Source organism: Electrona antarctica (genome assembly GCF_951216825.1).
Source record: "Electrona antarctica genome assembly, contig: scaffold_25, whole genome shotgun sequence".
Lineage (NCBI taxonomy): Eukaryota > Metazoa > Chordata > Actinopteri > Myctophiformes > Myctophidae > Electrona > Electrona antarctica.
In genome coordinates this window covers 7,382,311-7,454,399 of record NW_027637034.1, presented here as the reverse complement: position 1 = coordinate 7,454,399, position 72,089 = coordinate 7,382,311, and the positions used below count along the sequence as shown (strand labels likewise).

Genomic DNA, 72,089 nt, shown 5'->3' with positions numbered 1-72,089 from the left:
TTGTGCTGTCGAGAGCGTACTGACTTACTGTGTGTCTGTGTGGTTCTCCAGCTGCACAAAGGCAGAGCAGGAGGCCCTACAGAGGGTGGTGAAGGCGGCAGGTAGGATCATTGGGTCCCCTCTACCATCTATCACCTCCGTCTTCACCTCCCGCTGCCTCGGCCTCTCCCACCGTATCATCAGAGACCAGTCACACCCAGCATGTTATCTCTTTCACCTCCTTCCCTCAGGGAGGAGATACCAGTCCATCAGTGCTAGTAGCTCAAGACTGACAAACATCTTTTTCCCCTACGCAGTCAGGCTGCTAAACGAACGACATGAGCATTGACTGTCCCCTCATATGCATCATGACTCTAATTGGACTGTGATAATTTATTGGTTCCCTTTTCATCCATCATGCACTTTAAAATATCACCATGCACTTTACTTTGTGTTGTATGTTATGTGTTATGTTGTGTTTATGTACTACGGTTATGTGGGAGCTCCCTTGAAATGTCGTTGTATGCTCAGTGTATGCTTGGTGTGCAATGACAAATATTCTATTCTATTCTATTCTATTCTAAGGTACTACTATTACAGAATAATCCTTTCTTTAGGCAGTGTCTGTATTTGTAGCCCAACTCAAGTGGCTCACCATTAGTTTAACTTCTTCCTCATGAGAAATTAGACTTGTAGTTGATGTGTACTCATTGTTATACACTGTGTATAACACAGGGCCTGCAGTCAGTTGTGCAACTGCAGGCCCTCATTTTGCATGGATTTGCTGCTGCACAGCACACTATCTTGTTCACAATCCCTCAGTCACAACCCCTCAGTCAACCAACAGCAATAGAAGTTATAATATCCATGCATTGGAATATAATGTTATCTAAATAGGGCCTCCTCCTCCTTCATATAACATTTGACTGTATCATGTTCCTTTAAATATGTGTTAGGGCTTAACTGGGACAAGTGAGATTCCATACACAGAAGAAGGAAGGCAGTCCACACACTGATCAAACAGGTGTCACCTGACGAAGACGCACATGGTTCAAACATTCTAACCTCTGCAAGTGCTTCTGGGAGCTACAGATCAGTGTGCAAACTGCCTTCCTCAGTGTACTTTTTGTTCAGCACATGTCGATTTTTTTAGATGTGCGTGCTTCTCGTTTGGACTAATGTATTACCAGTAAGACACCCTTAGGGCGACAAGCGGCCTCGTCCTAAAGGGCAAGGTCGCCTGGGTGACGACAGACTGCTGGGCAAGCGCTGGCACTTTGGCATGGGGGGTCAGCACAACATATGGAATTCATTATGTTCTGGCCATATATGGAGTGTGTCTTGAGTGTACAGGGTTTGATGAGGTCAGTCAGATCAACATATGCAATGTCAGAACAGGTCAGCTCCATATGGAGATCTAAGGGTTTGAGGTCAGATATAGAGTTGCTGGTCGGCTCCATATATGCAGATCTAGGTGATGATCCAGTCTTCTCCATGTATGGCTATCCAGGGTTTGATGAGGTCAGTGTTGTGATCTTCATATATGGAGACAGCCATATATGGAGATTGCCATATATGGAGTCACGAGGCGTGATGGACTGACACCCATATATGGAGGCATGACGAACAGATCGACGGACAGACAGACTGACTGACTGACCTGGTTTTGCAGGTTTTCATAGTAATCTGCGACTGTAAATTAAAATGTATAATAATAATATGAATACAATAAATACCGGTAGGTCAGTGAGTACCTGATTTCTGGGTCCAAGACATTTGCAGTATAGGCCTAGTCTATTTAGTAGGCTAATAGAGATTGGCCAATCCTAACAGCTCATCAGCAGGTGGTTTCATGAATGTGACAATAATTATTTTGAGTAATAGCAATAATAGTAGGCTACAACTGGAAAATAAATGAAGAAATTGGTGTGGTCTGTCAACAAGATCTAATCTAATCTGTTATATCTATCATAAAACATCTATTATAAAACATCTGGGAACTTTGAGGACAACTAGCAGTGCCCTTAAAATGATTGTACGGGTAGGGTACACCTATAACTGGTACATTATACAGTATTTACATAACGGCACACATGCTTGCGGTATGCGTCATCGTACAACAGTGATGCGCAGCTAATATAGCCGATCTACAAACCCACAACAAGGTAGACTTGTACATCGACCTGCCTGCCCCGGAAGCTATTATGTCCGGAATTTAGGAGCACAGTGGTTAGCGGTATGTTTTGATTACGCAGGTAGATCATAGAGGTAGACATGTCTTTGCATGAATATAAGGATTTTATTACAGAAAAAAGAATAAACGGAGAGTCTTGTGGTGATATCGCCGCTGCTTTATGTACACATTTTGGAACAACACAGGGGTTTTCCGACAGGAATGTGCGGAGGTGGTGTGCTGAGCAGGGGCTTGTAAGAGAGTTCTGTCCGGATAGCCAACTTGAAGTTGCAGTTGCTGAAGGTATCAATGAGGTAGGATTATTAATTATTATTATCCACTGTACATGATTTACTCCTTTTTTAAAAACCTGTAGTGGATATAGAGCTACCCTTTCACGTTTTTAATTATACTGGTTACGAATCGATTCTAATTGTTTTACTGTATGTATGTATGTATGTATCTCACACTCGACATATTCTCCCTAGACTGGGACGTCTTTTGGACGAAAAATGATGACTGGATATTTATCGTCAAAGGGTATTAAAGCTTCTGAAGGCAGAGTGGGCAACGTGTTGAGAAGTATTCATCAACCCTACAATATTGCAAGACAACAGGTACTGCCAAATGTCTTTTCAATATAAATAAGTGTTCAGAATTCATTTAATAGTAGATTATCAAGTTTGTATAATAATGCTATTCTTACATTTTAGGGTGCCCGAAATCTAAACCCTATACCATATTATGCAGAATATATGGGTCACAAGCTGCATATCGATCAAAATGAGAAGCTCGTTATGTTTGGAGTGACCCATGTAATGGCTATCGATGGTTTCAGCAAGGTTGTCGGTCACTCCACTATGCCAATAAAGAACAACATCATCATCTATGAGGAAGTGTACAGGTAAAATGATGTATTAGGCCTTGATAATACCGTAGTAATAAAGTATATGATCTATGATTTCAACTACTGCTGTATGTTTAAAAAGTTGTACTGTATGTTGCCATGTTCATGATCATCCTCAGGCCTGCTGTGCTTTCTGAAGGACTTTGGGACCAGGTCAGTTGACTGCGGAAAATAATTTTATCTGATATTCATCCAGGAAAAGCTGTCAGAACACAGACACAATTGTCAGAGGCAGCCCTACCTTCAGACATCCTCTACAAGGGTAAATTAGCTGTAAATATATATATACACACACACACACACACACACACACACACACACACACACACACACACACACACACACACACACACACACACACACACACACACACACACACACAATCAATAACTAACCATTTGTTAAAAAGAATGTGCACTTCTAATGAAGGCAGACTGACTGACACTATTCTTAAAACCTGCACAGAACCATGTGATAGAGAGAATGTGGTCTGAGGTGAATGCCAGAGTCAACTACCCATTAAAGACAGCTTTGGTACAGCTGCAGAACCAGGAAGAGGTGGATATGGAGGACAACACATAAAAGTACTGTGTGTCAAACCTCACATGCCAAATGGCCAGGATTGGCATCACAAATGTCATCGCGGCATGGAACGCACACAGGATCCCAGGTTTGATTCATTGGCAGTATTGGTTAATAGCAGGATGTTTCAAGTTTAACCCATTCAGACTGGGATAACCTGTTAGATCTTTCAATCTGGCCTGGGAAATGTCTACATATGCCATTTATTCTTCACTATTGACAAAGTAGCAGATCAGCGTGTTGGAGAAACGCTGTGAGCTTGTATATCTGCTATTTTCCAGCATAGAACATGCCACATTGTGAAGTATAAAACAAGGCGTTTTTAGAATAATCCTCAGGTCTGAATGGGTTCATGTAAATGGCCGAAAATGTTTGCCTAAACTGTAACCCCTTAAATCTCACTACATTTTCTGTTAAGGAAGGGGAGTACCAAACGTACTGGCTCGAGGCGGGTGTCAGGCAAACATTCCAGGAGACCTTCTGCCTGTTGGTTCCGTTGCAGCCGACATGTATCAGCAGGAAGTGGGGTCAGCCTTGAAGAGAGAATCAATTTTTGGACGTGATCCATTCCCCTCTGAAGAAACCCAACAATGGACTGAGAGAGAGTTTGGTTCTCAGTTTGACTTGTTACCCCTATACCAAAATGTGGTTCATCATAACTATGACCCTTTTAAAGATGCAGTTAGGTCCCTTATTGATATCACCAGAAGATCTGTTACATAGTGACCTGTGATTATCCATGAAGATGCAGTATACTTAACATAATGAAACTGTAAAACCTATTAACTGTTTGCAAGAACACAATCTTTAATAAACAGGGAAAAAAAACATCTTTCAATATTTTCATGAGCAAAGTGACCAGCAACTCCAGTTTGCTACCTTAACAGCAGGGGGAGGGGGGGGGGATGATATAGAAGTTAAAGTCACTAGTTACTCAGTTTCCATGGCCCTGAGAGAAGACAAGACATCATTGAGACCTTCAACTTTGTGTAGATTGGAGTGTTGGAGAAGTTCTTCTGCTCTGCATTTCAGACACCGATCTGAAGTTAACTGCCACTGTCGCACACATGCTTGGCATCCAAGCAGAGAATAGCAGCATGTAGAATACATGGGCACTTCCATTGTATCTGCAAGGATTAAAATACATGGTTTCAGAAAAACAATAATCACAACTTAAAAAATAAAGAAAACTTAAATCCGTTTTGTCACATAGTGTATACCGTTACATACCTTTACAAATGAGACAGGCAAAGGCTTCCTGCATAGGGTCCTGCAGACTGGCTGCTGTGCTTTTGATGTTCGCAAGATCAGACAGCTGGTTTAATGTTGAGGTGATTTCTTGGAGTCCCTCCGCTGCTTGTTTCAGTTGGCCAATTTCACCAATGATGCTTGGACGGTTGCACTGTCTTAAGACATGAGGGGAAAAGATTAAGAAAGGATTCAAGATTTTTCAAATTAGTGCACCTGAACAACTTTGTTTAGAATCAGTTTTTTTTCTCTGCATAATTATGCTGAGAAAACCAAATCAGAACAAAAAGTTAATTTACACAAATTAAACTCAATTTTTTAAACTAAACATGTATTCATATGTTTTTGCCTTAACATCAAATGGATTACCTTTTAGGATTAGCTCTTCTGCCATTCTGGAACTCTACAAAGTCCTCATCAGGCATGGCATAGATTACGCCTTTTGATTCCCACCAATCCAGCCCTTTGGGGGTCAAGAAAGTAATTATTGACCTCGATTTAAAAAAAAAAACAGCATTAATTTTAATTTGAAACCACAAATTATAAGCAAGTGTCTGATCATACAACTTGCCTCTTGAGTACTCAGAGTCCAGGATTTTATTTCCTTTGCACTCAGTAAGTGGCGCATTGCTGCCTAACGCAGCCATCGCCTTTGCCGTCATTCCTTTGACATTTGCATCAGCCTCCACAAAGGTAATGTTCCGTGACCTTGAACCTTGAACCTTGACCTCGGTCACAGTGATTGACCTGGACATCAAATCATGAATTTAGAATTACAGTTACACATAAAGCTTATATGAATGAGAGATACGATTTTACAGCATAAAAAAAAACTAACCTATGGGAGGATTTCACTGGGAACTTGGCCCTGGCTCGTGGAGTTCCAACCGAAGAGTTTGGTGTGGGTGTGACTCTGCTTGCAGGGAGCGGACTCTGATCTGGATCGCCATGGACCTCGTAGTGACCACGATTTGCAAGATGGATGGTGGCAAAATATCCTGATGACACTGGAAATATTGCAGCTCTCGAACGTGCTGTCTTTCTCTCGAACGTGCTGTCTTTAAACAACTGTCCTCCTATCTCCACCAGAACAACCTCCTGGACTCCAACCAGTCTGGGTTCAAAGTGGGTCACTCGACAGAGACTGCCCTGCTGGCAGTGACGGAGTCGCTCCATGCCGCTAGAGCGAACTCTCTCTCCTCCGTCCTGATACTCCTGGACCTGTCTGCAGCGTTCGACACGGTGAACCATCAGATCCTCCTCTCCAGCCTCGAGGGGATGGGTGTCTCAGGCTCTGCACTCTCCCTGTTTGCATCCTACCTGACGGGTCGCTCCTACCAGGTGATGCTGAGAGGGTCTGTGTCAAAACCACACAGGCTCACAACTGGGGTTCCCCAAGGCTCGGTTCTGGGTCCTCTTCTTTTCTCTCTCTACACTACATCTCTGGGTGCTGTCATCCACTCCCATGGCTTTTCCTACCACTGCTATGCCGATGACACCCAGCTGATCCTCTCATGGATGTCGACAAACCACCTGAAGCTCAACCTGGACAAGACCGAGCTGATGTTCCTCCCGGGGAAGGGCTGTCCGCACCGAGACATGGCCATCACCATTGATAATGCTGTGGTGACCTCAACTCGGACTGCGAAGAATCTGGGTGTGACCCTGGACGATCAACTGACGTTCTCGGCAAACATCGCATCAGTGACAAGGTCCTGCAGATTCCTCCTCTACAACATCAGGAGGATTCGCCCCTTCCTCACGGAGAAGGCAGCCCAGGTGCTCATCCAGGCTCTCGTCATCTCCCGCCTGGACTACTGCAACTCCCTCCTTGCTGGTGCTCCGGCATCTGCCATCAGACCTCTGGAGCTTGTTCAGAAAGCTGCGGCTCGTCTGGTGTTCAAGTTCTCCCACACAACCATCCTTCTCCGTTCTCTACACTGGCTCCCCGTAGCGGCTCGCATCCAGTTCAAAACCCTGGTGTTAGCCTATAGGGCAGTGAAAGGAACAGCTCCTTCCTACCTCCGGGCTATGGTCGATGCCTACACCCCTGCCCGACCACTTCGGTCTGCCACCTCGGGGCGACTGATTGCCTCGTCACTCAAGGGTCCTTCTGGCCGATCCACACGGTCACGACTCTTTTCTGTTCTGGCCCCACAGTGGTGGAATGAACTTCCCACTGATGTTAGGACAGCAGAGTCACTGCCCATATTTCGCCGCAGGTTGAAAACCCACCTCTTCAGGAAACACTACCCTTCCTCTCTGCCTGACCTACTTGTTGTTAACTAGTTGTACGAACGCTTGTTTTCTATTGTTGTATTGTTTATTGGATCTTGTTTAGTCGATACACTTAATTGTTTTAGCTCATGCTCATTTGATTTAGCTATTTTGTCTCATCTGTTTAAGGAAATAGGTAGCTGATATATTGCACTTTTACCTTAGCGCTAGGTATACTCTTGGTTGCTTGTTTTTTGCAGAAAATGCACTAAAGACTTCTGGTGATTAGTAGTTTTTGTTCCCTACCTATGTTGAATACACTTATTGTAAGTCGCTTTGGATAAAAGCGTCTGCTAAATGACTGTAATGTAATGTAATGTACAGCGTCTGCCTCATCTGTAATGTACAGATTCCTGGAGCTGACCTGTTTAAGTGGACAGAATGAAAAATACCATAAGTGTTTAAAGAATCTCTAAAGATGCAATAACATGCACGTTTTCATCAATACAATTAGTGGAAAAAATATATTCATTGTTGACAAATTCCTCCATGTATTAGCTTAAAACTCATGTCCAATTTGTCTGCTCATTTCTTTGTCATCGCTTCCAATATCACTTGTGTATCCTGCATGAGTTCTGTCTTCTGATAAAGCCAATCTACGACCTCACAACGCAAAGCATCGTTGTAAATATGATGTAATCACTTGCTACCATGGGGACCGGGGACCCCCAGGGGTACCTGAGGGAGTTCCAGGGGGTCCCCAGCTAAATGACCATTAGGAACCAAATGGACCCTTGTGGGTCTGTAACTCAGCAGACCGGGTCCATTTGTACACTCAGAGTTAAATTAACATTGATTTTACAATATAAATTGGGGGTCCCTGAGATATAAATGGCATTAAATGGGGGTCCGTACTAGACTAATATGCATGTCAAACTGGGGGTCCTTGAAATTAAACAGGTTGAGAATCTCTGCTATAGAGCCGTAGAAATCTTCTTATGGGGGTCCCTGGCATATGTTTTTAAATGGGGGTCCGCGGGCTGTTAAGTGTCATTTTGGGGGTCCTTGACATGAAATAGTTTGGGAACCACTGACCTAGTACCTATCTAGCTACATGCTACACAGGTAAACAGTACGCTCAAACGTATTAATTAAACATTACAGTACCTTGAAGATCATGCCTATATTCTCCACGCACATGTCCATGTCCATTACTGTACGCCTGATGTCCCCCCTGAAAAGGACGTAGCTTAAACCACCGTTACCGTAATACTCTTCCATTCTAACTGCTGCCGCTAACTGCTGTGCTTCTGACTCAGTGACGAAAGAAAGATGGCGCCGCCCAGGGCAGTGCACCCGCTCTGTTTTTATCGGGGAGGAGGGCGGGACTTCCGGGTTACAGAGCAATAAATGAATCACAGTATTCCGTACAGCATCCCGGTGCGTCTTGTTCTGAATTCTTAATTCTGTTTCGAACGACACCAACGAAAATCTAGAATCGGGTTATCGCAGTGCACATATCGAGTGAACCGGAAGAGAATTTCCCATTAATTTCCCCATAGACGTTTCAAAAAGTATATATTTGAAGCTTTTAAGCCTTGGAGAAAGCCAATTCGGATGGTGACAAATAATGACAATAAAAAAAATTGGGCAGAACAAATTAGAAGGAAAAAAAAGGCATTTTTTTTTTTTTTTTTTTTAATTATTTGTCCGGCCCAACATTTGTTGTTCATTGTCATGATTTGTCACCATCCGAGTTGGCTTTTTCCAAGGCTTAAAAGGTCTTTAAATAAATACTTTATGAAATGTCTATGGGGAAATTAATGGGAAATTCTCTTCTGGTGCCCTCTTCGTTCTGAAAGGGGCGGGGCTGTGACGCTGTATTGTCAGATTATGTGATTCCACTGCTTTAGTATCTATCTGTCATTGTCATCCTGGAATAGAATGAATGATCATTCAATTGTCTGTCAACTCAAATGGGTTCATGGGGAAAATGTGCATTTATTACTATTACAACTAACCACTTCTTCCCTGTATGATTCCTCCTCATTATCCTCAGATGTGCATTTTGACCCAAGAATTGGCCACTAACTGCAACTAAAGGGTTGTATGAGTCCTCATGTGTGTTTTTAGAGTAAAACTCTGAGCAAAGCCTTTACCACACACGTTACATGTAAAGGGCTTTTCCCCTGTATGAGTCCTCATGTGTTTTTTTAGATTACTACTCTGTGTACAGCCTTTACCACAGACGTTACAAGTAAAGGTATTTTCCCCTGTATGAGTCCTCATGTGTGATTTTAGATTACAACTCTGAGCAAAGCCTTTACCACAGACGTTACAAGTAAAGGGCTTTTCCCCTGTATGAGTCATCATGTGTGTTTTTAGATGACTGATGTTACAACAGCCTTTACCACACACGTTACAAGTAAAGGGCTTTTCCCCTGTATGAGTCATCATGTGTGTTTTTAGATGACCACTCATAGCAAAGCCTTTGCCACACACTTTACAAGTAAATGGTTTTTCCCCTGTATGAGTCCTCATGTGTGTTTTTAGATTAACACCCAGAGCAAAGGCTTTACCACACACGTTACAAGTACAGGGCTTTTCCCCTGTATGAGTCCTCATGTGTGTTTTTAGATCACCACCCTGAGCAAAGCCTTTACCACACACGTTACAAGTAAAGGGCTTTTCCCCTGTATGAGTCCTCATGTGTAATTTTAGATTACCGATGTGAAGACAGCCTTTACCACACACGTTACAAGTAAAGGGCTTTTCCCCTGTATGAGTCATCATGTGTGTTTTTAGATGACCACTCATAGCAAAGCCTTTGCCACACACTTTACAAGTAAATGGTTTTTCCCCTGTATGAGTCCTCATGTGTGTTTTTAGATTAACACCCAGAGCAAAGCCTTTACCACACACGTTACAAGTGAAGGGCTTTTCCCCTGTATGAATCCTTGAGTGCCTCGTCAGATTGTCCTTACGATTAAAACATTTGCCACAGTCTGTACAACTAAAGCGTTTCTTCCCTGTGTGGCTCCTCATGGAGTGAGTTTGTTTTGATGATTTCAAGTCCTTGGACAGCTTGCTGCTCAAATACAATCTTTGTCCTTCCACATGTTGTGTCTTGTGTGATTTCAGTGTGTTTAAAGTTGACTGACCTTCACTGGGCTCCTGCCACTCATCACAGTCTTCAGTGTCAGATTCAGAAACGTGTGACGAGAGGAGCTGGTCATCACCAGTTGGTTGTGATGTTCCACAGTCCTCTACATCAGCTTGTGTTTTCATGTGCTGAGTTGACGTGCCGGCTACAGGCTCTGTCTCTCTGTTTTCATCATCATGATCATCTTCACTTTTCACTGCTAGTAATGTCAACGTTGACCCATCAGCCTCCTCTTTGAAGTAGCTCCTCTTGTTCCTCTTTAATCTGTGGTGGTTGTGGTTCCTCCTGTACCAGACTGGAGCTCCTCTCCGGTTGTTCAGTGAAAACCTCTTTACACACAGGGAGGTGCGGGACGACTAGAAAAAAGACACAAAGAGAGAAAAACCTTTAATGTTTGAACTTTGCATTTTTGGAGGAACATCATCTTCTCCATTTCTAATCAAAGACAGTTTTCAGGGCTTGACATTACATTTTGAGCCACTTGTCATTTGGACAAGAACATTTACTTACTTGTCCAAGTATAGATTTTAGAATATTGTGTTTGTATTGATTATAATGTTGCATTTGAAGTTACAAATAAGTAATACGTGTTCAACAGAAGGTTATGACAAAATTACACTACAAGAAAAAAATAAAATAAAACTGAAAACAATTGACACAAACTCAAACTGGTTGTTGGAAGTTTTAACACACATGTTCCAATAATACAATGATATTTCAGTGTGTCATACATAGTGTGTAGTGGTGACTCCAGGTCTTAATCTTTAGTTGATGCATGATTTGTATAATAATAATAATAATAATAATAATAATATTAATAATTAGGCATGTCCCGATACCGATACTTGTATCGGAATGCCCTCCGATATGCTCTTATTTGGTCATATCGGAATCGGCAAGTACGCCCCGCACCAATCCGATACCAAATTTTATTTAATCACGTGATGCGCGCAGCACGGTGAGACGGGGCCGCCGGTATTGAAAACGCGCATCTCCAGCCCAGAGCCTTAGAAATGCTCCAGCCGTAGGTGTGAACGGCTTTGCCGACGTGCGAATGGGGGACAATTTAAAACAAAGGCGCCTTGCTGTAGTTTGCGACTAACAGAAATGTGCATGCACAACTTCACAAGGGCTGCCAAGTAGGCTATATTGTTATTTTTCTTTCTCCCCCTCTCTTCGAAGTTAGACTGGACAAATAAGCTCTAAACTGACTGACTGGGACACGGTGGACTGACGCTCATATAGTAACTTGCTCCGTGGGTGGAACGGGTGGAAAAGTTTGGTTTATTTTAAAAGACAAGAGGGGAGCTAAATGCAATAATTAGCCTAGCATGTCATAATAACCTAGCTCCTTCTAAAGCTATATGGACCAGATCAATAATCATAACCATTATAAAGACCAAAGGAACTGTGGTTGTAACTTGTTGTGAACATTTAGGCTTGTATGAATTGAATGAATAACGTCCTCTCCTCCGTGCCTGTATAACTCCATTCCAAAGTAACGTAACATGCTAATGCTATGCTGCTCCGTAGAAAGGTCTTGCACAACGAAAATAGCAGATCTACAAGCTCACAAGGCGTCCATCAGTGAGGCAGTGTAGACTTGTAACTTTGACAACAGCTGTTGTGAATTTTGGCCAATCAGAACGGCAACAAAAAAATCACACCTGTGTGAAGTGAGGGGCGCTAATATATTAAAGTCTACTCATGTTGATTAGGTGATGTAATGGTGATTATGATGTAACATGTCTATTTGCTCAGACACTATGACATAAAATTGTCAATGAGAATTAAATCTTTTTGTAGGACGGAAATCTACACTAATAGCTGAATATAGGAGGGCATATATAGGGGTGCATTTCATTTTGAAAAAAATGCCTTATTGCGAGTGTGTGAGAAAGTGAGAGAGTTAAAGTTCCAGTTTTGCACAGCATGATGGTAGCATAATTGTAGCTCACATCTGTGGAAAAAATAAATCCTTATGAGGAATAAATTTGCCTCCTGTGTGATATAGCTGAATATTAACATTGTATTTTAACATTAATGCTGGACATGTTTTCTGAAGTGGTACTTGTTTAAAAAAGGTTGAGAACCACTGCTGCACAGCTGTTGTGCTGCCTACCTACTTGTTTGAAGTGAACTTAAGTTACAGACAGTACTTTACACTTTTTTTAAAAGCACTCTGGTATCGGTATCGGTATCGGCCAACAGAAATTGTTGGATCGGAATCGGATCGGAAACGAAAAAAGGGTATCGGGACATCACTATTAATAATATCAAACAACAAAGAATACCATTTATATTAGGACTCCCACCCGTGGGCCCTGGGACCCACTGCAGACCTAACAACATCACTGTGGTACATTCTGTTTCCTAGACGGGCTCTCTACCCATTCAGCTATAGCTGTCCCTCTCTAAGGAAGGACAATATCAGTCACTAGAACCAGGGATGGGTGTTTTCTGTGTATCTACGATGGTTAAAATGGAGTTTGAAGTTACAATGGGCTTGTCTGATAAAAATGAATATAAAATATCTAAATACTGAATTGAGCAAATTCAAAACTGTCCAAAGTGTTCACAAAAAGCCTGAGTAGACGATAACATTACCCACAATTATTTTGAAAGTGAAATATCCCTTTATGTAAGTAAGTAAACAAAACAGCACATACCTATACGGTACAACTTTACTACAGGTTGCATCTTCGCATCAAACAGTCCACGTCTCTGGTCCACCTCTGGCTGTTCCTCTGACAATGTTGAATGTCTTTTGGAGGCCATCTCTCTAGATACTGTAGACCTCTCCCTGTGGTGCTCTGTGGAAATCACCAGTAGAAACAACTTGTACTTATCATTCAAAAAGGGTTTACTGAACAACCAGGAATAATCTGGTGACCACCGGAGAGACGGGTGATAGCCGGAATGTGGACGGCACCCGGGAGCAGTATGGGTTGGCGCCCCTGCCTGCGTCTTCCGTGAGGAGGAAGCCCAACACACCCACGGTGAGGCCATTAGGAGGGCCATTCAAGCTGCAACAATTTGAGTGGTCCAGTGGTGCACGTACCATGTCTCGTGCTTGAAATGGTCTCACGCACACACAAGTTATTTCTTCTTTCTTTTTTCCTCACCATTTATGCCAAAAATCTTACATGATCTATACATGATTATGGGTTCAAACTTATAAGTATAAAACAACATGCTGTGTGTCTGTCTGTCTTTTGGGGGACCATGAGTTGGTCCCACCATGACTTGGTCCGACAGTGTCGGACCATTGTCCGAAATACCGTATTTTTACTCCAACGGTCCGACATGATATTACTCAGACAGAAGTTCCCGCAATAGTCCGAAAACCGTAGTTTAGACGAGGCAATGTTTAGACGAGGCAATAGTCCGACACGGGAAACGCAAGTGAGTGTGTGTGTGTGCGTGCGTGCGTGCGTGCGGAGGCAACGCAAGTGAGTGTGCGTGCATGCGTGGGCGCGGCGCACACACGCGCGTGTGTGTGTGAGAGAGAGGAGGGGAGGAAGAGAGAGGGGAGAGAGGGGGGGGGTAGAGTGAGGGGGGAGAGTGAGGGAGATGCGTGTGTGTGAGAGAGAGAGAGGGAGAGGAAGAGAGAGAGGGGGGAGGAAGAGAGAGAGAGGGGGGAGGAAGAGAGAGAGAGGGGGGGAGAGAGAGAGGGGGGAGTGAGGGAGATGCGTGTGTGTGTGTGTGTGTGTGTGTGTGTGTGTGTTTGTGTGTGTGTGGGGGGGGGGGTGAGTGAGTCCCCTCTCGCTGCATGTGGCAGAGAGAGAGGGGGGGGAGGAAGAGAGAGAGAGAGATAGGAAGAGAGAAGAATATAGGGATGTGAAGAAATGATAATCCAGCGTGATTCATAGCGACATAATACATACCATGTCAAGTCAATTAAAAGCACTATACAGACCACTGCCTGTCTCGTTATTTCCACCCCACTATCTCTGTGTGTGTGTGTGTGTGTGTGTGTGTGTGTGTGTGGGGGGGGGGGGGGGGGGTGCTCTAAGAAGTGTGCCTTGATGGCCCATTTCAACGTAGTAGGCCTATTCAACTTGTAGACTGATTAAATTAATTTTGTTTTACTATCGGGGATATTATATATATGAACACACCCACACACATAATGGAAAGATAATTGATACCCATTGAAGTAATTAACAAACTATTATAGGCATATTGTTGGGCATATACAATGGCTTAGTGAAAACATCTGCAGAAATCCTTCATGTTCCATGTTTATATACATCTGCTGGTGCAGGGGGTGCTCAACTGCTGATTCACATCCACAGAAAAGCGTCAATACTTTTTCTAGTGCTATGTTGATTGCCCATTTGTATACGATGACACATAATATAGGTGCGTATATATAATAGGTGCGTAACAAATGACTACATTAATCAACAATACTTTAAATCTTTGAATTGAAAATAGCTACAAGCTCACTATAGTTGTGATGGGATAAAGTAGACCTTTTAAGTAGTTACCATTACCCTAGCTGTGCATAAGCACTTCTATAGATGTCTGACAGACATGACAGCGCTGGCCTGCTTCAATGAGCGCCCCCGACCAATGAAATTAATCACATAGGCTACTTACAAATATTTATTTAAAAACCAAACAGGCCAACAACTTAAAGATTTAAAGAGACACTGATGTTGTAAATCTCTCTGGGTTAAGAGCTTCTCTTGCAACACAAAATGTAAAAGTACTTTCAAAATAACATAAAACAGTTAAGGCTATATTTACATTTACAAAACAAAATAAGGTGCACCAAACTTCAAAAAAAGAATAAAAGGGACATCTTGTGTCACAGAAAATACTGCAAACCTTCAAAATAAAAAGGGCAAAAGTAGTACAAAGTAAACAAGTTAAGGCTTAACATTTACAATAACAAATAAGGTGCAACAAAATTACAAAAAAATTAAAAAGACATATTGTGTCATAAAAGCCTGTAAACCTAAAAATAAAAAGGGCAAAAAAGTTGCAATTTGTGTAAGCAATGTACAAATTACTCCCCAAAAAGTTGCAACATTAAAACAACAGACACCTTGAGCCCTATTAAGCAAGACGAAAAACCCATGCGGTAATACAGATTTCGCCCTCGCTCTGCGCCTTTTCGTATTATGGAAGCCGTGGTGAGCGCTCACTCATATGGAATACCACGTTCCTGCATAATTTAGCATTGGGGGAGTGTCCATATGTTAATTATTTTCGCTTTGCGCTAATTTGCTATTAAGCCCCTTGACCTAAAAACACTCAGCGCATACCGATTCCGCCTGGGTCTGACCACGTCTTAAAAGCAAAAAGCACTGTTTCATTTTACACTTGAGCGGCTCTGGAGTGCTGCTGGAGTGTTGCCATGTCTGTTTATTATAAGCGGCTTCTTTTTCTGCAAAGATGCTTGTAAATATTGGTAGTTGTGGTTGCTTTTCTTGTTTCTAAAGTGCTTATTTGGGCTTTTCTCCTAATGTTGTTTAAACCAGTGATCCTCACACAGCGACATTCCCATGTCAAGGACCCCCAGATTAATGCATTTGCCCAACTAAGCCAGTGACCCCCATGACAGATTTGTGTTTTTAAATGTTTCAATAACATTTTTCAAAAATATTCCACAATTGTCACTTTTTTCAAAGATTACTTTTGAAAATAGCAGATCTACCAGCTCACAATGCATCACATTCATTCATTAAAACAATGAACTCTGACTGCAGGGGGATATATATTTATAATGATCATTCTAACAATGTGCAAGAAAATATGTAAAAAGAAGGAAGAACTTTATATTTGTGGACAATCAAAATATGCTGGAAATTTTAATGTGGTGTCATTAAAAGGAATCTTGATATGGCAGACTCACTATCTAGAAAATAAAAACATGGCACTTCATTTAAAATAGGTTGTAGACCCCTGTTATATGCGATTCTTTTGGGAGTATGTTTATAGACCTATTTACTTGTTTCTATGACACATGGCAACAGCGAGTTTTCTGGCTTTCTCGTTGAGATTATAAAGGGTCATATATCGCTCATTTCTCAACCTTTTTTAGAAATTAAAACATCTCCATACTCATTGGGAGGTTTGCTTTCATACGCTGTATCACACCCGACTCAATTCTTCTTCAATAATATGCTACGAGCGAAGACCATAACATTGGGGCCGCAGCAATACGCATGGCGCACGTATGGCATTTCAACTCATTCCTTCGTCGTGACTCGAATGAAATAAAATAAAAGTTATTTTACTGGTGTTTTTCAATAGAAACAAATAAAGAGCGTGTGTGCAACAGTCAGTGCATATACGTGCATGCACTATAGGCTATATTTCCTCCTTGTCGGGATGGTGAGCTGAGCTCTTCACAGCCCGTTTGTCTTTCATATTATTCTTATAATATTTGATATTATAAACACTCATGGTTCTCTCATTTCTCAACCGTTTTTTAAAATGTAAAAATCCCCATATTCCTTAGGAATCTTGCTTTCATTCGCTGTATGGTACATGGTTCTATTTTTATCGAATTAAACAATATCAAACGAACTTGTATGTTCGGGGGTTAGACGATTCTGGGAACATTACGCATGGATTGCCAATTTGCCAGCCAATGCTGCGTATCTACTCGCAGTTCCATTCCGATCTGAAAGGTATAGGTAGGTGCCATTTCAAAGTCTTAGTTATTCATTTATGAATCAAATGAACTAGAATAAAGATTTTTACAGCTGTTTTTCATGCTTAGAACAGAAACAAATTAAGTGACGATGTGCGTATATCTCCCTCCCTTAGCATATGGCTGCGCCGCTGTAATGACTTTCCAATGAAAACTGCAAGTTACTTAACAAAATAGAGACATAGGCCTACAAGCTATGCACATCATGGCTGTGACAGCTTGTGGATCTGTTCTTTGGAGGCATAAAGGTGACAGCATGCAGTGCAATATGAATAATTAACCCAAATGTGACAAAGTCATGTCATGTCTATGGTGCCAGTCTGCAGAAATGTAATACCACTTGCCGAAAAGGGCGCATCATCAGCTGGTGTCGTAAAGAGAATAGTACGGACATGTTCATTGGGTAAGCCTCAAAACTCCCTTAAACACTCCCATGACTAATTCAAGGCCGTTTTGCTCACACCACGGGGTGTCGAAAGCGCTTCTTACCTGGCCCATAATTGTAATATGACATTGCACCCGCCCCCACGTCTTAAAAACTGTAAAATTATATGTAATTAGATTCCACTTGCTTAATAGGGCCCCTTGTGTCATAAAAGGGACAACAACGTAAACACAATTAAGGATAGAAAGATAATAAGTGACCAAGGTTGTAAACAAAAATATCAAATTAAAAATAAGGTCACATACAAAAATAAAATGCAGGACGTTGTCTTCCTGGAGCAGCCTGAAGATCCCTGTGCACACGCTTCGAGCGTGGCGGCGGTGGCCGGGGGGGGATATTTCTGGGGGCGCAATGCACCCCCTCATTTTAATCTGCTGGAGCAGCTGCTCTGTTTGCTCAATGGCTCAGGCGCCACTGCCGGTAGATGCCCACCTCCTTGCTGGTCGTCAAGCACATCACGAATGGCAACACCCCGTCTTCTCTGTACCTAAGATAGTAAAAAATAAGTCACAATTAAATAATGTAGGACTACACTAATTTCTCTATCTCTTATCTTTTTATTAAACACACAAACATGTAAGGGACGAGGCTTATGCAATTTAGCTCTGTTAGTGTCTAGCCAAAATGCATGATTTTTCCGGAGGGAGCCATATGTAAAATACCGTAGAGTATTTTTTGTCAAATGTCAGGCTTGCATCACAAAGTGAACAATTCGGTACATTATGGTAGGCCTACTGTGATTATGAAAAATTTAGACAACATTTGAACACTGATCATAAGTTATAATTACCTTCCGTGAATGGTCAAAAACTGGAAGTATGGTGCTGGACAGGATTTGAAAGTGCCATCGACGAAAATCTCAGGGCATCTGTGAAGCGACAGGAAAGGCTCTTCTGCCCAGATCTGTGCCCACGGTCCGGCGATGTCCACGTCTCCGACCACGGCAGGAATGGCCGGTAAAAGTCGTCGTCTCATTCGTCTCATATTGGTGGAGACCGTGTAAAACTCAGGGAGCGCTAAGCGTGGCCTGTCCCGTCTCGCGGCCCGGACCGCCTCATCGTAGACGCGACGTACTGGTTTGGTTGGGTCTGCACGAATCAAGGCCTCAAGTCTGTCCCTAAAAGCAGTGTCATGAATCGCGTCATCTTCGGGCCCGTGATTGTGTCGAGGAGGTTGCGCAAACACATTGATAACGGCATTTCTTTCGTTGACGTCAAAAACATTGGTCTGCATAAAAACATTACATGTTTTTCGTGCACAGCGCCAAAATATTTTCTGTCCTCTTTGTTTGTTGCGTTGATACCTGTAGCCGTCCAGGATTAAGATTCGTCCACCGCGCGTGCCTGCCTGGATGTAAGCCATTGTGAAAAAAAAGTTTCTAATGAACATCACAGATCAGTACAGTATATATGGGCTAATGAGTGGCGTTCAGGGCGTATCCACATTATTTTGTTTGGAATTGTCCACGCCCGTAAGGGTTGGGGATAGGTGAGATGGTAGGCTAATTATTTGCAAAGATTGTTCATTTTATATCACAAGTTCAATTCATATTAATATAAAGTCTAATTATTCTGGGAATTGCAATGTATATAATTACATGCAAATGTATTTGTCAAAAAAGGATTACAGAGGATTTACCTTATTTAAAAATAAATAAAACAAATTATCTGGTACAGTGTTCCTTGATGAAGCTTGATTATACAAAGTAAAGACGAGTTGCAAATGGTCGCCTTGCAGGCCAAGCGGGCCGCCTCCTCTGGGCAAGTGATTTTCCCCTGTGGGATAATATTACTTTTATCCTCTATTTCAATATAGCCTGAATGCTTGAGCATTATGCTACTCTAACCTTCCAGGCATACAGTGCTGTGTTTTCATTTATGAGCTAACGTATGACATTTGCATGCAGTGATAAGTGATTAGGCCTATACCTATTGTCCAAAACATCGCACACATGTGCAGTTGCAGACACAACAGCTAGTAGGATGTCGTTCTTCCGTTTTATTCAAATTGAGAGAGAGAGAGGGAGGGAGGGAGAAGGAAATCAAATCAAATCAAACTTTATATAAAGCACGTTTTAAAACAACCAAGGTTGACCAAAGGGCGGCACAGATCAGTGGCAAAAAAAGACACAGGCAAGAAAACACACAATGCAAACAAGAATCACAATCGGAAATGTTGACATGATGCAGGGAGCAAATAAAAGCATGAAAGGTTAAAACAAACAAATAAATAACATTACATTGACCCAGGGATTAAAAGCCAGGGAGAAAAGATGAGTCTTAAGGTGCGACTTAAAAACATTTATAGACGGGGCAGATCTAATAAAGGGGGGAAAATAAAGGAGAGAGAGAGAGAGGCTACACCCCATTCCCCCCCCCCCCCCCCCCCCTCACCTCATATCCCCAAGTTCAGTGTCTCAGACGTCCTGTGTGACCAGGAACACGGACTGTAGAAAAGAACAATATGGGTTCACACAGAGCTCGGCTCATCACAACCTAGTGAGCTTGCAGATCAGCTATTTTCAATGAACAGTGTTAACGTGGAGATCAATCAATAAAAAAACGCACCGGATCTATAGAGGTAGGCCTATTATATAGTTTGGCGCACGTTATATAGTTAGTTACTTAATTACTTCAATACGGTAGGCTACTGCGCTGGGGTCTGTGCATTAATCATCTTTCCATTATGTGTGGGGGTGTGTTCATATATATAATATCCCCGATAGTAAAATAAAATGAATTTATTCAGAGTCTACAAGTTGAATAGGCCTACTACGTTGAAATGGGCCATCAATAAGTCACACTTCATACCCCCCCCCCCCCCCCCCCCACAGGAGGTGAGGGGGTGTCGGGTGGGTCACAACAATCATTCCATTCCAAGACTGCCACCTACAACAGTGGCGCCTCTTGGAGCACCCCTTGGAGCACCCCCCCCCCCACACACACACACACACACACATTGAATAGGCCTACTACGTTGAAATGGGCCAGCACCCCCCCCCCACACAGTGCTTTTAATTGACATGCATGGTATGTATTATGTCGCTATGAATCACGCTGGATTATCACTTCTTCACATCCCTATATTCTCTCTTCCTATCTCCCCCCTCTCTCTCTCTTCCTCTCTCTCTCTCTCTCTGCCACATGCACCGAGAGGGGACTCACTCACCCCCCCCCCCCCCCCCCCACACACACACACGCATCTCCCTCACTCCCCTCCCTCTCTCTCTTCCTCCCCCCCCCCTCTCGCTCTCTCTCTCTCCCTCCCCCCTCACACACACACACACACACACACACACACACGCACGCAGATAGTGGGGTGGAAATAACGAGACAGGCAGTGGTCTGTATAGTAGTGCTTTTAATTGACATGGTATGTATTATGTCGCTATGAATCACGCTGGATTATAATTTCTTCACATCTATATTCTTCTCTCTTCCTATCTCCCACCTCTCTCTCTCTCACTCCCCCCCCCCTCTCTCTCTCTCTTCCTCCCCCCTCTCTCTCTCTCTCTCTCACACACACACACACACACACACACACACACACACACACGCATCTCCCTCTCTCCCCCCCTCTCTCTCTCTCTCTCTTCCTCCCCCCTCTCTCTCTCACAAACACACACACGCATCTCCCTCACTCTCCCCCCGTCTCTCTCTCTCTCTTCCTCCCCCCTCACACACACACACACACACACACACACACATCTCACTCTCTCTCCCCTCTCTCTCTCTCTCTTCCTCACCCCCTCTCTCTCTCACACACACACACACACACACGCACGCACGCATCTCCCTCACTCCCCCCCCCCTCTCTCTCTCTCTTCCTCCCCCCCTCTCTCTCTCACACACACACACACACACACACACGCATCTCCCTCACTCTCCCCCCCCTCTCTCTCCCCTCTCCCTCCCCCCCTCTCTCTCTCACTCACACACACACACACACACACACACACACATCTCCCTCACTCCCCCCTCCCCCCCAGAGGGGAGAGAGAGCTCTCCCCTCTCTATCTCTCTTCCTCCCCCCTCTCTCTCTCACACACACACACACACACGTGTGCGCCGCACGCACGCACACATGTGTGTGCGCCGCGCCCACACACGCACGCACACTCACTTGCGTTGCCTCCGCACGCACGCAGTCACTTGCGTTGCCGTTGCGCGCTGCGCGCTCGGTCTCCCGTGTCGGACTATTGCCTCGTCTAAACATTGCCTCGTCTAAACTACGGTTTTCGGACTATTGCGGGAACTTCTGTCTGGCTAATATCATGTCGGACCGTTGGAGTAAAAATACGGTATTTCGGACAATGATCCGACACTGTCGGACCATTGCCCGGCTATTTGTATGTCGGAAAAAAGACCTGCACTCCCATGAGTTACCAAATTATATCTTAATCGTTACAGTTGCTGAATGACCCTTTAGTCTTGTTAGAATAACACTAATATAATTACATTACATAAATTTGTTTTACCTGAGAGTCTTGCACCACATATTCCTACGTAGTAATGTCAAAGTTGACTCACCAGTCTCATCTTCCTGTTCATCTTTAATCTGTGGAGGTTGTGGTTCCTCCTGGACCAGACTGGATCTACTCTCCTGTTTTTCTTCTTTAATCTGTGGAGGGTGTGGTTCCTCCTGGACCAGACTGGAACTCCTCTCCTGTTGTTCGTCTTTAATCTGTGGAGGGTGTGGTTCCTCCTGGACCAGACTGGATCTCTTCTCCTGATGTTGTGGAGGTTGTGGTTCCTCCTGGACCAGACTGGATCTCCTCTCCTCATATTCAGATGAAACCTCTTTACACACAGACAGAAGGAGGAGAGCGAAGGTAGCATCAGCAGAGAAACTCAAAGTGCTTTTGTCAACTCAAAGATGACATTTATTCTCCTATTTGTTTTGTCAGGATAACCATCGTTTTAAAAATGTCTCGAGTCTCTTCACAATGCCTCACAGAGCAAGGCGTTGTGAGTAGAGCCCGACATCGGTCTCACCGATGTATCCGTCATTTGTGGCACCGATGCCGACATTATTTCACCGATGTGTTTTTCATTAATGTAACCTACACTTGTCTTTTAGAATGTAATACGCGCTCTTTCGGTTTGATATTAATTAATGTCTTACACCTGCAGAGAATGGATTTAAAAAGGCACTCTGCACGCCGTGACTCCGACTCTGGAACCTAGGCTGCAGCAGAAAACCCTGCCCTGCGAGTGACTGTCATAAAGGGAAGTCCAGCTGTCATTCCGAACCCCTCGCCCTTAGAACTTTTACATGGTTGTGAAACTAGAGGACAATATCTCACTCCGGAGCATGGAGCACATTTATGCCGCCCATGTCTCCTTGCTCACTGGGAGCGGAGGCATCCGATCTATGGCTGTGTATACAGGAATATATGTAATTTATGTATGATCACAGATATTCTAGGGCTAGTATAACTATAGCCATGGTTCACAGGCTTAACTTCCGCCTGTTTTACACGATCGCTACATTTACAGAGCAAACGTGTACATAAACATTCAGATTTCAAATATAAAGTACTCACGGGTGTGCCACGGGTGTTAGAAATGTACTGGTACAGCGATTAGCATTGCTGCATCCCGCGTTGTGTAATAAAAGGCATTTTTATCCAAGCTGGGTTTTTTTGCCATTGGCTTTCAACTACACGCCCCTATCGGTCGGGAGGAGTGTGGCACTGGGTGGGTTCGATATAGGCATGCTGACCGCACAGCCAATACAGACAAATAGGCGAGTGCGTTCCCGGTGTGCAACTGAATTTTCCAAACGAACCCCGTTTGAGAAAAGTAGTGCTCGGATAAAAATGCTTTTTATTTAACAACGCGGGATGCAGCAATGCTAATCGCTGTACCGGCAAATTTATTTTCTTTATATTTTTTTACCCCTGTGTCAATTATCTAATGTGATCCTGGGCTCTACACACCCTCCGCCAATCTAGTCCCCATATATGGGGGACATGGGGAGAGCAACGGACTTGAACTCATGCTTCCTTCATGCCTGAGTGTCCAAGTTGCTCCTTTACACCTGACAGGGGGAGTTTCCCTGGTTGGACGTAGCACGTGGAAGGAACACGTTATTCCAACCAGTTCCTTACCCCTCCATCAGGCGCCCCGGCTGGCCAGGGGGAGGCAGTTTAGAGACCAGGATTACTGCATGTTTTTGTGAGGGTACCTACCCTAGGGGACACAGGGAGAACATGCAAGGGAGAACATGCAAACTCCACACAGAAAGGCCCTTTCGCCAACCCCGCCTCGGGTATGGGCACTGATGACGTGGAGGGGGAAACACGCCGCCAGCACCCACAGCGCCCCTAGCGGGAATCGAACCCAGGACCTTCTAGCTGTGAGGCGACTGCACTACCAACTGTGCCACCGTGCCCCTAATACCAGCAAATGTCTAACACCCGTGGCACATGTGGTGAGGACTTTGTTTGAAATCTGAATGTTTATGTACACGTTTTCCATGTAAATGTAGCGATTGCATAAAACTGTTGGCGCCATTTTTGTTTTATTTATTTGTTCACTTCTTTCATAATGTTTATTTTCATATATATCAAATATTGTTTTGGAAAAGATAGTTATAATTTGGATTAATAGAAGCCTCCACTCTAATTAGAAACTTAGTATGTCATGTCAATTTAGTGAGCCCCTTTGCACTTCCTGTATAATTGATCCCCTTCAAAGTAAAAGCTACTCTGCAGTGAGTCTGGAACAGTGAATTGTAACTTGTATTTTATTTTGAAAGGCTCAGTGGGAGATGAAGTGGGGTAGCCTGTTTAAGGTCTCTTGACATGCCTTTTGAGAACAATGGAAAATGTTTGGTGAGGCTGGCATACAGTTTACCTTATTTCATACCTACTTACTAGCATACAAATTATTATTATTATTTTGGAGCTATTAATTTGACCTTTTTGATTATTCAAGTGGACTTTTGTGTAACATAATAGGCCTACATATTTTTTCGTTGAATTACAATTCCTCTTTGCACCTTTTTTCTGTTGGATATGGAGTATGAACAACATGTTTCAGGGCTAGTATAACTACTGGTAAATGTAGTTCAGTTCAGCTAGCTTAATGCTACTTGTAGCTAAACTGGTGTTGTTCAGAGTCTACTAACCTGCAGTGTGTAGATCGATGTCCATATCAAAATCAATGTCCAGCCGTTTGTTTTGTGTCTCCAGCAGAGTTTCTAGTGTCTCCATCTCTCTCTGGAAGAGGTTGACCATGAACTCTCCCACCGCGCTGAGGCGCTCCAACACAAACACTCTGACGCTAAGTTCCAAACTACAAACATCAGCAGCGCCACGCTGCTGTTTGTCCACAACAAACAATATCTCCTCTCCCACCGACGCTAGCTGTTCATTTATCTTCAGCCGTACGGACTCCATTTGACGCTTTTCACCTTTGTGAGACATTTCCACCAAGCTTTCTGTTCCTACTGTAATATAGAATGTGTAATAAAGGCACAAACATCAACAATTCCCGAGAGGCACGACAACAACATTACCGTGGATAACTAGCGTGGCCACGTGATGCAAACAAGTACTTCCGACCGGGTCAAAGTTTTCACGCATGCGCAATAAAGAATCCAGGCACTGTTGCCTTAATGCCTTTCGCCCCCTGGTGGTGGAGGTGTGTAACTGTCACAGATAGATAGATAGATAGATAGATAGATAGATAGATAGATAGATAGATAGATAGATAGATAGATACAGTAGATAGATAGATAGATTGATAGATTGATTGATTGATTGTTGGAGCCAAAATGCTTTTTGTTTATTTTGTTTTATTTATTTAAATGAACTAATGACCAAATTATGTGTCCTTCTTATATCATGACGTCATGGCAATCAGTCAGTCAGAATGGTGGGTGGTTGTCTAGCCGCAATTTGTAACTCTAGATTTTTTTATAATGGGATGAATCTAGAGTTGCAATACCCTCCATTGACTCCCCACTCATCATTTTGCGTTTGCGATCTGCTTGTCTTAAACGACGTTAAACTCACCAACATTGCAGCTGTAGTCCAAGCTTGAATTATTCTCTTTCAATCTGCAAAGCTTGTTTTTCATAAAAATCCCCCGTAGACATGTTATGAGCTACTTTCTGTCAAGAAATTCTGTGCAAGTGATTATTTTTCTAAGTGCTGGAGTTTGGAAGCGCTCGTCGTAAGTCACTGAACGTCCCTGCATGCATCTGTTTCGCATTTGCACATAATGCAGGAGGCAGCAGCGCGACCCCTTAATAAAAACGAGCGCTTCCAAACTCCAACATTTCTTCTTCTTGACAGAAAGTAGCTCATAACATGTCTACGGGGGATTTTTATGAAAAACAAGCTTTGCAGATTGAAAGAGAATAATTCAAGCTTGGACTACAGCTGCAATGTTGGTGAGTTTAACGTCGTTTAAGACAAGCAGATCGCAAACGCAAAATGATGAGTGGGGAGTCAATGGAGGGTATTGCAACTCTAGATTCATCCCATTATAAAAAAATCTAGAGTTGCAAATTGCGGCTAGTGGTTGTCATGGAAACCCTTATTACCTGTCACTGTGATGGCACTCAGGTGTGACAGGGGAAGACGACACAGTTTTCGACCGTGCATGGTCGATGGTTCAGTTTGTTGTTTATTTGAAAGTTTACACAGTTTATTTAAGTTTGAATACTACTGCTGCAAATGTGGATTTGCTCAATAAATGGATTGACATATCCGGCGTGAGCGAGGACCCTCGGCTCGGAGGCACCGCGAGGACACGCGTACGGACCAGCAGCCAGCCGGCCTGCCCGCCTCGCAGCGCTCGGACCAGCAGCCAGCCAGCCCGGCGGCACCGCGATGGTTTGGACCAGCACTGCAGCGCAGCCACTGCCCGCCAGAACATCCCCGTGAGCGGACAGCCGCGGTGCCAGCCCTCCTCGCAGCGCTTGGAGCAGCACAACTCCCCGGTGCTTGATCGTGGCATTGGGATGCCTAGCCCAGTTTGAATTGGGCCGGTCCTCTGTGCACAGAAAGGTAACGTAGCGCGCTACCAGCTGGTTAACCTATATGGCCATATAAAAAAAACGTGTGCACACAAAAGGTACTTTGAGAAAGAGAGAAGAACAAAACAAAAGCGATTGGTGAAATCCAATGCATTGGTGGTTTTATGGTTTTCAACTCCTTTTTTTATAAGGTCTTAAGGTTTTAATGTGATGGTTGTAACTGTGATGAATAACTGTGGGTTTTTACTGTGCAAGGTACTGTTTTTATATTTTGACACTGTTGGTTTAATTGCAATAATGGATTCAGATAATGGTGTTCTGGGTCCAACTGAGCCAAACGTGGCACAAGAGCCCCCAGTGGCTGAAGCGCACGTTACGTGCTCAAATGGTGATGCAATGGTTGAACCATCAGAGGGTGAAAAACAGTCCACAGAGGCTGAAACACAGTCCAATGTGACCACCACAGGTCAAGGTGCTCACAGTGAAATTGAATCACAGGTTGAACCACAGGTTGAATCACAGGTTACCACAAAACGCAAGGTGAAATTAACACCAAAGGCCTTAGCTGAGAAAATTGACTCACTACAAAAGGAGAGAAAATCTAAATTAAACAAGGCATCCAACTTGCAGAAAACTATTGGAGAATTAATGCAAAGTGGAGGAGGATGCAAACAGGAAGTGCAAAATGTATTCATGAAATATCTCAACCTCTGCAAGGACGCAAGAGAGGCACAAAATGCACTCTTGCCATTAATCCCTCCTGAAGAAAATGAGAAACATGACATATGGTTCAAGGCCAAAATGATCAATGTCCATGACTTCATTGAGGAGGTGAATGACTGGACAAATACACAAACTGTGCAAAGTGATGATGATGTTGAAATCAATCCCAATGACAGCATTTCAAATGTTGAAAGCACAAAATCCACTCATAAAAGTCACACCAGGTCTGGAACAAGCAGGTCCAGCACCTCATCGGCTTGCAAGCAGGCAGAGGCAGAGAGAGCTGCACTTGCCATACATGCTGCAGTATTAAAATAAAAGCATGCCATTGAGGAAGAGGAAGAAATGCTGCAAAGGGAAATGTTACAAAAAAGAGAAATGCTAAGAAAGAAGAAGGAAAGACTGGAACTGGAGGCACAACTGGCAGCTGCTAATGCCAAAAGAGCAGTGCTACAATCCCCCATTCACCAAACCCCTTCACAGGCACCATCTGATGGAATGGACTCATACTTAGGAAATAGGAAAGGGGCAAAGCCAAAAGAACCTTCAGTCACATTCAATCCCCATGCCAGAGAATATGAACCAGCTACACAACAACCACTCATACAACAGCAGCAAGCACTCAGTTCACAACCCCCACAGCAGCAAGCACTCATTCAAACACAACCACCACTATCTGTACCTTTGAATGCAGCACAGTACAAGAGCCACACTACTCACCTGAACACTCCAATGACACAGACTGTCTTTTCTCCTCAACCCAATGAAACCTCAACTGTATGCAACTTGCTGCAAAAACAAAATTACATTACGGCAATGCTAATGGAACAGCAAACCTCTCACTTACTGCCACCCAGAGAGATTCCATGTTTTGACGGGGATCCTCTACGATACAGAACCTTTGGCAGGGCCTTTGTACACTGCGTGGAGAGAAACACAAGCAACAAAGGTGATTGTCTGTACTACTTGGAAAGGTACACCAAGGGTCAGCCCAACGAGCTTGTACGCAGCTGTCAACACATGGAGCCAGACAGAGGCTATGACATGGCAAAATACCTCCTTGAGCAACACTTCGGAGATGAGTACAAGATCACGGCAGCATACATGGAGGGGAACTGCCCATAGATCCGAAGTCCCGTTAGTCCGAACATGCACTGCTCCCGTGCTTGCGGTTATGTTTAGGTTAGGATTAGAGATAGGGATAGTAATTTCGGAACAAGGAACCTTCTGACTAACGACACGGCACCACATGGAGAAGGTACTCAACTGGCCGCTGTTGAAATCTGAAGATCTGAAATCCCTTCAAGCGTATTCACTCTTCCTTCGCAAGTGTTGTAATGCCATGGAGACGGTACAGTATATGAGGGAACTTGACATGCCGGCCAACATGAAAACGGTGATTTCAAAGCTTCCTTACAAGCTAAGAGAGATTTGGAGAGTCTCTGCGTGTGGGATAATGGAAAGACACTATCGCAGATATTGTGACTTTCATTGAGCGCCAGGTTAAAATTGTGTCTGACCCAGTCTTTGGGGACATTCAGAATCCCACACAGATGGAGAAGAAGTCACACAGGGACAAGGTTACCTTTATAAAGCAAAAAGGAATCTGTTTTGGCTGCCTTCATGTTGGACATTTAAGCACATTTTGTGTTGACCGTTTGATTTGCAAGGTGTGCAACAAAAAACATCCCAGTCTTCTTCATATTGAATTTGATCAAAAGGAGAGAGCAAGCAACACATACACAAAACAAAACAGCCAAAGAAACAATCAGTGAGCAATGCACAGGTCTCTTTGCAAACTTGTGGACAAACGGGGGCCGGTGACAGCAATGGCGTTCTGTCAATCTTACCTGTGCAGGTGAAGTCCAGCAAGGGACACAAAATAATTGAAACGTATGCATTCCTTGACCCCGGCAGTACCGACACCTTTTGTTCAGAGGCCCTGATGAAAAGGTTGAATCTAAATGGACGGAAAGCCAAAATCGGCTTACTTACCATGGGCCCAAAGGCAATTGTCTCCAGCTATATGCTGACTGGCCTGGAAATCTCAAGCCTCACTGGAGAACAGTTCTATGACCTGCCCAAGGTTTACACTCAAATGCCTGTAACCACCAGTAACATCATTAAAGAAGAGGAGCTGGCTAAGTGGCCATATTTGAATGGGGTTGTTCTTCCACGCATTCAAGCCAATGTTGAGCTATTGATAGGTACCAATGCCTCTAAACTGCTTGAACCGTGGGAAGTTGTGAACAGTCGTGGCAATGGGCCATATGCCATTCAGACCCTATTGGGGTGGGTCATTAATGGTCCCCTTTCCGGCTACAGTGAGCAGAGCGAGAGTGTTACTGTTAACAGGACCTCCATAACACATCTGGAGGAGTTGTTGCACAATCAGTACAACCATGATTTTAATGAGAAGTCATCAGAAGACAAAGAAGAAATGTCAAGGGATGATATGAAGTTCATGGAAATTATGGCTGATTCCTGCAAGCTTCAAGATGGACATTACACCTTGGATCTCCCCTTTAAGAAGAAAGAAATCTCTCTACCCAACAATCAGTGTGTTGCTAGGCAACGCATACTTGGATTGAAGAGGAGGTTTGGGAGAGATGAAAAGTTCCACAGAGAGTACACCAACTTTCTGGATGATGTAATCAGGAAAGTATATGCTGAACTTGTACCTGAACATGAAGTGGAACGTTCAGATGGAAAAGTGTGGTACATTCCACACCATGGAGTGTATCATCCCAAGAAAAGAACTCTGCGTGTGGTATTTGACTGTGGAGCAGAGTACAGAGGAAAATCTCTCAACAAGGAGCTTCTACAAGGCCCATACCTCACCAGCACTCTGTTAGGAGTCCTCACACGATTCCGGCAAGAGCCTGTAATGTGTTCCAATGACTCTCAATGACCACACACGTGTACAAGTAGTAGTAGTAGTTTACTGTACGCTTTAGGCAGGTAACAAGTAGTAACAACAACAGCAGTAGCATGTACGTAGATATATATATATCACGACAGGTCCTGTACGATCTGCTTTACGGCAGTGTCGTAGCGTTCCCTTAAAGGTGCAGCAGCATACATATATTCCATATGACATCACCCCTTTTCAACTTGTTTTCTCTTGTAAACAAAACAAAATTATAAATGCAGTTAGGACTTCTCACTTTTCAACTGAACAAACAAAAACAGCATAGCATCAACAATGAACAAAATATCACGTTTCACATTTCTCTTTTCTTTTCTCTTTTCTTTCCTTTTTTTTCACAATCAGCAAAACATTGCATGAACAGAACAATAACCTGTAGCTTGATGTTCCATCAAGTCAATGTGGCACAGAAGGATAGAGATTTTCTTCGGTTCTTGTGGTGGCCTGGCGGCGACGTATCCCAAGAACTAGTAGCATCTGTTCGGGGCAGTGTCTTCTCCTAGCTGTGCTTGCTATGCACTCAGAAAGACAGCAGAAGACAACCACAACAGTTTCCCTGCTGATGTAATTGACACAGTCAAAAGAAACTTCTACATGGACGACTGTCTTAAGAGCTTGCCATCAGAGGAGGAGGCGGTTCAAATGGTCAAGGCTTTGACAGATGTGTGTCAAAAAGGAGGCTTCCATTTGACAAAATGGATTAGCAACGATCGTGGAGTGCTGCTATCCATTCCAGAGGAAGAATGATCCAAGAATCTGAATTAATTCGATTTAGACCGAGACCAGCTGCCAGTCAAGAGAGCCCTTGGACTTCAGTGGTGTGTCGAGACAGACACTTTCAAGTTCAAGGTAGCACTCAAAGAACAGCCTCATACTCGACGTGGGATATTATCCATGGTCCGCTCTATCTACGACCCGTTGGGTTTTCTTGCCCCACTCACTCTTCCAGCCAAGCTCATACTGCAAGATATGTGTAGGAGGAACTATGGATGGGACGATGAGATTCACCCAATTCTCCAACAGCAGTGGACAAAGTGGTTGGGAGAACTGGAAAGAGTGAGGGCATTTGAAGTTGAAAGGTGCCTCAAACCGGCAGATTTTGGAGAGTCCACCCGTGGGCAGTTACATCACTTTGCTGATGCCAGTGAAAGTGGATATGGCAATGTGACCTATCTGAAGATATGGAACAACAGCAACAGGTCTTTCATGCTTGGCAAAGCCAGAGTGGCCCCACTAAAACATGTCACCATTCCACGATTAGAACTCACTGCAGCTGTTCTTTCCGTTCGTATCGACACTATGCTCAGAGCAGAAATGCAGCGTTGCCTTGAGAAATCTTGTTTCCGGACTGCCAGCACTTCAGTCCTAAAATACATCAGAAATGAAGACAAGAGATTTCACACTTTTGTGGCAAACAGGATTTCTGCCATCCGAAGAACATCAGATGTCACACAGTGGAGGTACATTCATACCACCCAGAATCCTGCAGACCAAGCCTCAAGAGGAGTCAAGGTGGATGAATTGCTGAACAACAGAAGGTGGATTGAAGGCCCTGAGTTTCTATGGAAACCAGAGGATGAGTGGCCAGATGTAGATGGTACCTGGGAGTGTAACATTGCTGCTGATGACCCTGAGGTCAAGAAGGATCTCACCAGCAACGCAGTAATAATCGATACACCAAGTGCCACACACCAACTGATCACCTACTTTTCTGACTGGAAAAGGTTGAAGAGGTCAGTTGCTCTGATCCTGAAATTCAGGAAGACTCTATTAGACATGAGTCAAAAAAGAAACCAGCTGAGACAGGAAAATGTGGAAAAGGCTGAACAGGAAATGAGAAGCTTTAGAGCTGCATTGGGAAGCCAGCATTTAAACACCAGATGACCTTTCCACAGCTGAATCGGCCACCATACGCTTCACTCAGCAGCGAAGGTTCCCAGATGAACTTGCTGTGTTGACATCTGGATCGGGTGAAGTGAAGCAATGCCTGAGGAATCCAAACATCCTGTTATCCTCACAAAAGACCTCCATGTATCTACTCTCATACTGAAGCACATCCATGAACAATTGGGCCATGGCGGAAGGAACCATGTTCTCTCCAGATTGCGGAGAAAATATTGGATCACTAGTGCCAATGCAGCTACAAGAAAGATCCTGTCTGACTGTGTGTTCTGCAGATGCCATAGAGGAAAGTTGGGTGAGCAGAAGATGTCAGACTTGCCCTTAGAGCGCATCGTTGCTGATCTTCCTCCATTTACCAACGTTGGAGTTGACTACTTTGGCCCAATTGAGATCAAGAGGGGGCGTTCGTTTGAAAAACGCTATGGCGTCATTTTCACCTGTATGGTATGTAGAGCAGTCCATTTGGAAGTTGCTTACTCATTGGATACAGATTCCTGTATAAATGCCATACGTAGGTTTGTTTGCAGAAGAGGACCAATCTCTCATTTACGGTCTGACAATGGAACCAATTTTGTTGGTGCCAACAGAGAGTTAAAGGAATCGCTGGCTGCTTTAAATCAAAGCAAAATTCAGTCTGAATTCCTGGAGGAAGGAATTCAGTGGAGCTTGAACCCACCAACAGCATCTCACCATGGAGGTGCATGGGAGCACATCATACGGATGATTCGACAAATACTAACATCAGTTCTACACCAGCAAACCTTGAATGACGAGGGATTTCAAACGGTGCTATGTGAAGTCGAAGCCATTCTTAATGATCGCCCCATAACAAAGTTGTCTGGAGATCCTAATGACTTGGAAGCTCTCACTCCCAACCACATTTTCACCATGAAAAGGATGCCAATTCTTCCACCAGGATTGTTTGAGAAGTCTGACCTCTACCTCAAAAGGAAATGGAGACAGGTTCAGTACATCTCTGACCTTTTCTGGAAGCGCTGGCTCAGGGAGTATTTACCCTTGCTACAAGAGCGACAGAGGTGGAGCAAGGAGAGGAGAAGTTTTGTACCTGGAGACATAGTGCTGATCGCGGACGCGACAGCTCCACGTGGTTCCTGGCTGCTGGGAAGAGTCTTGGAGACATATCCTGACAGGAAAGGATTAGTGCGTTCTGCACGGGTCAAAACCAAAACCAGCACACTGGACAGACCAGTAACCAAGCTTTGCTTGATCCACGAAGCAGACACTTAAACCTCTAAGAGAGGATTGGTTTTGAGTTTTGTGTGAATTATTGGCTCCATTTTGTATTTATTTGAATTTAATTGCTCACGGCCTCCTGCCATTCCCAATTAGGGGCCGGTGTGTTGGAACCAAAATGCTTTTTGTTTATTTTGTTTTATTTATTTAAATGAACTAATGACCAAATGATGTGTCCTTCTTATATGACGTCATGGCAATCAGTCAGTCAGAATGGTGGGTGGTTGTCATGGAAACCCTTATTACCTGTCACTGTGATGGCACTCAGGTGCGACAGGGGAAGACGACACAGTTTGACCGTGCGTGGTCGATGGTTCAGTTTGTTGTTTATTTGAAAGTTTACACAGTTTATTTAAGTTTGAATACTACTGCTGCGAATGTGGATTTGCTCAATAAATGGATTGACATATCCAAAAGAGATTCAACGACTGGATAATGAATTAATCACAGCACGCGTCAAACTACAGTTCAACCCAGTTGCCCTGCTGTTTAGCCTAAAAGTACAGGCTTCACATAGATAGATAGATAGATAGATAGATAGATAGATAGATAGATAAGCTATTTGCACACTTTTGACAATTTGAATCCATGATGCATTGATATTAAAAGGAAAAAGTACTTTGTAATTTCACTAATTTGTCATTAAAGGAATACTTGAGCATACGTACGCTACTTTGTCCACCACCGATAACTGGACACCAATATCAGGGAGTCTAAATTATTATCTATGTATTAGTACTAATTACCTAGTAATTATTACTGGTGGTTCATCAGCTGGTGGTTCATGAGCTATGCCTGATTTTCAATCGAGTGCTACAGTGCCACCTCGTAAAGGCGGGCTGGCTAGTGGTGCTATGTGCACTCCTACACCATGCATGTCTATGAGAGCATATGGGGCCACAGACCAGGCAGTTTGATGGTTAACAGATGTTTATTCGGTTATTTGGTTCACAGAGGGTTATGGCATAACATGGATGATGACGAATGATGGTTCAAGATGGAAGTGATGATTTTTAGCTGAACAAGAAGGGAAATAGTAACAATCAGTAGAGCAAACAGTCTTAGATATAAACAAATGAAACTGGGTACAAACTGGGGCATAAACAAACAATACTCAAAAGGGACAACAACAGAAAGAAAGGAGCAAACTTACATAATGCATCAGCTTGTAGCACAACTGTCAAGGTTCTCACAGTACCTCTGATAGAGGACAAAAGTTTGTGAGGTTACCACCACCTGGGCCTATATAGGCCAGCAACAGGTGTGCCTAACTAGCAATCGGTATAGCCCCACCCACCACTAGAGGAGGAATGAGGTGATCAGCTCCAGTTCCACCCCACTCTCAGCCGGAGAGTGGTGGGGTTTTCTACAAACATATTGCCACATTTCGTGAAAAACAACTGCATGGTTTGGCCTGGAGAGCTGACATAAGAAAATATGTATAATTCAAAATAGTGGGTGATGCTAATGCTAATGCTGCATTCACATGGAATCAGGCAAGCGGTAGACGGCAAACGGCAAAACCTGCTGGACGGCACGGTAAAAAGATTAAACTTTTTAACATTGATGCCGTCTGCTGCTGCCGGTCTGCCGTGCCGTCCTGTTCCGTTTACCGTCCTGCTCCCATCCACTAAAATGACTTACGGTTTGCCTGATCTACTGCTTGCCTGATTCCATGTGAATGCAGCATTAGCCAGGGTCAGAGGTCAAAAGTCAGAACACGAAGGTTGTTCGACATGAGGAGATGCACATGTCTATCCAAGTTTTATTATTGACGATCAAACGGAGCTATACCTGTTCAAATTTTGCATTTGAGTGCTAATGATTGAGTGCTATAGCGCCACCCTTTGACCAATGGCCGTGGGCTTTGCATTCTCACCGTTTAGCATACCTCTCTACCATATTGCCAAGTTTCACGAAAACCGACTGCACGGTTAAGCTAGAAATGCAATTTTGTTTTAAGGGGCCAGGCACTTCGGGCACGGCCCCTTAAAAACAGACAACTACAATAAGGGACCATAGGCCATTTTGCTTGGCCCCTTAATAACTGAACTGGAGACACCCCCAAAAAATCATGTTTGACCTAGGGACACCCCCCAAAAGAATATATATTTTAAATGGGGCACCCGCCCCCACCCTGCCAAGCAGTAGGATTTGAGTCATTGCAACTTGTTTGACACTGTTCCATATTGTGAAAATGTATTTCTAATCCTTTCTTAGATAGGTGACGATTTGGCCAATTTTGAATATTGTATATTTTCTGTAACATTTTAATTTTTTTGAATTACATTTGACGCAGTGATGGTCTCATAATATAGTTTTTTCTTGTTTTTAGTTTTTCTTTTGGATGTTACAAAAATACCAGATACTCTGTATAGACTGTGTTAGCAGAGCTGCCATTACAGCGATAAGGAAGAGTCTAGATAGCCTGGAGCTAGTCGGACTAAACAAACATAACGGAGGAAAAGAATGAGGACTCAGCACTTATAATATTATTAATACCTTGAGTATAGGTAGTACAGGTTAAAGAAAAAAACAAATGAGAAAAACTGTAGCAGTTGTAGGCAGTTTGCAGAATATGAAAGAACCTTCATTCCAACAGCAAAATAGTTATTTATTTAGTCACAAGCTCTTGTTAGTACTTTTAACATTGGTTCAATATTTATAAAACACATTTAACCACTTTCACTTTCCAAATCCTGAAAAAAAAGAAAACAGAAAGAAACAAAATACTGAAGAAACAAATCTAATGTGCAGGAAAATGTGTTAACATAGCATCACACTTGGTTTATGAATCTACACGCTGACAATGAACATGCTAGTATGTGTGGGATACACCCACAACACATGTGACAAATCTCTGCCAATGCCAAACCTTCTGTTGCCATTGAATTGTTTTGAGTTTCCAAACGTATAAAGGTATAACGTCTGAAACATCCAACGGTATAATTAAACAGTGTTACCATAGAGAAATAATCTACCAAAGACAAAAACTTTCTCTGCCATGTTTATATAGGTTTTACATACAAAAAGATAACAATAAACTAAATTGTGGTGGTCTTTAAATTTGGATGGTGACAAATAATAACAATAAACAAAAAATAATTGGGCCAAACAAATTAGAAGAAAAAAGGGGGAGGGTAACACTTTGAGTTTTTCTTATTTCTAATTATTTGTCCGGACCAACATTTGTTGTCATTGTCATGATTTGTCACAATCTGAGTTGGCTTTATCCGAGGCTTAAAAGGTCTTTAAATAAATACATTTTGATATGTCTATGGGGAAATGAATGGGAACTTATCTTCTGGTGCCCTCTTCGTTCTGAAAGGGGCGGGACTGTGACGCTCTATTGTCAGATTATGTGATTCCACTGCTTTAGTATCTATCGGTCATTGTCATCCTGGAATAGAATGAATGATGTTATATCATGTGTCAACTCAAATGGGTTCATGGGGAAAATGTGCATTTATTACTATTACAACTAACCACTTCTTCCCTGTATGATTCCTCCTCATTATCCTCAGATGTGCATTTTGACCCAAGCATTTGGCACTAACTGCAACTAAAGGGTTTCCTCCCTGTATGAGTCCTCATGTGTCTATGGGCTTTCCCCTTTCATGAGTCCTTGTGTGTGGTTTTAGAGTAGCACTCCTAGCAAAGGCTTTACCACACACGTTACAAGTAAAGGGCTTTTCCCCTGTATGAGTCCTCATGTGTGTTTTTAGATGACCACTCAAAGCAAAGCCTTTGCCACACACGTTACAAGTAAAGGGCTTTTCACCTGTATGAGTCCTCATGTGGTTTTTTAGATCACCACTATGAATGAAGCCTTTAATACACACATTACAAGTAAAGGGCTTTTCCCCTGTATGAGTCCTCATGTGTGTTTTTAGATGACTCAAAGCAAAGCCTTTACCACACACGTTACAAGTAAAGGGCTTTTCCCCTAGTAAGATAAATCTATGAAAATCTGGGAACTAAATCGTTACCAAGACATTTCTTCACCAATGTGTTTCTAAAGGTGTCTAATAACATGTACTAAAAGTTTGAAATTCAACTCCCGTGGGAAAATTGAGTTATTAGCATAATATGTGACCATACCCATAACATCCTATATAAGGCAAAAAAGTCCAAATTTCATCATTCTTTAAGTAGCATGTGACATATGAAACTAGGGTGATTCCATGATTCTGAATACATTCCAATCATTAGTTTTGCACAAAAAACACTCCTTGGGCTAAATTCGGCCATATCCACTTGACCAAATGTGCTGACCTCATCACGTTTGTGTGGCCGTTTTCCTCCCAAGGAGTGTTTTTTGTGCAAAACTAATGCTTGGAATGGATTCAGAATCATGCAAACACCCTAGTTTCATATGTCACATGCTACTTAAAGAATGATGAAATTTGGACTTTTTTGCCTTATATAGGATGTTATGGGTATGGTCACATATTATGCTAATAACTCAATTTTCCCACGGGAGTTGAATTTCAAACTTTTAGTACATGTTATTAGACACCTTTAGAAACCCATTGATGAAGACATTTCTTGGTAACGATTTAGTTCCCAGATTGGTCAAATACCTGATAAAATGCCCTTACTACCCTGTATGAGTCATAATGTGTGTTTTTAGATTAACACCCTGAGCAAAGCCTTTACCACACGTTACAAGTAAAGGGCTTTTCCCCTGTATGAGTCCTCGTGTGTTTTTTTAGAGCAACACTTTGAGCAAAGCCTTTACCACACACGTTACAAGTAAAGGGCTTTTCCCCTGTATGAGTCCTCATGTGTGATTTTAGATCACCACTCTGAATAAAGCCTTTACCACACACATTACAAGTAAAGGGCTTTTCCCCTGTATGAGTCATCATGTGTGTTTTTAGATTAACACCCTGAGCAAAGCCTTTACCACACACGTTACAGGTAAAGGGCTTTTCCCCTGTATGAGTCCTCATGTGTGTTTTTAGATTACCGATGTTAAGACAGCCTTTACCACACACGTTACAAGTACAGGGCTTTTCCCCTGTATGAGTCATCATGTGTGTTTTTAGATTAACACCCTGAGCAAAGCCTTTACCACACACGTTACAAGTAAAGGGCTTTTCCCCTGTATGAATCCTCATGTGTGTTTTTAGATTACCGATGTTAAGACAGCCTTTACCACACACGTTACAAGTAAAGGGCTTTTCCCCTGTATGAGTCCTCATGTGTGTTTTTAGATTATAACTTTGTGTACAGCCTTTACCACACACGTTACAAGTAAAGGGCTTTTCCCCTGTATGGGTCCTCATGTGTGATTTTAGCTCACCACTCTGAATAAAGCCTTTACCACAAACTGTACAAGTGAAGGGCTTTTCCCCTGTATGAATCATTGTGTGCCTCGTCAGTGTTGTCTTCAGATTAAAACATTTGCCACACTCTGTACAACTAAAGCGTTTCATCACTGTGTGACTCTTCATGGAGTGAGTTTGTTTTGATGATTTTAGGTCCTTGGACAGCTTGCTGCTCAAAGACAGTCTTTGTCCTTCCACATGTGTCTTGTGTGATTTCAGTGTGTTTAAAGTTGACTGACCTTCACTGGTCTCCCAATCATCACTGTCTTCAGTGTCAGATTCAGAACAGTGTGAAGAGAGGAGCTGGTCGTCACTAGTTGGTTGTGATGTTCCACAGTCCTCTACATCAGCTTGTGTTTTCATGTGTTGAGTTGAGGTGCCGGCTACAGGCTGTGTCTCTCTGTTTTCATCATCATGATCATCTTCACTTTTCACTGCTAGTAATGTCAACGTTGACCCGTCAGCCTCCATTGGTCTTTGAAGTAGCTCCTCTTGTTCCTCTTTAATCTGTGGTGGTTGTGGTTCCTCCTGGACCAGACTGGAGCTCCTCTCCGGTTGTTCAGTGAAAACCTCCTCTTTACACACAGGGAGGTGCGAGACGGCTAGAAAAAAAGACACAAAGAGAGAAAAACCTTTAATGTTTGAACTTTGCATTTTTGGAGGAACATCATCTTCTCCATTTCTAATCAAAGAGTTTCCAGGGCTTGACATTACATTTTTGAGCCACTTGTCATTTGGACAAGAACATTTACTTACTTGCCCAAGTAAAGATGTTAGAAGACATATTTTGTTTGTATTGATTATAATGTTGCATTTGAATAGTATAGTATAGTATAGTATAGTATAGTATAGTATAGTATAGTAAGTAAGTACATTTTATTTATAAAGCACCTTTTGAAGCAAAGCTACAAGGTGCTGAACAATTGACACAGTAAAAACAAATAGAAACACAGTTGTGACAATATAAATGAGCAAAACAAAAACAAACAGGCAGAACAAAGACATAGGGCTATACAATTAATCAGGTCAAAGGTACATGGGAGAAATATTTGCGGAATAAATTAGTCTTTAGGAGTCTCTTAAAACAGTCAACTGATTCAGCATTTTTCAATGCCAGGGGCAAGGCATTCCATAGGGTAGGAGCTACCACAGCGAAAGCCCGGTCACCCTTCGTTTTCAACTTGGACGCGGGTATTTCTAGCAGACCTTTGTTGGAGGATCTGAGGGGTCTGACATTGGTTTTAGGAGGTAGTAGGTCAATGATATACAGCGGGGCCAGCCCATGTAGAGCTTTAAAAGTAATTAAAATTATTTTAAAATCAATTCTGGCTTTAATAGGGAGCTAGTGTAGTGTGGCTAATACTGGAGTTATATATGCCCTGCGGTTTGTGTTTGTGAGGATTCTGGCTGCAGAGTTTTGTATTAGTTGAAGTCGGGATAGTGATGAGCGGCTAAGAGTGGTGTAGAGTGCATTGCAATAGTCCAGTCGGGAGGATATGAAAGCGTGCATGATTTTGTCCAGGTCTTGAGGTGAGAGAATAGATTTGATTTTAGCGATGTTGCGCAGATGAAAGAAGCAGGATTGGGTCATTTTCTTAACGTGGAACTCGAGGTTCATATGGTTGTCAAAATACACACCCAGGTTCTTTGCTACAGATTTAACGTTTGATGCGAGTGGACCGAGGGACAGCTGAATTGCGTTTGAAGAGGTCCCTGGGCCTATGATGAGTATTTCCGTTTTATCAGGGTTGAGTTGTAGAAAATTGTGAGCCATCCAGTTGTTAATGGCAGATAAGCAGTCGTGCATGACGGTGAGTTTATTGAGGTTGTTTTGTTTGAAGGAGAGATATAGCCGAGTGTCATCCGCGTAGCAATGGTAGGAAATGCCTTCAAAGCTATTGATAAGGTTGCCGAGGGGGAGCATATATAAAGAAAACAGAATAGGACCGAGTATGGAGCCCTGGGGGACCCCGCAGGTCAGGGGAGCTGAGCACATAGCTGTCAACAGTGACAGCCACACTTCTCCCCGACAGGTACTAAGAAAACCAATCTAATGCCACCCCAGTTAACCCAACCCATAGTTGGAGCCGGTCCAGAAGAATGGAATGATCGATAGTATCGAACGCTGCGCTTAAGTCCAGTAGCAGTAGCACTGAACACTCTCCATCGTCGGCCCTCATGAAGATGTCACTGGAGACTTTTAGTAGAGCAGTTTCAGTGCTGTGCTTTTGTCGGAATCCGGATTGAAATTTATCGAAAATGCTGTTATTGTTTAGAAACTGTAAGAGTTGATTGCAGACTACTTTTTCCAATAGTTTTGAAATGAAGGCGAGTTTTGAAATGGGTCTATAATTACAGAGAACTAGTGGGTCAAGGTTTGGTTTTTTAAGGAGTGGTTGAATAATGTCATGTTTGAATAGATCAGGGACACAGTCAGATGATAGAGAGCTATTGATAATTGCCAAAATGTGGGGGCCTAAACAGTTGAAAACATTTTTTAGAAGTGTAGGGGGTATGGTGTCGACAGGGCTGGAGGAGGGGTGCATGTGAGACACGATTGGTGATAAATCATCTAGGGAGATAATGGTGAACTGGGATAGTGAGGGAACAGAAGGAGGGTGGTCAACGATGGTGATGCTAGACGGTGTAATATTGGACCTAATGTTGTCAACTTTATGCAGAAAAAATGATAGGAATTGTTCACAATCATCGTCAGAGAAAACAGGAACAGGGGGAGGAGCTGGGTTGACGAGAGTATTGATGACTGAAAAAGGGGCTTTAGGCTTGTTTTTGTTGAGATTGATTAAGTTAGAAAAATATGCAGTTCTAGCATCCTCAATTTTCTGATTATAAGCAGATAGCAGTTCCTTCATGTGGATGAAGTGAACAGTTTCCTTTGATTTTTTCCGCTCTATTTTTCTGCATTCCCTTTTAAGGGTGCGGATGTCGTTGTTCATCCAAGGGGCAGTGTTTACGGCACCACTACATTTCTTTTTTGTTTTGAGGGGGGCAATTAAGTCGAGGGTAGATAAACAGATGTTATTAAAGTGGGAAACTAGATTATTGGTGTCAATTGGAGTTATTATATATTTTGTAAGGTCTGAGAAAACTGAGGAGAACTTTTCAGCAGATGAGTTACTGAGATGGCGGGAGCGGATTGAGCGTTTGATAGGTTGAGTCTCGGGAATAAAATCTATGTTAAAGAGGATGAATTTGTGGTCAGAGAGGAAGAACTCACCCAGACAGAGGGATTTGAGGTTTAGGCCGAGCGTAAAACAAGATCCAGTGTATGGCCTTGGTCATGCGTCGGTCCAGACACGTGCTGCGTCAGGTTTAGCGATTCTGTGATATTGATGAACTCGACAGCTGAGTTATCAGAAAGGTTGTCAATATGAAAGTTGAAATCCCCAGCTAGCACCAGGTTATCAACTTTCATGATGACAGAAGATAGAAATTCAGAAAATTCTGTTAGAAACTCACTTTTTGAGCCTGCAGGTGGGCGGTAGCACAGCAAAACAAAAAGAGGGGTTTCAGAGCCAATCCTGAGTAGGAGTGCTTCAAAAGTCGTAAACGTGTCAATATCAACAGAACGACAGGGAAACTGTTTGGAGACTATAGCGGCTAGACCACCTCCACGGCTGGAGGAGGGTCTAGGAGAGTTTACAATTTTACAGGCAGAGGGACAGATAAGAGCTTATTCACTGTGACGTTATCATTGTCTTTTAGCCAGTTCTCAGTTAAAAATAAGAAATCAAGGTGATGAGAATTAAAAAGTCCCTTATGACAAAAGGCTTATTGCAAACCGACCTGGCGTTAATTAAGGCCATTTTTACTGCAACAGACTTAATGGGGGGAACTATAGGAAAGCATGGAATGTAACAGAGGTTTGATGGTGTAACTATGCGGGGAGTGAAAATGCAGTTGAGAGGAGAGTGTCTGGTCGTAATAAAAACAGGGATGGGCAGGGGGCAGGGGGGTGATGTTAAGGGAAGGGATATGGAGTCAGCATGACCCAGAGGGAGATGCTCATGATCATGGAAGTGTGCGATTTCTATAGCGGAATCATGCTGGGGTGCATATCATTTGCAGCTAAAAGCAATGAAATTAATAAAATGACAAATTAATAAATTGGTGCCTTTTGGGCTAAGGTGTAGGCCATCTTGTTTGTACAGGTTATTACGGGTCCAGAAACTGTCAAAGTTATTAACGAAGCCTACTCCCCTTGTGTGACAGAAATCTTTCTGCCATTCGTGCAGGCTCAGAAGTCTACTAAAATGTTCAGGACTCTTTGAGGGAGCTGGGATGGGGCCTGAAAATACACAAGATTTGCCCAGGTTCTGGACAATGGAAGCAAGAGTTTCAAGATCTTTTCTGAGCTTAGCAGAGAGTCGGTTCAAAACGTTGTTAGTGCCAACATGGAAAAATAAAGTATGAGCAGTAGGATGGAGATTAATAATGCCGGGGACCAGATCAATGAGATTAGAGACTTTCCCACCGGGAAGACAATAGGTGATTCCCCCGGGAATTATAGCAGCCCTAATCAAAGAATCACCAAAAATAATGATTTCTATTGGTCTGTCCTTGCATCCTCGCTTATCAATAGCAAGTTTGGACCAGAGGGGATTGTTCTTAATATCAGTGGATGCTGTTGCATTAGAAGGAGTGGAGACAGTTGTAACTGGGGTTTCAGATGGAATATCTTTGTTAGTGGTGACTTCCATAGAGTTAGTGACGTCACGATGCGCCACCGCTGTGACCAACGGATCGTTGGGGGATCCCCCATTGATGTTGTCGGCAGCAGCAACAAGCACGTGAGAATTGTCTGGGATTTCCTTGCCGATGGTGACGTCACGATTGGTCGCAGCTGTGCCCAGCGGCGATCCATTGGGCAGTGGGGGTGGGGGAGAGAGCGGAGGGGAGGTGGACTGCTCGGACAGTTGAGCAGGTGGAGGTGAGGGGGTTCGCCGTCGAGAGCGTTTACTATGGCTGTTTACGGGGGTCGAGGGGCAGGAGCGCTTGTTGGACTTGGATCTATACCGTTGCTGATCGTCGGCTGGTAGGAGAGAGACCATCGACTCCTCGCTAAACGCACGCCCCCACTGCAGACCTAACAACATCACTGTTGTACATTCCGTTTCCTAAACAGGCTTCTCTACCCATTCAGCTATGGCTGTCCCTCTCTAAGGAAGGACAATATAAATCACTAGAACCAGGGATGGGTGTTTTCTGTGTATCTACGATGGTTAAAATGGAGTTTGAAGTTACAATGGGCTTTGCTCAAAAAATTTATAAAAAATATCTAAATACTGAATGGAGCAAATTAAAAACTGTCCAAAGTGTTCACAAAAAGCCCGAGTAGACGATAACATTACCCACAATTATTTTGAAAGTGAAATATCCCTTTATGTAAGTAAGTAAACAAAACAGCACATACCTATACGGTACAACTTTACTACAGGTTGCATCTTTGCATCAAACAGTCCACGTCTCTGGTCCACCTCTGGCTGTTCCTCTGACACCGTTGAATGTATTTTGGAGGCTATCTCTCTAGACACTGTAGACCTCTCCCTGTGGTGCTCTGTGGAAATCACCAGTAAAAACAACTTGTACTTATCATTCAATAAAGGTTTACTGAACAACCAGGAATAGTCTGGTGACCACCGGAGAGACGGGTGACAGCCGGAATGTAGATGGCACCCAGGATCAGTATGGGTTGGCGCCCCAGCCTGTGTCTTCCGTGAGAAGGAAGCCCAACAACCCCACGGTGAGTCCTTTAGAAGGGACATTCAAGCTGCATACGGACGTTTCTACTCTGCCACAATGTTATGCTTCCCACACAAGGGCAGATGCAAAAGATATAGATGCTCACAGACAGTGTATTTGTGTAGGCTAGTCGTTAAGCAGAAGGAGGACTTTTGTTAGCAGCTCAACCAAACCAAAACAAACATCCAACATAGATAAAAGTAATTACTCACCTGCTGCTGCAGGTTCCATAAGTAATCCCAGTGTTGTTCAAGATGCATGGTTTTCATATTGTAAATAATTATGGTCGCGTGGTTTAGTGACTACCACTATGACTATGAGAGGAGCACGTAACTTTGGGAAAGTGTCATAGTAGCTTGTTTACAACTGACCCGTAGCACTTCTCCTGGCCCGTAGCACTTGCCCTAGCCTAGCCCCTTAGATAGCACTTTATGTAGACTTAGATAGTATTTTAAACAATATTTATAGCTTGTTACGTAGACAGCACTAGAATTGCATTTTATGTAGTCATAGCACTTTATAGTACACATGTATAATATATAATATAGTATAGTATGTATAGTTTACATAGATACTCCACTGTTACGTTCTTAGTTTACGCATGATTCATGATAACTACTTTTTATATATGTGATGTATGCCATGCTTTTGTTATTGCTTAATGTAAGTCTCTCTGGATTAAGAGCGTCTGCTAAATGCCTAAATTGTAAATTGTAATTGTAAATTGAAACGGACTTCCTGTGCACTGACTTCCTCTTCAAAATAAGAGCCACGTGTAATGATTAGTCAACACTAGTTTTACTTCTAAGTCTACTTACAGGACATTAACATCACATTTGAGTTCCTTTTGAATGTCAGATTTCTCTACATAACTGTCTCAGCTGTTGTCTCGCCTTGCATGCCTTTGATCTACCGCGCAGAAAACATTTTGACGACATATGCACACTGGCGCACCGGTTGTGTGCCCCCCTGATTATTAATAGTCTGGGTTCACATAGTCTGATTGACCTTTTAGTCTTGTTAGACTAATACTAATACAAATAAACAAAAAAATTACCTGAGAGAGTATTGCACCACATCTTCCTACGTAGTAATGTCAAAGTTGACTCACCAGTCTCCTCTTCCTGTTCATCTTTAATCTGTGGAGGTTGTGGTTCCTCCTGGACCAGACTGGATCTCCTCTCCTGTTGTTCCTCTTTAATCTGTGGAGGGTGTGGTTCCTCCAGGACCAGACTGGATCTCCTCTCCTGTTGTTCTTCTTTAATCTGTGGAGGGTGTGGTTCCTCCAGGACCAGACTGGATCTCCTCTCCTGATGTTGTGGAGGTTGTGGTTCCTCCAGGACCAGACTGGATCTCCTCTCCTCATATTCAGATGAAACCTCTTTACACACAGACAGAAGGAGGAGAGAAAAGGTAGCATCAGCAGAGCAAGTCAAAGTGCTTTTCTCAACTCAAATATGACATTTATTCTCCTATTCATTTTGTCAGATAGCCATCGTTTAAAAAATAAGTTTTATCATCATTAATGTAACCTACACTTGTCTTTTAGAATGAAATACGCCCTTATGAAATGCACTCTTTCGGTTTGATATAATTAATTTCTTACAGCTGCAGAGAATGGATTTAAAAGGCACTGCGCGCGCTGTGCCTGTGTCTCTGGAGCCCTGCGAGTGACTGTCATAAATGGAAGTCCAGCTGTCATTCCGGACCCCTCGCCATGAGAAAATGTCGTCCGTGTGCACCCCCATGAAAAGATATGAGAGATGTTTGAAAAGATGAGAGATATTTGAATAAATAAGCGTTTTCTGCCAGAACTTTTACATGGATGTGAAACTAGAGGACAATATCTTCTAAAATCTAAAATTATTTATTGGGTGAGTACAAACGGAGCGCAGAGCACATTAATGCAACCCATGTCTCCTTGCTCACTGGGAGCGGAGGCATCCGATCTTTGGCTGTTTATACAGGAATATATGTAATTTATGTATGTTCACAGACATTCTAGGGCTAGTATAACTACTGGTAAATGTAGTTCAGTTCGGCTAGCGTAATGCTACTTGTAGCTAAGTTGGTGTTGTTCAGAGTCTACTAACCTGCAGTGTGTAGATCGATGTCCATATCAAAATCAATGTCCAGCCGTTTGTTTTGTGTCTCCAGCAGAGTTTCTAGTGTCTCCATCTCTCTCTGGAAGAGGTTGACCATGAACTCTCCCACCGCGCTGAGGCGCTCCAACACAAACACTCTGACGCTAAGCTCCACACTACAAACATCAGCAGCGCCACGCTGCTGTTTGTCCACAACAAACAATATCTCCTCTCCCACCGACGCTAGCTGTTCATTTATCTTCAGCCGTACAGACTCCATTTGACGCTTTTCACCTCCTTTGGGAGACATTTCCACCAAGCTTTCTGTTCCTACTGTAATATAGAATGTGTAATAAAGGCAGAAATATCAACAATTCCCGAGAGGCACGACAACATGTTTGTTCAACAACATTACCGTGGAAAACAACTGGCGTGGCCACGTCATGCAAACAAGTACCGGGTCAAAGTTTTCACGCATGCGCAATAAAGAATCCAGGCACTGTTGCCTTAATGCCTTTCGCCCCCTGGTGGTGGACGTGTGTAACTGTCAGATAGATAGATAGATAGATAGATAGATAGATAGATAGATAGATAGATAGATAGATAGATAGATAGATAGATAGATAGATAGTGTTATGACCTGGCTCTTGGACCATAACAAAGAAGGAAGACACACAGCTGTTTAAAAGTGCACAAACCAATATAGAGCACCGAGGTCTGACGTCACTTTCAGTAGAGGGCACCAACACACAGGTTCGTGTATTTTTGTATTTGTATTGATATCTCCATAGGGCGATTTTATGTCGCTTCATATAAGAAAAATAAACCGACCACCCCGGCCTTTCTGTCAGGGGAGTGGCTGTGCGTCGTTAATGATGTCCATTCATATTTGATACAGCCAGTTTCTAGAGAAAATGGAATTAATGTGACCGCAAAAGCCTTGAAACTACATATGAATGCAATGTCGCTGAGCATATACGTCACGCCCAGCTGTCAACATATTGCGTTCCTGAGATTCCTCGTTGACGTAAGCTCAGCTGGTGGTGACTCGACTCGTACTAACCACGATACATTATATAGCAATAAAATAAAAATAAAAATAAACGTAATTAACGTTCAGTTTCTGTTGTGCGACGGGCTGCGGGCAGAAGCAGCCTACCCGGAAATGTAGTCTCTGGGTTGTTTGGCTCGTTTCTAATGCTTATTTTGTTACTCTTTGTACTTTTGTATATTTGTACATTTCCACCTTCAGTCGATGCTTCATATCCATATGAGTGAAAAGGCTGGGGTGATCGGTTTATTTTTCAAACACAGTTCTTATATGAGGCGATCTAAAATCCCCCTATGGAGATTACAATGCTTATAAAAAATACACGAACCTAGGGACTGGCGCCCTCTACTGATAGTAGAGGGCAGTGACGTCAGGACTTCGGTGCTCTATTGATTTACAATATAATAAACGTATGCATCAAACAATACTAAAGTATTAAGTGGCTTGTGTTAATCAGTAGATCAGTAGTGTAAGTGAGTGGATGTGTGGTAAATGTAATGTAGGGTGTTGAACAAATGCTGCTGCTCTCATGGAAGGAGAGAGAGAGAGACCTGGCTCCCAAGAGAAGACAGACTATGCACACACTGCACACAAGTGGGCAGCGGTGGCCGAACGGTTTGCGGAGCGGTCTTGTTATCGGAAGGTCGCCAGTTCGTATCCCCGGACCGGCACGTTAAAATTACCACCGCTGAAGTGCCCTTGAGCAAGGCATTGAACCCCTACCATGAAATGTTCTATGAGCAGGGTCTGGCTGTAAACAAGTTCGTCGAGCTTAGTCCATTCACCCTGGGTAAACAAAGAACTTTGCTTTGCTTTTTACAAAACGAGGTAGAGACTGAGCTACACTTCCTAACCGTCTGTCCACTGTACCAAGATATCAGAGACATGTACTTCCCTGCACGGATTACAATCACCCAAGGAGAGTTTGAAAACCACCAAATGTTTAGGCCTAAACAACATACAAAAAACATTGAAATACTGCTGTTAACTTTCAAAAGTATAAAACGTCTCAGATGTATAGGCTAACTATCTCTGACAGAAAATGCACAATATTTTATAGTCTCACAAGATAGTATTACTCAAAGTGTTAATATAACAGCTCTGTTTACATGTTTATTGTATTGTTTTATCTTGATTGTTTTGTTCCACTTTTGCTTTGGCAATGTAAACGTTTGTGTTTATGTTTTCTCATGCCAATAAAGCTCCTATGAATTGAATTTAATTGAGTTAGGCCGGCCAACTCCCAGCCCTTTATTTATTTATTTATTTGACAGGGACCATGCTCATTAATCAACATTTCAGTTTTCACTTCCATGTAAATGTGCCAGAGTTAGCCATAAGCTAATTTACATCTGTAGTCCCTGAGCAGGCTCTTAAAATGGTAGTAAAACTAAACATACAATGACACATACAGTACAATACAATGCAATACAATACAATACAGATAAAAGAAAGACAGAGTGTATAGTGTCAGTGTGCCAGAACACAGCACCATGCGTTGATGCCATGTGTGCATATGTGCCAGCACCCAACACTATGTCCATATAAAAACACAATACAACAGATATAGAACACACTGGGACCACTGGCCAGGCAATTGATTGGCAATTGCTCAGGACCTGTGGGAAGCAAAGACCTAGGCCTATAGGAATACACACAGGCTCTAGTAGGCCAACTACAGGGGCTGTGACGACAGACAGACAGACAAGCTATTTGCACACTTTTGACAATTTTAATCCATGATGCATTGATATTAAATGGAAAAAGTACTTTGTAATTTCACTAATTTGTCATTAAAAGGAATACTTGAGCATACGTAGGCTACTTTGTCCACCACCGATAACTGGACACCAACATCAGGTCTAAAATATAATCTATGTATTAGTACTAATTACCTAGTAATTATTACTGGTGGTTCATCAGCTGGTGGTTCATGAGCTATGCCTGATTTTCAATCGAGTGCTACAGTGCCACCCTTTGTCCAATGGTTGTATACACATTGGGTAACAGGCATATCCGGTATTTCCGGTGTGGCACTTCAGAATAAGGGTTTATCGTTTACATATATACAGACAATAAAGATCACCTCTTAACAGACTGTCATCATGGGAATGTGTCGCTGCACTAAGAGGTGTTGGTAGAAAGAGTGAGACCACAGCATATCATGATGGATCAATCCACATCTTTAATGTCAATCCTCCGGCCGGCCGGCCTGCCAGCCAGGAGAAGACCCCCAAAACACTGTATTCTAGGTCCACTGGTGACCGTTATGAAAAGGCAGGCACGTGCATAGGCTTCAGCCACTGCCCCTTTACCCGTCTATAAAAAACTGCCCTCTTCAGTCCATGAAAGTAGCATTTACTATGGTGAAATAAAGATGTTTTGGCCAATCTGCCCAATCTGCTCAGTTCAAAGCTTGTTGAATGTGTGACTTATATAAATACCACGACAAAATGGTCGTGCATCTGTTCCCAACGAGGCAGCCTGCTCATATCTCACCTTTGGAGGAGAGCTGGCTTGCAGAGCATGGCTTAATACTTAGGCTGATCGGCTGTGGTCCGTGGCTCAATAGCCTACAATGAATATTGGATGAATGAATGCCCAGTTTAATGAAAACATTCTCCAGTGATTATGGCATAATCGAATTCGAATATATTTACAAAATGAAAGTAGAAAATCCATGCCTTTCGTTTTATTTCATATGTTTAGATATTTTGCTGTGACAGACAGTTTGAACACCACGCAGCTTTGATTTTATCCTATTATTGAGTGACTATAAGAAACAGTTTGAACTACTGTATGTGATTTTACTGGTATGACATTGTAACGGTTTGTGTTGGAATGTATTAAGATGATCATTAATTGCCTGTATATATATATATATCATTGTATGTATATTTATATATATACCTTTATTGAGAGCACGTGACCTGATACCGGTCACGTGATCATGTGATCTGTATATAAGGAAGTGAAAATAAACACACTGCTCTCTCAGCCATGGTCTAAGAAGCAAAGGCACATCTGCTCTCTGAGTCTCTTTATTGTCCTCCGTCATGTTTCCGGCTAGCTCTGGGTTGTTGTTTGTTTGACGCTATACGCTAGCTTTGTTTAACAAAACCCCTGGTCACCCCTGTGTTTATAATTACTTTATTGACATAAAAAAGCTTATATTATGATGAGATTTGGTGAAAATGTGTAGAAATACTATACTATAGCAATTATCCATAATTGCAAAAGCTTATCTCAAGCTAAAATGTATATGTCAATATATATGACATTTTCTGACAGCAAATGCACGAGTACTCAGACGAAAAACAGTTTAAGTCCAAATTCTATGTTGAGCCCTCCACGAAAAAGACCCCTTACCCATTTATATATTATGGATAATTGTTTAATTGTTTTTCCGTCTTTAGTAGGCTACTTTTATTATTTTGGTTTTGTAAGTTGGATTTCCCAGCTCAGTTGCTAGTGCAACAGATCTGTATAGGGGAGAACGGGGTAAGATGAGCCAGCGGGTAAGTTGAAACACCCCCTTTATCTAGAAAACTAGGAAACTGTGTTGCCATGTGACCTTAAATCTATAAGCATCCATAATTTACACCTGGCTGTGAAGTTGGGAAGCACAGGCATGGGGAAAGTAGAAAACATGATTTTACACAAAAACATCGGAATGATTAGGGTTTCTCTCCAGTGTGAATTCTCTGGTGGCGTTTAAGGTTTGACATATGAGAGAAGTGTTGTCCACACTGATCACATCCATATGGTTTCTCTCCTGTGTGAATTCTCTGGTGGCTTTTAAGGCTTGCCATTTGAGAGAAGTGTTGTCCACACTGATCACATCCATAGGGTTTCTCTCCAGTGTGAACCTTCTGATGGCTTTTAAGTTTGTCCTTTCGAGCAAATTGTTTTCCACACTGATCGCATCCATAGGGTTTCTCCCCAGTGTGAATTCGCTGGTGTATTTTAAGGTTTGCCATTTGAGAGAAGTGTTGTCCACACTGATCACATCCATAGGGTTTCTCTCCAGTGTGAATTATCTGGTGGCTTTTAAGGCTTGCCATTTGAGAGAAGTGGTGTCCACACTGATCACATCCATAGGGTTTCTCTCCAGTGTGAACTTTCTGGTGTGTTTTAAGGTTTGCCATTTGAGAGAAGTGTTGTCCGCACTGATCACATCCATATGGTTTCTCTCCAGTGTGAATTCTCTGGTGGCTTTTAAGGCTTGCCATTTGAGAGAAGTGGTGTCCACACTGATCACATCCATTTTGTTTAGTCAAGCTTTTTTGTTCATTCACCTCTGGTAGAACAGGGAAGCCAAACTGATGATGCAACACTGAATTGGAAACAAAGACAAGGGACATATTGTTTAGAGTTACTTTATTGTCTTGCAACTTATTTGACGTTAATGTACATAAATGACAATTTTACCAACCATTTATCATTTGATTTTACAGTTCCACTCGCTATCTCTCCTGGCACTCCCTCATGGCACAAATTATATGTAGCCTATACAACAGACTGTTATTGTCTCCCGTTTGTTAGGTGTTCTAGGGTTAGCGTTCTATCGTTAAGAAGGCTAAACCGTTATGAACACATTACATGTATATGAGCATGTTGATTCTAGATTTACTGGATGGTGATTATTTTTGATTAATTGCAAATGTTTGTGCATTTTAGAAAGAGACATAGAACATTTTGTCTAAGTCTATGCTAATATTATGACATATTACGACATGCTGTATATCCATAAAGATAAGTAACTTACATAGGTGATCATCCTGTTGAGCAGAATTGTTCCTGGGGTTGAGAGAGTTCATCTTCACCTGAAGTCTGGAGTCCACAGTCAGGTCAAATCTGATCTGAAATGAATGATACCCTGGAGGAGTTGTGGAGAACTGACAACTACACACTCTTCTTATACTAGAGAGCCTGAGGTGGATTGGCCAAAGTGGAGAACAATAGAATCCCCTCCACCAATCACAACCTAACAGGGGGTGGGGGGCATTGGACCCCTGCACTTATTGTTATATGTTATATGTATACATTATACTAAAATGTTATCTATACCATACAATACCATACAATGTACTTTATATATTTGCCTAAATGCATTGTGAAATGATCACAGTCAGAGTTAGTATGTTATTATTTAAAATATAACACAAAATGCCAAGGTGAACAGTAGCCTATTGGATCATGTATGTATCATCAGCTTGACTTAAAATATATATAATTTATATATAAACACCTTCTGTACTCTTATTTGTATCTTCTTTGTGTGTTGGGATATCAAATTAACTATCTAAATTCTCCAATTATTTTTTTGAAAACATTGTTTTCACCTGCATTTTTACTACAAACGATGTTCAAGGCCTAACAACAATGTACTCTATTTCCAAATCCTCAAAGTCTCATAGCCACGTTGTGCTCTATTGTTTTTTTTGATGTCTTAACTTTATTTACAGTGGAATCTGCATATGTGTAGAAACATGTGTCCATGTGTCATTATTCTTCTAATAATCATATTATGATTACATGGTTAATTATTAACAACAGAGACACAATAACAGCAACAGCTTTTTTTCGGATGAACTGAGACCATTTTACTTTATTTAATGAATCTAAACTATATCCAGTACAAGAACAGACACTGTCAGAGTCAAAGCATATTCTATAGAAAACCTTATGATTATCCTAATTATTTATATAAAATATCTGCAAGGCAGTTCGATGTGCTTTGCACAAATCAGGAAACACAAACATAACATCATAATGATGAACTAAAACAAGTAAAAAGTACAAATACAGTTCAGAAGCGAAATAAAGAGGAAACCCTCATTCAAGGCAGGGGGAAACAAAACATATTTTATTGTGATAAAAAAACAACAGGGGGGCTGCATATCTGCTGTTTTCTGTAAGTTTGTTCTAGATATGTGGTGCATACAAACTAAATGCTGCTGCTTTATAATAAACTTTTAAAACCTTAAAGGAGTATTTTGCTTAACATCTACCAGACACTCTCCATTGGGACTCGTACTGGATCATTTCAAAAAGTACATGTTTAAATTCCCACATTTTGAATATATTGGTACTTATCCATTTAGCTTAAACGTCTTACTGTATCATGTGATGTTTACATGTTTGACCTTACATTAGTCAAACAAAATGAGCATGGAGATGTATGACACTGACTCAATTAGAAAATACAAGATGTTAACAAGATGTATTCGCCCTTTGTTTTGTTACAACTTTAAAGCCAGCTAAAGGCCAGTTTGACAGTGTTTCATGTAAATATTCTAGGCATGGTACAATTCCGATCTATGCTGTCTCAAACCCCATCAACATAACAGTAGTAAGACCTTGTATTCACTGCTCAGTTTCCTTCGTATTGATTGTTTCCTCCTTTAAATACGTGTTTTTGCCTTCATGTTTTGCTTTAGTTATAATAGAGTGTAGAAACAGGAAACTGAGACAGAGATCAGGAAGGTATGTGAAAGAAAATTGTAGAAAAAAAGGTGGTATGCAGGTAGGTTGAAAAGTGGTCATTTAAAAGCTAGTGTTGCAGTGTGGAAAAAGTTCTAACTATTCTTCATGTCCTGTGGTGATTTACTTTTGCATTACATTTAAAACCAAACTCTATTAATGTCCTTGTATGAATGAGTCCCTCTCATCTCCCTCTTGTTATTCAAGCAGAACCATTAGATATATTGGGCAATCAGGTCCCTATAGACACCTAATTTGCACATGATTGCTCCAAATCAATTCAGCTTTGGTGAAATTAATCGTTTACCCGCCAGGAACATAGGAATATTAACACGTAGAATCTTGTAGCCTGCCACAAACGGAAAAGCCGTTTTAACAGCGATGTATTCATTAATGCATGTTTTAATACGATCGTATCGAAATCTACCGTCCGTTAGCTTTGTTATGCTTCTGACACAATGGGCGCGGCCATTTTGAAAATGCGCGCGCATCCACTAACATTGCCGGCTCTGTTTTCAGACGGCTTTATCTCACAGAAGCGACATTGCAGAGGACGCTTTGTCCCAGACAAGCGTTTTCAACGGCCTGTAGCAGGCGCTGTGATACTCGCGGTCCACTTTTTCCACCACCGACCGAGAGAACGAGCACCAGCTTCGTCAACACACACGGAATGGTTTCATAGTAAAATGCGATACGGATATTTGGCTCTTCAAAGTAAGTGTCACGCGTGATTAAACCATGGCAATACGCAATCGAGGGATTAATTAATGGCGGCAGGCTAAGAGTTAACACACTGTACTCTTATAAACTCAAGCTAAAAACACCTCTCAACTTTGAATGTTTGTCTTTATTTGTGACTGCACAACCATTATTTACATTATTTACAACAGAGACATAAAGGAATAAACAAATGTGTCACTATAGTGTAATTGTTAATTATGTAGCCTACTAAGAAATTGTGGACAAAATATATATAATCTAAATGTAACCTACAGCAAATTTACAGGTCAAATTATGGTGAAACAATATCATTGAGAATACAATTAATATTGAAACTTGAGACACCTGAGATTTCTGCCTGCAGCTAAATGTAAGTGGTTATGCTCCGCAAAGACAATGCAGCATAAGCAAATTATGACAATAATAAACATGGTAAGGTCAGATGTAATGAATGTAATGAAGCAGAATCTAGATAGAAAGATGTAGGAAATCAGCACAATGGCAGAACACAGTACATTTGGTCTAAGAGGCTACAAGACAAAAGTAGGCTATACTGTTCTTTCCTGTACTTTCTCTGAAAATAATTGACTCAGTGAATGATACATAGTACATAAACAGTGTGTTAAGTTTACTTGCAATTAATCAACAAATCAACTTGTGGGTTATTATATTACCCTTCTTAATAGACAATTGCTTAAAAAATACCATAATGCTCATCATGCAACACTTGGTTAGTGTTTCTCAGCCGCTCTAATAGAGCATATGTAACACCAAACTGATTTATATTTCATATATATGTGCGTTCATGGCGTGAATTAACTGACCAGAAGGGAACAGATTAAATTCAGTGTGTACAACCTGGAAATTCAAACATTATTGAATTACAAAATGCTTTTCCACACACATCAGAATGATTAGGGTTTCTCTCCAGTGTGAATTCTCTGGTGGCTTTTAAGTCTTGCCATTTGAGATAAGTGTTGCCCACACCCATAGGGTTTCTCTCCAGTGTGAACCTTCTGATGGCTTTTAAGTTTGTCCTTTCGAGGAAATTGTTTTCCACACTGATCACATCCATATGGTTTCTCTCCAGTGTGAATTCTCTGGTGGCTTTTAAGGATGTCCATTCGAGAGAAGTGTTGTCCACACACATCACATCCATAGGGTTTCTCCCCAGTGTGAATTCGCTGGTGTATTTTAAGGCTTGCCATTTGAGAGAAGTGGTGTCCACACTGATCACATCCATAGGGTTTCTCTCCAGTGTGAACTTTCTGGTGTGTTTTAAGGTGTGCCATTTGAGAGAAGTGTTTTCCACACTGATCACATACATAGGGTTTCTCTCCAGTGTGAATTATCTGGTGGCTTTTAAGGCTTGCCATTTGAGAGAAGTGGTGTCCACACTGATCACATCCATAGGGTTTCTCTCCAGTGTGAATTCGCTGGTGGCTTTTAAGTTTGGACATTGTAGGGAAGCAAAGACAATGCAGCATAAGAAAATGATGACAATAATAAACATGGTAAGGTCAGATGTAATGAATGTAATGAAGCAGAATCTAGATAGAAAGATGTAGGAAATCAGCACAATGGCAGAACACAGTACATTTGGTCTAAGAGGCTACAAGACAAAAGTAGGCTATACTGTTCTTTCCTGTACTTTCTCTGAAAATAATTGACTCAGTGAATGATAAATAGTGCATAAACAGTGTGTTAAGTTTACTTGCAATTAATCAACAAATCAACTTGTGGGTTATTATATTACCCTTCTTAATAGACAATTGCTTAAAAAATACCATAATGCTCATCATGCAACACTTGGTTAGTGTTTCTCAGCCGCTCTAATGAAGCATATGTAACACCAAACTGATTTATATTTCATATATATGTGCGTTCATGGCGTGAATTAACTGACCAGAAGGGAACAGATTAAATTCAGTGTGTACAACCTGGAAATTCAAACATTATTGAATTACAAAATGCTTTTCCACACACATCAGAATGATTAGGGTTTCTCTCCAGTGTGAATTCTCTGGTGGCTTTTAAGTCTTGCCATTTGAGATAAGTGTTGCCCACACCCATAGGGTTTCTCTCCAGTGTGAACCTTCTGATGGCTTTTAAGTTTGTCCTTTCGAGGAAATTGTTTTCCACACTGATCACATCCATATGGTTTCTCTCCAGTGTGAATTCTCTGGTGGCTTTTAAGGATGTCCATTCGAGAGAAGTGTTGTCCACACACATCACATCCATAGGGTTTCTCCCCAGTGTGAATTCGCTGGTGTATTTTAAGGCTTGCCATTTGAGAGAAGTGGTGTCCACACTGATCACATCCATAGGGTTTCTCTCCAGTGTGAACTTTCTGGTGTGTTTTAAGGTGTGCCATTTGAGAGAAGTGTTTTCCACACTGATCACATACATAGGGTTTCTCTCCAGTGTGAATTATCTGGTGGCTTTTAAGGCTTGCCATTTGAGAGAAGTGGTGTCCACACTGATCACATCCATAGGGTTTCTCTCCAGTGTGAATTCGCTGGTGGCTTTTAAGTTTGGACATTGTAGGGAAGCAAAGACAATGCAGCATAAGAAAATGATGACAATAATAAACATGGTAAGGTCAGATGTAATGAATGTAATGAAGCAGAATCTAGATAGAAAGATGTAGGAAATCAGCACAATGGCAGAACACAGTACATTTGGTCTAAGAGGCTACAAGACAAAAGTAGGCTATACTGTTCTTTCCTGTACTTTCTCTGAAAATAATTGACTCAGTGAATGATAAATAGTGCATAAACAGTGTGTTAAGTTTACTTGCAATTAATCAACAAATCAACTTGTGGGTTATTATATTACCCTTCTTAATAGACAATTGCTTAAAAAATACCATAATGCTCATCATGCAACACTTGGTTAGTGTTTCTCAGCCGCTCTAATGAAGCATATGTAACACCAAACTGATTTATATTTCATATATATGTGCGTTCATGGCGTTAATTAACTGACCAGAAGGGAACAGATTAAATTCAGTGTGTACAACCTGGAAATTCAAACATTATTGAATTACAAAATGCTTTTCCACACACATCAGAATGATTAGGGTTTCTCTCCAGGGTGAATTCTCTGGTGGCGTTTAAGGTTTGACATATGAGAGAAGTGTTGTCCACACTGATCACATCCATATGGTTTCTCTCCTGTGTGAATTCTCTGGTGGCTTTTAAGGCTTGCCATTTGAGAGAAGTGTTGTCCACACTGATCACATCCATAGGGTTTCTCTCCAGTGTGAACCTTCTGATGGCTTTTAAGTTTGTCCTTTCGAGCAAATTGTTTTCCACACTGATCACATCCATATGGTTTCTCTCCAGTGTGAACCTTCTGATGGCTTTTAAGGATGTCCATTCGAGAGAAGTGTTGTCCACACACATCACATCCATAGGGTTTCTCCCCAGTGTGAATTCGCTGGTGTATTTTAAGGCTTGCCATTTGAGAGAAGTGGTGTCCACACTGATCACATCCATAGGGTTTCTCTCCAGTGTGAACTTTCTGGTGTGTTTTAAGGTGTGCCATTTGAGAGAAGTGTTGTCCACACTGATCACATCCATAGGGTTTCTCTCCAGTGTGAATTCGCTGGTGGCTTTTAAGTTTGGTCATTGTAGGGAAGCTTTTACCACACTGATCACAGCAGTGGCATTTTTGTTTAGTCAAGCTTTGTTGTTCATTCACCTCTGGTAGAACAGGGAAGCCAAACTGATGATGCAACACTGAATTGGAAACAAAGACAATGGACATATTGTTTAGAGTTACTTAATTGACTTGCAACTAATTTGATGTTAATGTACATAAATGACAATTTTACCAACCATTTATCATTTGATTTTACAGTTTCACTCGCTATCTCTCTTGGCACTCCCTCATGGCACAAATTATATGTAGCCTATACAACAGACTGTTATTGTCTTCCGTTTGTTAGGTGTTCTAGGGTTAGTGTTCTATCGTTAAGAAGGCTAAACCGTTATGAACACATTACATGTATATGAGCATGTTGATTCTAGATTTACTGGATGTCTTAGTCTATGGTAATATTACGACATGCTGTATATCCATAAAGATAAGTAACTTACATAGGTCTTGGTGATCATCCTGTTGAGCAGAATTGTTCCTGGGGTTGAGAAAGTTCATCTTCACCTGAAGTCTGGAGTCCACAGTCAGATCTGATCTGAAATAAATAATACCCTGGAGGAGTTGTGGAGACAAGACTGACAACTACACACCCTTCTTATACTAGAGAGCCTGAGGTGGATTGGTCAAAGTGGAGAACAATAGAATCCCCTCCACCAATCACAACCTAACAGGGGGTGGGGGGCATTGGACCTCTGCACTGTTATATGTATACATTATACTAAAATGTTATCTATACCATACAATGTACTTTATATATTTGCCTAAATGCATTGTGAAATGATCACAGTCAGAGTTTTCTATTTCCAAATCCTCAAAGTCTCATAGCCACATTGTGCTCTATTGTTTTTATTTGATGTCTTAACTTTATTTACAGTGGAAAACAGAGACACAATAACAGCAACAGCTTTTTTTCTCCAAATGCTAAATAATGAACCAACCCACATTCTTCCCCCTGGTTAAAATGCAAATAGGCAAATGATGATGGCTGGTGCTTCAAATGCAGCGATTAAAATGTTAATGGTCACTGGTTGTCTGGCATAGGGTTTCTATCCAGTGTGAACCTTCTGATGGCTTTTAAGTTTGTCCTGCAACTAAAGGGTTTCCTCCCTGTATGAGTCCTCATGTGTCTATGGGCTTTCCCCTTTCATGAGTCCTCATGTGTCTTTTTAGATGACCACTCGTAGCAAAGCCTTTACCACACACGTTACAAGTAAAGGGCTTTTCCCCTGTATGAGTCCTCATGTGTGTTTTTAGATAACCACTCATAGCAAAGGCTTTACCACACACGTTACAAGTAAAGGGCTTTTCCCCTGTATGAGTCCTCATGTGTGTTTTTAGATCACCACCCTGAGCAAAGCCTTTACCACACACGTTACAAGTAAAAGGCTTTTCCCCTGTATGTGTCCTCATGTGTAATTTTAGATTACCGATGTGAAGACAGCCTTTACCACACACGTTACAAGTAAAGGGCTTTTCCCCTGTATGAGTCATCATGTGTGTTTTTAGATGACCACTCATAGCAAAGCCTTTGCCACACACTTTACAAGTAAATGGTTTTTCCCCTGTATGAGTCCTCATGTGTGTTTTTAGATTAACACCCAGAGCAAAGCCTTTACCACACACGTTACAAGTAAAGGGCTTTTCACCTGTATGAGTCCTCATGTGGTTTTTTAGATCACCACTATGAATAAAGCCTTTACCACAAACTGTACAAGTGAAGGGCCTTTTGCCTGGATGAGTCATCATGTGTGTTTTTAGATGACCCACCTGAGTAAAGCCTGTACCACAAACTGTACAAGAGAAGGGCTTTTCGCCTGTATGAGTCATCATGTGTGTTTTTAGATTACCCGCCTGAGTAAAGCCTGTACCACATACTGTACAGGAGAAGGGCTTTTCGCCTGTATGAGTCATCATGTGTGTTGGTAGATGATGCACCCGAGTAAAGCCCGTACCACAAACTGTACAAGAAAATGGCTTTTCGCCTGTATGAGTCATCATGTGTCTTTTTAGATCACCCTTGTGAGCACAGCTTTTACCACATACTGTACAAGAAAATAGCTTTTCACCTGTATGAATCTTCATGTGTCTTTTTAAATTCCCCTTTAGATTAAACATTTTGCCACACTCTGTACAATTAAAACTTTTCTTCCCTGTGTGACTCCTCCTGGAGTCAGTTTGTTTCGATGAGTTCAGATCCTGGGACAGCTTGTGCTGTCCTCCCACATTTTGTGTGTTTTGTGATTTCAGTGTGTTTAAAGCTGATTGATCTCCCATAGTCTCCTCCCAATCATCACTGTCTTCAGTATCAGATTCAGAACAGTGTGAAGAGAGGAGCTGGTTGTCACTAGTTGGTTGTGATGTTCCACAGTCCTCTACATCAGCTTGTGCTTTCATGTGTACAGTTGAGGTGCCGGCTACAGGCTCTGTGTCTCTGTTTTCATCATCATCTTCACTTTTCACTGTTAGTAATGTCAACGCTGATCCACCAGCCTCTTCTGGTCTTTGAAGTAGCTCCACTTGTTCATCTTTTATCTCTGGAGCGTGTGGTTCCTCCTGGACCAGACTGGAGCTCTTCTCCTCTTCAGGTGGAACTTCCTCTTTACACACAGGGACGTGCAGAAAGTCTACAAAAAAAATACAATGTGTTACGACCCTTTTGGTCTAGGAGCAAAGGCCCTTAAAGTATTCAAATAGGATAACCAGATTAGCTTGTAGAGCGGCTATTTTCGGTGCAAAGGATACATTTGGCTTTACACTTTACATTTATATTTTGCCTTATGGCGGCGTTGCTCGCTGAAAGTATCTGACCTACAAGCAAGCTCACAGTGCGTTGTGATGAGACACGCTGTGGACTTTATCTTTCGGCAGAGCGAGACGGCATATTATCTATTGTAACATATTTTTCATTTACACTTAAACGCCTTGTTTTGAATGATGTTGATATGGCGCTGCACTAGTATAGCCTTTGCGTTATTGACATGTTTGTGGTCTGGCGGCTGGAATTGTGTGTTACCTTGCATGACTTTGATGTTTCAAAAACCACTGCTTGCTAATTATGACTCATGATTTCACACCTGATTGTGTTCCTTTAAGTAGTCTACCACACCCAGAGTGAGCATGTTTTTTGGGGGGCTTGCGTTCTTGAAGTACATTCACTAAAAACGCCGGGACAGCGCTCCACACGTCCCAAACTCTTCTCCCTTCTGGCTCCAAAACTATGGTATGGGCCTGGGCCGGCTTAGCGGTCCAGGCACCTTGGCTGGTAATCCAGCATGAAAGTATGTTGCGGGTTCGAGTCCCGATCCCGACAAACTTTACTGTGTGTCTTATCTGCCCATCTCTCTCCCCGTTTTCTGTCTACCTACTGTAAATCTATCAATAGAGGCAGAAAAGCCCCAAAAGATATCTAAAAATAAAAAACAAACAAACTAAAACTATGGAATGCACTTCCCATTGCAATTAGAACTCCAGACTCACTCCCAATCTTCCGCCATAGCCACCCCTTCAGACTCCATCTTCAGTCCGTAGCACTTGCATTAGCACTTGCCTTAGCCTCGACGACCTTACAGGCGTATGATTCTTGATTTATTTTCATGTATTTGATGTATTACCATGTTCTGTTCTTGCTTACTGTAAATTACTCTGGATTAAGAGTGTCTGCTAAATGCCTAAATTGTAAATTGTATTCAACTTTACTACAGGTTTAAACCACAGTAAATAAAACACTACATACCTATCTTGTACAATTTTACTACAGGTTGCATCCTTGCACTAAACAGTCCATGTCTCTGGTCCATCTCTGGCTGTTCCTCTGACATTGTTGAATGTCTTTTGGAGGCCATCTCTCTATATACTGTAGACCTTTCCCTGTGGTGCCATTATACTACATATTCAAATCAAACTTTACCAAGTCTATTGTCTTTTTCAGTATAAAGGAGCAGTCACTAGTTGTTTGAGTGCTAAAATAATTATCCCCATCCTGATGTGAACATCAGCTGAAAATAAATTGAATTTGTAAAAGGGAAAGAAAAGTCAAAAAGTAACACAAATAGCCAATCTACAAGCTGCTCAAAACCTGTGGCATTGTGAGCTTGTAAAACATGGTAAACTATTGGACATAGTTTGAATGCAGATTAATCGTGATTAATACATTTTAAACTAAGATGCATCCGATTAAAATGTTTAATCATTTGACAGCCCTACTCAAAATGTATCTCAAAATGAAAGAAGTATTTCTTTAAGCAGTATTTTTCTTTGCCTATTTGAAAAATGTCAACAGTCATTGACCCACCAGCCTCTTCTTGTCTTTGAAGTAGCTCCTCTTGTTCCTCTTTAATCTGTGGAGGTTGTGCTTCCTCCTGGACCAGACTGGAGCTCCTCTCCTCTTCAGGTGGAACCTCCTCTTTACACACAGGAACGTGCAGAAAGACTAGGAAAAAATACAAAGAGACTCTATAAAAGGTTTGAATCTTATCCCTCAATGCGGAGTAGTGGCTGGAAAAAAAATCAACAGATTACTCTTTGGCCACATTTTCCAAAATTGAACATTGATGGTGCGCTGACTGCGCTCTGTGCTGTATGGCTGTTTGTTTACATTATAGCGTTCTCATAGAAGATGTGAGACGAGTTGAATGTTAGGTCTTCTCCAGCAGGTTAGTTGTCAACTATGGAATCGCACAAACTAGAGTTCTTAACAGGCCCGAAAATTAAGATCTTACCCCCCATGCCAAAGCGCCAGCGCTCGCCCTCAGGCGTCTTACTGGTACTGAAGTAGAATTAACTGCAAAGCCTTATGTGAACCCATTAATACTTTTACTGCCGAACCGGCGTCCCATTCATAATACATTTTGATCAAAGCAGGGGTTAATGCATCAACGCATTCACATTGTTAATGCTAAAATCGATAACCTTTTCATATCGGTTCATCTTTACACTCTCAGTACCGACCCACTTTCACCAATAAAACAAATAAGGACAGAGTGATTTAAACAGAGTGGCGCTGTACTGTACTTGTGCTGTAGTACTGTACAAGCCGCCCTCCCTGGTGTGTGTGTGTGTGTGTTAGGCTGCGCAACAGTGACACTTTGTAGTAAACAAACGCTATAACGTTATTTCCGTGCTTGGACGGACAGACAGACCCAGCCAGGGAGTCAGGGACACAAAAGAACAAAATTAAAGCCCATCTAGAAACTAAAGCAGTATTTTTTCATTGCATAATTGAAACAGCCAATCAGCTTGATAACAGATTAATGATCCTGAAATAGATATGACAGAGTAGCAGCATCTCTGCCTCCCAGCCTCCACATCAGTGTCCCACACACATTTATATTGGCAGGCAATGTCCACAACGGTAACAACATTGATTTCTGCAGGTCTCCGGACATCTCAGCCATTCTCCATCGGAAATGAGGAGGTGGAGAGGGTTTCTAACTTTAACACATTGGCTGCTACAGAATCCAGCCAGGCCTGTTCTTCTGGTGCTATAGGCTTAACATTGAAGGAAGGACATTTTTCGGGGCCCACAGCAAAATGTTCTCCTATAGCGAGAATCACACGCATACATCAAAAGAAAGCTGAACTTGTCCACTTCAATTTAAAAAAGACATTTTGATTTTACCATCTTCCATTCTGGAGATATTGACCTTTTTGCAACACCTGCTTTTGCCTGGAAGTGGTTATCTTGAACAGCAAGAAGAGTTATGGATGGTTTAAAGTCAGAGACATTGACAGGCAGATATAAAAATGAACACAATAAATATGCTACAGTCCCATACCCTTGGTCTCGTCCGGGCTGACACCTAGAGGTACATATCAATGTCGTTCAGGCCAAAAGTACCTCTGGTAGCCACACCTCTGATGGGTGGGGTTTAGCCTTAAGGGGTGTGTTTTTTTCACCCACTGTGTAATATAATAAATGGACAGTAGGTGGCAGTAGGACAGAGGCCACAGCAACTATACATTCCAGCTAAGTAATTTGCACTGCAGTTTTAGGGAGTCATTGCTGCTGTCAAGGAGTGAAACAATATACCCATACTCAACCTTTTAATTTACCGTAGAATCTCATATATATATATATATATATATATATATATATATATATATAGTTGTGGAAATGTAGATCTGCTGTTTTCAAAAGATTGAAAACTTTAAATTATACATTATGCATAAAGTGTATTTTCTACTTTTGGTATGTTAAGTACATTTTTATACCAATTATGTTTTACTTTTACTCATTTGTGAAAGTATTTTTACTGCGTTTACTTTTTTGCTTGAAAATGAACCTTAATTGTTTATCTCTCTCTCTCTCTCTCTTTCTGGACAAGGAATACACACTGAAATAGCCTAGGTAGGCTGGAGGGGGTGGGTAGCCAGCCACTAGCCAGGTGAAACACAAAGAAGTGAACCATTTCACACCTCTCAGACCGGGACTATATGGGGGGAGGGGTGGGAGAGAGAGCCATTACATACCCTCGACTGCATGTCTAACTTAGGTTTGAGCAAAAGGGGAACAAGTTACAGTAAGACAGCCATCTTCCAAAAAAAACAATCACAAAGAGAATAGCAGCTCATCATGATCTCCCACTGTACACAAAACTCCCTTTACACAGAACGCATCGAGATTGTCCACCATCTTATAATAAGAGTGTTCTACTCTGAGCCGTGCTTTTATAAGTCCAGTCAATATGAGCACCGGGTCCACACAGCCCACCTCCTGAGCACCGGGTCCATCCTCCTGAGCACCGGGTCCACACAGCCCACCTCCTGCGCCTGGTTCCTTCGGCTCAGCCAAATGGATAGTTTTGCGGTTGTATGTACAGAACAAAGAATGTTTGTTTTTGCCATCTTTGTTGAAGAGTCTGAGCAATGATGTTTGTTTATTTTATGCCAGTGTTAATTCTTAGTTGGCTAAGACTAGATAGTTTAAGTAGCCCAGGCAGGCCTAAAGTTCAATGGATTGTTCAAAGACTGAGCTTAAATCAGAATTTGCTACTAAAAGTAACACTAAGACTAAGTTGCTAAAATACTTTTAGTCTTACTAGAATTACTAAAATTACTAGGTTAGGTTTCTGGTTTAGGTTTATTCTAAGTGGGGAACAAAGAACCTTTTTTGCATGGTGGGGAACATAGAACATGGGGAACAGGTACGCTCCCGGACGGAGGACAGAGGTGTAAATGCCTAGCAGTTTTTAAAAAATGTAGTCAAAGCAAGAGTTTTGTTTGAGTATAAATTCTATGAAAAAAATTGTGATTTAGAGGGTTTTAAAAATATGGGAGGGAGTCACTTTTGCAGATGTTTTGCCATAATAATTTAAAAAAGAAATATAGAAAAAAAAGAAAAGAAAAAAAAACTCAAGTAAATGTTGAATGAAACACAAATAAGTGAACCATTTCACACCTCAGACCGGGGCTATAGAGAAGAGAGAGAGAGAGAGAGAGAGAGAGAGAGAGAGAGAGAGATAGAGAGAGAATTGTCCAAATTCAATTCTGTAACTATCTAGTTCTGATAACATTTATACTGGGAAATACCTGTATATATATATATATATTGAAAATGCAAAGTAAGACTTGTGGGGACAAAACATGCAATTACTGGGGGCAAGGAAAAAAGTAATAAGTAACTAGTTATTTTTGGCACGGAGTAATACGTAAAGTAATAATATTACTTTTAGTAACTAGTAATAAGTAATAATATTATCATTTTAGAGTAACTTTGACAACACTGGAAGTATGTGTCTCTGAGGTCTTGGGCAGGTGAACAGTTGGACACTCAGTAAGCACAGCCTTGCTGACACCCCCCTCCCCCCAGAAGAATACGAGGTCAAATGGACTCTTCGGTTACACATTTTAACACCACACCCTACAAGCTAGCCCCTCTCTGGACACCCCGGTGAACTTTTCATCGCTCCCCCGTAGGAGCGATGGAAAAAAGCTTCACCATCTCCTTGTAGATCGCTCACCGTTCGGGGGCCGTCGAACGGTGAGCGATCTACAAGGAGATCTCCTTGTAGATCGCTCACCGTTCGGGGGCCGCCTGAACGGTGGGCAAAACCAGGCTGTGATGTCGACATGTCGACAAGATGACAACTCGACAAGGAAAAAAAGGGCTTCCACAGAACACAACACCAGGTTTAGGATGCGGAAAAGTTCGTTATACATTACAACCGGGTCGATGACGTCCCCGACGCGTTCATTGCGGTCTTATCACTGCAATTATAATGAATAAAAAAGTGTTACAATCACACGTCCGAGCGATCGGCGATTATGACGGCTCTGCATGGTGATCCGTGATCCCCCAACAGAAGACCTGTAACCCGGCCACTGTCTGTTGTCATGGTGGTCCCTCGATACTGTGGTTCGTTTGTTAGTTCGTAGTATGAAGAAGGAAACATGCATCTGTCCATGTGTTGAAAGTATTCAATAAAAAAGCCCTAGAAACGTATGGATACGTGGTCCGCAAATTATGTGTTAAGTTTCTGGGCGTGACTGTGGCCGACGACCTGTCCTGGAGGACCACCATCACCTCTGCTGTGGGGAAGGCACAGCAACGCCTTTTCTTTCAGGATCATTGGGACCAGTCTCCCAGAGATCGCCACAGTCTTCACCTCCCGCAGCCTACGCCGTGCAAATTACACCCTACAGGACTAGTTCCACCCAGCACACCATCTTTTCCAACGTCTGCCCTCTGGTAGGAGATACCGATCTATCTGGTCCAGAACCAGCAGACTGACCAACAGCCTCTAACCACAGGCTGTCAGGCTGCTGAATGAACAACCTGCCCCCCCGATCCCCCCATCCCTGACCAAGTGTACTGTACTGGACTGGACTATGCATTGAACTTTGGATTGCTGAACTCTATTGTTATTACACTGCACTAGTACGTTGCACTAGCACTATTGCACTTTGTGAATTATTTATTACAGTGTGTTTATTTGTATGCCAGTGGTGAAGCTCTGAACTCAACTTTCATTGTTTCGTGCAAGCAATGACAAATCTATCTATCTATCTATCTATCTATAGTATGTAAACACAAGGTGAAAATAAAAATTATATTGAAAAAAAAGTCAAAAAGTAACACAAATACCCGATCTACAAGCTGCTCAACATGTGTGGTATCGTGAGCTTGTAAAACATGGCATAATCTTGGACATAGTTTGAATGCTGATTAATCGTGATTAATATATTTTTAAACTGAGATTAATATGGTTAAAATGTTTAATCATTTGACAGCCCTACTCAAAATGTATTTCAAAATGTAAAAGTATTTCTTTAAGCAGTATTTTGTATTGCGTATTTGAAAACATTGACCCACCAGCCTCTTCTGGTCTTTGAAGTAGCTCCTCTTGTTCATCTTTAATCTGTGGAGGTTGTGGTTCCTCCTGGACCAGACTGGAGCTCCTCTCCTCTTCAGGTGAGACCTCCTCTTTACACACAAGAATGTGCAGAAAGTCTAGGAACAAATACAAAGATACTCTATAAAAGGTTTGAATCTTGTACCTCAGTGCGGAGTAGTGGCTGGAAAAAGTATCAACAGATTACTACTCTTTGGCCACATTTTCCTAAATTTGAACTGAACTTTGATGGTGCGCTTGGCCTAACTGTGCTTTGCCTTTTGTTTACATTAGTGTTCACATAGAAGATGTGAGACGAGCTGAATGTTAGGTCAGTGAGTCTTCTTCAGCAGGAACTAACTGCAGGAATTAACTGCAAAGCTTCAGTGAACCCATTCATACTTTTACTGCCGAACCGTCGTCGCATTTATAATACCATCAATGTAGTCACATTGTTAATGCTAAAATCAATAACAGGGTCATATCGGTTCATCTTTGCACTCTCAGTACTACCCACTTTCACCAATAAAACAAATAAAGACAGAGTAATTTAAACTTACTGAGAGCCAGGTGGTCTTCAGGTTCCTGTTTGTCTTCAGGTTCCTGTTTAAGGTGGTATTCAGGTTCCTGTTTAAGGTGGTCTTCAGGTTCCTGTTTAATAGAAACAGTTGTGGCTGGAGAACTGATCTTCACCTGCAGACTGGACTCCACACACTGGTCTGGAATAAAGGAATACAATAAATAACTTAATAAGGAATTTGATGTAATATTAATAACACAAGTAGGTATAATATTGTTGCTGTGAGGTGGAAACCTCTTATGTTACTTTTCAGAAAATGAAAAATGAAAAGCTTGTAGATCGGCTATTTTGGTTACTTTTGGGTGACACTGATTAGGACATTAATTTACAAAAAAACATCAAAGGTTAAATTATGTGAGAGAGAGCGAGTGCATTTTCTGGCACCGGTGGCAGCAGTCTGACACCCTACCCCAGACCCTAACCTCACAGGGAAGACACGGGTTAATTTGAACTTGCAATGCATATCGTGAGCCGCGACTGTTGTCGGCAGTTGCTGTGTCGGCCACGAAACGAACCAACACTGCCGCGGAACTCCACTAATCCCCCCACCTTGAAAGGCAGGTGCCGCCCCTCCCCCCGCGTCTGATTGCCGGTGTCGGAGAATGCACTCGCTCCTTCTGAATTATGGAGATACAAGGTTTCTCTGCCCGGCAGTAATAATAAAAAGTAAACCCAGCTGCTATAATAGAACAGTGAGAATCATCTCATTGTTATCAGGATCTCAGGATTCACATGGAAACGGTGAGTTGCCTCACAGAACGTAGACCAGATGTCTCCCTTTGCGTGGGACAGTCCCTCATCCAAGACTTTAAGCGTCCCACAAAATGAAACCCTGTCCCCCATTGTGACTGACAGGCATCAATGTTCAAATGCCCTAATTGCGAACGAAGTGAGCACTAACTATAGAAGATAGCCAAAACTGTCTGTCTGTGTGTCACGCTGTAACACCACCCGCCCGCCCCCAGAGGGCAAAAGATTGGGAGCAAACCAATACGAACTGAAATTGGAACGATACAGAGGTCTGTGTGCGTGTGTCAGTCTGCCACAACAGCTTGTAAAGCTCTCTCATTGTCTCTTTTCCTGCATTTTTAAGCCTTTAAAATAACATGAGGAATAATCCCTAAACTAGGCCACTTATGAGCAAAAAAGTGAGATGCCAGAGGGGGTTAATAACAGAATGATAGGCAATATTAGGCCCATCAGGAAGGCCTAACACACACACACACACACACACACACACACACACACACACACACACACACACACACACACACACACACACACACAGTAGAGTTAACAAGGATGAGTAAGCAAAACCACACCTCCAGTCGCAATTGTACGTGACAGCTGCAATTGGGGGGTGTGTGTGTGTGTGCGTGTGTGTGTGTGTGTGTGTGTGTGTGTGTGTGTGTGTGTGTGTGTGTGTGTGTGTGTGTGTGTGTGTGTGTGTCACACACATACCTGCAGTGTGTAGATCGATATCCATATCAACATCAATGTCCAGCACTTTGTTTTGTTTCTCCAGCAGAGTTTCTAGTCTCTCCATCTCTCTCTGGAAGAGGTTGACCATGACCTGAGCAGCCAAACTGAGGCGCTCCAACACAAACACTCTGACATCAAGCTTCACACAACAAACATCAGCACCACCACTCTGCTGCTGTTTGTCCAAAACACACAATATGTCCTCTCCCACCGACGTCATGTGTTCATTTATCTTCAGCCGTACAGACTCCATTTGACACGTTTTGACGTCCATTATGAGACGTTGTTTTTAGTAGCACTCCCTTTATTTCACACCACGATGAAAAACAACCACAGAGCTAAAGGCTAACAACCACTATGCTGCAGTGCTCCCCGCTGGGCAGTTTTTTTGGCAAATCTACAGCAACAACAACACGCGTTTCCGGATCAACGTGTTTCGAGCGCATGCGCACCAATGGATACTCCAGGCCGTTTTCTCAATGCAAAGGCTCTGTATTTCGCCCCCTGATGGAGGAGGTGTGTAACTGGACGGACGGATGAATACTTTATTAACAGTTTGTGAAAGAAAGGACAGAGGAACAGTTACACAATAATCTAAAATAATGATCTAAAATCAATGATCTAAAATCAATGATCTAAAACCATGATCTTAAAGGATTACATAAAAGCCCTGAGGGCTTGTTGACAGACAGACTAAATCTATCTTGGCGTCATAATGCCTGATTTATATGTAGCTGTGTGCCGAAAATAGCCGATCTAGAAGCTCTTGTAGATCGTAGATTTTCAGAATTTGACACCCACGCACAACCAAGCATAAAATGACTTATTTTAGTTCTCCTGGATCAATTCTCCACTTGTCCCTCCCTATCATTTTAGTCTAGTTTTTATGTATTGACTGAAATTGACAATATCATCACTTCTCGCCCTCAGGGCGTCTTACTGGTTTTTAGTATGTGTCTGTTATTGAGCACTTGTAGAATGTGTGGATTTGTGTGCACCTCCTGTTATTGTTATGTATAAAAATAATAAAGTAGTGAAACATTAATCAGCTGATCAGTCAGTCTATCAAATAAATACAAACTAAAGAGCTCATGCAGCATGATGCTCTGCTTTGTAAACCACAGTACTGTACAGCGCTGTAAGCCTATACTTATACACCTTTTCATGTATGTTACTTATTATGTCTGATGTTGAATTATTTCTAGAAGGTTGCATCCCTCCTCCCCCTGTGTGTGTGTGTGTGTGTGTGTGTGTGTGTGTGTGTGTGTGTGTGTGTGTGTGTGTGTGTGTGTGTGTGTGTGTGTGTGTGTGCGTGCGCGCGCAGAGAGACGGAGAATTATTTCATAAGAATCAAGATTTAACGTCCTGTCTCGCTGCAGCCCACGTAGGCTACACGCTATCACAAACATTTTGCCCTGTGTAGCCTGGCTATCCTTTGCGTGTGTGGCGTGCACGCAGAGAGAGAGAGAGAGAGAGAGAGAGGGTCCTGTGTCGGTCTCGCGCTTGTATCACGGCATCCTCCTGCACGTGCGTGAGATGTAAAAATGAATAAAATAAAAACAAATGAATATCGGGTCTGGATCGCATCTTGGTGAACTCTTGCAGTGAGTGAGGCCTATAGTCGGCGACCAATCGTTTAGTGTGAAAGCCACAACGATATAATGACAGACAATTTCAAAAAAAGACTCCTGCAGTGTGAAATACATAACGATCTGATGACTCGCCGACAACTTTAAAACTCCTACAGTGTGTAGGGGCCATAACGTCCACTGTGAGATCTCAAGCAGGCAGGCATGAAGAACATTGAAGACCCCTGCTCTAATTGCAAGATGTTCTTTTGGACCATCTCTCTATACACACATGCATACCGACATGGCGATAGGCCCCAGTGCAAATATTTTGTTTATATGATAATTCTAAACCTATTGTTGCTGTTTTTCACACAACAGCCAATTATAGCTGAAGCAATTACAGATTTGAGGCATTAAACCTCTTTTCTTTTATGACATTTCTGAGGCAATTCATGTTAATGGAAGATGCTTCTAAACTTGTATCCTATTCCTAGTTTGATCACATCAAATACTCTTTCAACTTAAAATAGCTAATGACCGTAAATAGCCGATCTACGAGCTCGATGTGTCGTGAGCTTGCAGATCTGCTATTTTCAATGCATGCTTTCACAGAAGACACGCTGCATGGCTTCTATGGAATCCAAATGACTGAAATCCGTCGTAGCGACTGAGAACTTTAATGCACGTTTACGCGCCTGTCTCTGTCACATTCCAGGAGGAAGTGGCCAACGTGCATCTGTCCAAGTACAGGAAGATCCAGCATGAGCTGGAGCAGGCCGATCGAGGAGCGCGCCGACCAGGGCCAAATTAGCCATTGGGCCAATGGGGCCGTGGCCCAGGGGCC

The 72,089-nt window shown here is 42.2% G+C and overlaps 2 protein-coding genes across 2 annotated transcripts; both read right to left on the bottom strand.

Moving 5' to 3' along the window:
* Positions 1 to 31,330: 31,330 nt before the first annotated feature.
* Positions 31,331 to 44,070, bottom strand: LOC306919232 (uncharacterized protein; the record flags this gene model as incomplete). Its single annotated transcript, XM_079532052.1, has 4 exons — positions 43,951 to 44,070; positions 38,156 to 39,118; positions 32,996 to 33,097; positions 31,331 to 31,392 (listed from the first exon to the last, which is right to left on the bottom strand). The coding sequence occupies exons 1-4, from the start codon at positions 43,979 to 43,981 to the stop codon at positions 31,331 to 31,333; spliced, it is 1,158 nt and encodes a 385-aa protein (XP_079388178.1). The 5' UTR covers positions 43,982 to 44,070.
* A 14,527-nt stretch (positions 44,071 to 58,597) lies between these two features.
* On the bottom strand, positions 58,598 to 69,980 carry LOC306919362 (uncharacterized protein; the record flags this gene model as incomplete). Its single annotated transcript, XM_079532155.1, has 6 exons — positions 69,654 to 69,980; positions 68,173 to 68,331; positions 67,594 to 67,731; positions 62,575 to 62,712; positions 60,684 to 60,907; positions 58,598 to 58,606 (listed from the first exon to the last, which is right to left on the bottom strand). The coding sequence occupies exons 1-6, from the start codon at positions 69,946 to 69,948 to the stop codon at positions 58,598 to 58,600; spliced, it is 963 nt and encodes a 320-aa protein (XP_079388281.1). The 5' UTR covers positions 69,949 to 69,980.
* Positions 69,981 to 72,089: the final 2,109 nt, after the last annotated feature.